Raw genomic sequence first — 72,089 nt, forward strand, 5'->3', positions numbered from 1 at the left:
CCCCACCCCGCCCCGCCTCATCCCCGTTTGAACCGGGGATGGAGGACATGAAACGGGGATGAAGGCGGGGGTGGAGGATAAAATCCATCCCCGCCGCGGAGGCGGGGCGGGGGTGGAGGATAAAATTTTGAGGCGGGGCGGGAGTGGAGACCTTGTCCCCCGCCCTGCCCCGCCCCACTGCCATCCCTTATCTCAGATTCTCCAAGGCCTTGAATCTTTTAAGGAGAGGCTTCACTTGAACTCTTCTTCACATTGAGGTTTGGTAGGCTCATACAGGTCCAAACCTGGCAAGATGGGTTCACTTTAGTCGTATTTATGACTGGACGGACTCAAACTCGATCCACGGACACCTCCAGTACCCAATCCATAATCTGATTCTGATCAAATCAAATGGGCCAAAGTGGGATACGCTTCATGCAGAACCGATTCAAATCCGTATTTCTATGCTCTCAAAAGAAAATTTAAGAAAAGAAAAACGTACCCATTTGCATATTCAGGAATTCAGTTTAGTCTCTAGTTACCATCATTGGATCCCAAACAGATCCATATCCGAATCATTTCATGTTACTTGTGTCAGATATCAGTAAGAGTCGATCTATCTTTACTTATGTGCAAAAGACCTAGTTTCGTGCCATAATCACAATTATGCAATATCTTGAGAAAATTGTTTTTTTGTTTTTTTTAATTATGAGGAACCATGGTCGAAATTAGGAAAACCCCGGGTGGAGCCCCAAGACCACCCTGCCTTACCTGGCCCACCTCTGAAAGCTAGCCACAGACCCATGCACCAGCGGGGATTGATCCAGTGTCTTCATCTTAGCACCCTCACAACCACCCCACTGACGAACCCGGGGTGGTTTTGTTGCCATATTTTAATAAATCGATATGATCAATGATAAAATCCCAATATTTTTAAAATCACTTTTTAAAGTAGTGCACATTCATCACGATAATAACACTTTTTTAATCTTTTATGTTATTTATATTTGTTAGTATATTTTTATATCCTTGAATTTCACATATATTTTCCCAAGATTTTCTCGTAAAAATCCCTGACCGAGAAAATCACAATACCATTTGTATTGGGTTCGGTGTTGCCATGCCAAGATAACGAGGTCCAAAGAACTCCAAATCTACAATTTGGATTGGACTTGGGCCAAATGCACTGAATCGGACCCGGTTCTGCCATAGTAATGTTCAGATACTGACAGTGTTTCAAACCCATGGTTTGGTGTTGCAGTGCCAAGATCCAATGAGACCCGGAAAGTTCAAATTAAGGATGTCAATGGGTCAGATTTTATCTGAAATCTGACCAAATCCATCTCCATTTAGCCGAATTTTTTAAGCCAAAACTATATCTGATTATAATCGGGTGCTGATATAATTTTGAATATTTGCTACTGAATCCGATGAATATCCAGATTTCACAGATTTCCGAATCCAATTACATGATGTAAAAGACCAGATTTGTTATGAGTTTTTTATCATTTACATCTGAATCTGAATCCATATCCGTTTAGCCAACATCCCATTGGTTGTATTTGGTATTGGCTGCATCCGACCCGAATCCAAACTATTTGCATCTCAACTCCAAATTTTTGTTTTGGATCCGACTCGGGCCAACTGGCACCAAGAGTCAGACAGGACCCGGGTCTGTCATGGAAATACCCAGATCGACCCGCCTCCATCCCCAACCCGAAACCGCGCCAAATCCACCGAGTACAAATACCAGAGCTCCCCGGCCATTAATCAAGTCCGTCATTTCTCTCCCTCTCTTTGCCGCCGATGGCTCTGAGACTCATCCTCCCGCCACAAAATCTCGCCTTCAACTTTTTTTATTCCCAAAATGCCCTTCTGGGACGACGGTCCTTCGGCGCTCCCTTCTCCGTCTTCTCCTTCTCCTCCACCTCTTCCTCCTCTCTCTCTGAAACCCTAAATTCCGAATTCAAGTACGGCCCCTCTCTCAGCAAGGGCCGGGAATTGCCTCCGGCGATCTCCACGGAAGAAGACGAAGAGGAAGAAGGCGGAGGAGGAGGAGCGATCGACAAGCGTCGGTTCGCCCGGGTCTTCGACGTCGCGGCGATCAGGGTCCCGGCGGAGGATTGCTACGCCCTCGAGAGCCGCCTCAGAGGCCACCTCCTCAACTGGCCGCGCATCCGCAATGTCGCTAGGGTTACTGGCGATGAGATCGACGATGATCTCCAGAATCTCCTCTGGTACGGGAGGATCGACAGCGAGGAAGCCCTGAGGCGGAGGATCGGGGAGCAGCCGGAGGCTGGGGAGTTGAGCCCGGTGCTGCACAGGGAGAAGCTGGTGAAGTCGTTCAATTGCCGGGGTTTCCTGAATTTCCGGCACCTGGCAAAGATTTCGAGGCCGAAGAAGAAGCTGAAGAAGGAAGTGAAGAGGGGGGGAAGGACGAAGAATGAGTTCGCAGCGGTTGAGGTTGTGGAGGAGGAAGGAGACGGTGAGGATTTGAGCGGATTGCTCGGAGAGGATTACAGAGTGGGCAAGTGGAGAGGTTCGACGAGGCTGCTGCTTTTGGACGAGCGCTATGCAAATAAGGTCGTGGATGAACTCCCCCAGGCTGTCAAGGTCCGTGATTTCTCTATGAATTTGTGTTTTGAATTGTCTATTTTCATTTAAAAGTTTGGACTGACTTTTGTCCAAATTATGTGCTCATTATGTGCAAGAATACATTAGTTTTCCCATTTTTATAGCGTGAGCTACAAATTCATGGGCAAACCTATCCTACATCCCTTAATTAAGAAGGAATCTGTGCTCTTTTGGATTTGGTATATGATCACGAGGACCCTAGCTGTATAGTTTGGTTGATTGATATTGTAGTGCGATGATGGTCGAGCTTCTTTGAGCTTGAGCTGGAGCAGTTTAGTAATTGGCTTCATTCGGCTGCTTTAAATCCCTAGATGTGGATGGTTCTTGTGCCAGCGAACAGACTGGCATTTTAACTAGAGATTGCTAGCAGTGTCTTTTGCTGTGCTGTCGTTTGCTGAACTGCTGCATTTGCTGCTGAAAGCCTGGAACGATCTCTTTAGTTCATGATATAATTATAAATGATCATGTTACTGTGTGTACTGCCAAATATACGCTATCTGCAATTGGCACGGACACACATCTCTGATGGATTCCGGTGGATTTGAATGTGAAACTTGTTACTCATGTATCCTTTTGGTATTTGATTTAGGTTGTCCTCCAGGGAGGTGGCGACAATAGGAAGAAAGCAATATTTGAGCTAGTCAAATGCAAATTGACCTTATTTTATGATTACTGGCAAACAAATGAGGTAGGAAATTTGTTGGGATTCTTGTTTGTTTATTATTTTCATTCAATTAAAGGGATCTCCCTAAAGAATGTATAGCTAAATATCCAAGAAGACAAATAAGTATTTGAGTTAAGGTTACCTTGGAATACTACAAAGAGTTTAAAATCTTGTTTTTTTTTGTTTTTTTTTTCCTGCATCAGTCTTGATATTAGCATTTTCTTCTGAATCCATAATCGACCTTAACCACTTGTTTTGTATTTATTACTCACTTTCAATGCAAGATTGCATGCTATGCACTCCTATCTCCTTACATTGTGTTGCACAAATGTGACTATCATAATATCTGTCTTTATGAGTGTTTTTATGTTTTTGGATGTGAGTTTACTGGTTCACTTGTTCTATATGATTCGAATTCATAGAAACAATTTGTATGCACACCCGTTCTTGTCCAATGTGCTTCCATCTTTCTTTCTTTTTCCTATATTCTTGTTACAATATATGATTATATAATAATCACCGTGGTACTTTTCAAATTTAATTTTAGGTTCAAAGATTCAAAATTGCGGGATGAATCCTGAGGTCATCTTTGGGAGACCTTAATTCTTCCCTCCAATATTAGAAATCAATGATTCAAGATGAGTCTTTGATCTATCCTAAGCCATACAATTCATCTATTTGCTACAATCTCAGGTCGCTACAGGATTTGTGGCTTGGATTGTACTTTTTGTGGTGCTCCTTGATTTTTTTTTTCAGAATCTTTGCATGTGTACTTTAGCTGAAGTTATAAGGGAAATGGACTAGGAAGATTAGTAGTTGTTTTATGGGAACTTTTTAAGATTCAGTTTAGGAGCTTTAGGGTTACTCTGTTGAGTTTCTTCCATAGTCACCTGTATCCTTAAAGGCTATGTCACATGGGTGCGGGTGCGGGGGTGCAGCACTTTAAAAAAACTTGGGTGTGGGGGTGCGGCAAAAAAAAAAAAAAATATATATATATATATATATATATATATATATATATATATATAAAGTTCAAAAGTTGGACATAAATGACCCTGGGTGCAGTCAACGCACCCAGGGTCAGGTTGACCGCACCGGGTGCCGCACTCGCACGCGCACCCCCGTCGCATCGCGTCGACGCGGGTGCGGCACCCAGTTGGCTGAGTCCTTGTGACATAGGTTAAAGGTAATTTCTCGTTGAGGGCATTTCTAGGAGAGATTTTCATAAGTTGATAAATCTTAGGAATATCTCGGGAGTGTAAAAAATTGAAAAAAATATAAATAACAACAAAAAAACTAAGAAAATAATAAGTTTTGCATTATTTTTCTTTCAAAAATATAAAGAAACATGTTTCAAAGGTTTTAAAATCTAAAAGAAACAAAAAAACAGGAAATGCAAACTTAAAATACAACAACTACGCCTTCATCCCAAAACAATTGGGGTCGGCGATATGAACCAACAAAGAAAATCATTCTGGGTCTTCCACATGAATCCTTCTCCTCCAATCATTTTTATCCAATGCCATGTCCTCGGTGAGGTTCAAAGCCTTCATATCCTTTCCTATCATCTCCATCCAAGTCTTCCTAGGCCTACCCCGACCTCTTTTAACTAATATATTTTCCCATTTCTCCATCCTTCTAACTTGAGCATCATTAGGCCTTCGCCGAATATGTCCAAACCACCGTAAACGATTCTCTCTCATCTTATTTTCAGTGGGTGCAACGCCTACCTTCTTACGTATCTCCTTGTTCCGAATCTTATCTTTTATTGTATTTCCATACATCCATCTAAGCATACGCATCTCAGCTACACTCATTTTTTGAATATGATGTCTCTTGGCAGCCCAACATTCCGTACCATATAGTAAAGCGGGCCTAATAGTCGTCCTTTAAAACTTTCCCTTCAACCGCAATGGCATTCTACGATCGCACAATAGTCCAGTTGCACTTTTCCATTTCATCCACCCAACCTTTATCCTATGATTTACATCTCCAACAATTTCTCCATACTTTTGAATGATAGATCCCAAATATTTGAAACAATCATCCACCGGTATTTCTTGCTCACCAAGCTTCACGACACTCCCATCACTACTTCGTTGCTTACTAAACCGACATTCCATATATTCTGTCTTACTCTTACTCAACTTAAAACCTCTTGCTTCTAATGTCTGTCTCCATAATTCTAACTTAGCATTAACCCCAACTCTAGACTTATCAATCAAAACAATATCATCACCAAACAACATACACCACAACACATTTTCTTGAATTGATCTCGTAAGCCCATTCATCACTATAGCAAATAGGAAAGGGCTTAAAGCAAATTCTTGATGTAACCCAACCGTTATAGGAAAATTGGTTGTCACCCCTCCACAAGTGCGGACATTTGTTACTACTCCTTCATACATATCCTTAATTATACTAATGTACTTGAGAGAAACACCTTTCTTCATCATTGTCCACCAGAGAACGTTCCTAGGTACTCTATCGTAAGCCTTCTCCAAATCAATAAAAACCATATGCAAATCTTTGTTCCTCTCTCTATTTCTCTCAATAAGTTGTCTAAGAAGATGTATAGCTTTCATAGTTGATCTTCCAGGCATAAAACCAAATTGATTCTCCGATATCATGACAACCTTCCTCAACCTAAACTCAATCACCCTCTCCCAAAGTTTTATGACTCATGAGTTTTATACCACGATAGTTTGTGCAATCTTGTATATCACCCTTATTCTTATATAGAGGCACCAAAGTACTCTTCCTCCACTCATTAGGCATCTTATTTGTCCGCCAAATCTTGTTAAAAAGATTTGTCAAATAATATTGTGATATTATCGCGATATTTTGTTTCTGGCGATATTTTGAAAATATCGCAATATCTTCCAAATATTGACGATATTGGTGACCGTGGTTTCTTCTATATATTTTTGTTTTTGCTGATTTTAGGCATTATGGTTATTGACTATCCAAAGGTCTAAAAACATTTAAACATTCATATATTGCATCGTGCTCTAGTCATATGTGGATCTGTGAAGGAAAGACTAATTGGAAGCTGTTTGTTTTAATAGGAAAACAAGCTTAGAGGCCTCCTTGAGGGATTGGTTGAAGTCTGTCTTACCTTTAGATGTTGTACACTTCATAGCTTCATATGAATGAAGGAGGTTATAATGAAAGAAAGAAGCATGTCAAACTTTTTTTTCGTGTCCATGGAATTGTAGCACATAGTTAGCTGCTTGAGGTTGGTTGGTTATTGTCATAATTGTTAAAGGAACCTGATTGTATGGCTGTCTGTTCTTGTTGATGCAGTTGCACCTTTATATATCCTCTTTCTTCCTTCATACCTCATTTTGTGAACCAACTTTCAGTTTTCAAGTTGAAAGGAAAACCTTTTATGCTGCAAACTTTTTCTTTCTCTACTGGAAAATTTTCCTTTTTTGGGCAGATGGAGGGACATGTAGTCTGATTTTCTTGTCAGCCTTTATTGCACTATCATCTTGTATCAGCTTTCAGTATGTCAGATTAAAACATGGATTAGAAAGTTATATTTGTGCTTTCCTTTGCTGTACTTTGGGTTGACATCTCATCACCTTACTGGATGGAAAATTTTATATGCTTCTTCAATAAAAAGCTTATTTTCTTGTCATTTTAATAGTTTGCAAACTTTGCATCTACTTTATATTTCATCTTTTGTCTCCAATTCCAATAGAATAAAATTGACAATCATGAATTACCATATGTGCTTCAGGTTTTAGAGGCTTTGCTACCAAAGAATATTATAACTCCTACAAGTTTTGAGACTGTTGGTCATATTGCACATTTGAACTTGAGGGAAGAGCATTTTCCTTATAAAAAAGTTATTGCTCAGGTAACTTTTGAATATTCTAAAGTATAACAAGATTATTTGTGGCAGTATTAAATTCTGTGTTTTTTTTGTAGGCCATATTGGATAAGAACAAGCCGAAGATACAGACTGTTGTTAATAAGATTGACTCCATTCAAAATGATTACAGAACAATGCAACTTGAGGTTCTAGCTGGCAATCACTCCCTTGTAACCTTTGTCATCGAGAATGGAATTTGTTTTCATGTTGATTTAGCTACTGTGTACGTTCTGCTTTCCTTTCAGATCCACTAAAAATGCAACTTGAAAATTCTTTCTAACTTACTACAAATTCTATTGAATTGATCTGTTCCGCTGGCTTGATCCTTGGCCTGTGAGCTGTAAATGGGTTCTCGTATGATGCTATGGAGCTTCTTTTATTGTGTCTATGGTCTTGAACCATGGCATTCAAAGATTTTTATTGAATGATCCCATTAGGATTGGTGTCTCTACTTATTATACAGATATATTGGTCTTGTGGCTTTTGCAAGGGATCCTACTTTCATTTTCTTCAGAAAATTTTCTCAGGCAACATATGCTATTGTAGTTTTTTACTATAAAGTATAAACCTACTCAGATGTAATACCGAGACATGTTGCTGAAAAGACATTCTTTACATGCATCTCTTGGTATTTTTTAATTGTGAAAAAAACTAACATTGTAGGTTTTCTGCTCCTTTCCTTTCTCATTTTTTCCCCTATTTGAACCTGTTGTTTTTTGATAGATACCTTTTCTAGATTCCTATTGAATGCTCCATGCCTGTATTTTGGGTTGGGTATCGTGCTGGCCTGGCCCTAAGCAATAAGGTCCCACCCACCAGGTTTTTGGGAGACCTTAATGGGACATGGCTTGGCCCTGCTAGCTGTTGTGCATTTGGCATAGTTCTTCTTGGTTTAACTTAGGCTGAGTACCTGATACACAACTACCCACCCAACCTGATACCCGTATGTATGTTTTATGATGTCATCTTTTCAATGTGGATGATGGAATCCTAAGTTTGAATCTTGGAAAGGTCTCTTTATTTTCTCTGTGTATCTGTATATGCTTACATGCCACTAACATGATCAATACTGGTCCCATTTGCATGTAGGTACTGGAATTCGCGGCTGTCAACTGAAAGGCAGAGACTTGTCAACAGTTTTGCTAGCAGTGATGTTGTTTGTAAGTTATTTCATACTTTTCAGTTTTCACTATTGAGTAATCTTTTTATTGAAACCTTTACTAATTATGAAGCTAAAATGGGTTAATGGCCAGAAACTACATATAGAGTTGTTGCATCATCAAAGTTGTTGTCTCTAGTTCCTTTGGATCTGATCATTTCTTGGTTTTATAAGTTGTGATGGATCTGTCTGGTGACTTTAGTCTCTCCCATCAAATTGTTTTAAGTTCACTCAGATGGAAGAGGTGGTTTCTTTAATTGATCCTTTTTATGCATCACAGGTGATGTTTTCTCTGGAGTTGGCCCAATAGCCATTGCATCAGCAAAGAAAGTAAAATATGTCTATGCTAATGACCTCAACCCAGCTGCTGTTGAGTATTTAGAGAGAAACCTTATTCGCAATAAGCTGGAGAGGAAAGTTGAGGTAAGCTACAGAGAAACCATGAATGGACACAGATTTATGTGCTTATACATGCATCCTATGCACAATTAATGCTATTCAACTAGGTTCTTGCATCATTATCCTAATGACAGATTTTTTGTACACCACATTTTAAACTGCTTCTCCATGTTTCTGTAGTAGTTAAATCAAATAATCTGGTTTTAGTTATCATTAAGTGTTATCATATTAATCCTTCCTTGAAGGGTTTATGGAATTGTATCATTTTAGACATATCACAATGGTAAACATGTTGAACATATGCACATGTAAGTCATCCATTTCACATTCTTTTGCAAAGATTCTGCAAATATTCTTTGTTCTGTCATGCCCATGTGGCAGTCATTTTCAGCAGCATACCACATAATGTTAACAACAACTAGGGATGGCAGTGGGGCGCGGCGGGGGACAAGGTTTCCACCCCCGCCCCGCCTCAAAATTTTATCCTCCACCCCCGCCCCGCCTCCGCGGCGGGGATGGATTTTATCCTCCACCCCCGCCTCCATCCCCGTTTCATACCCTTCATCCCCGGTCCAAACGGGGATGAGGCGGGGCGGGGCGGGGATATTGCGGGGAAAAGTGGTCGGGGCGGGGATTAGGCGGGGATCGTGGCGGGGGCGGGGCGGGGAAAAGTGCGCGTCCACCCCCGCCCCGCCTCCGCAGCGGGGATGGATTTTATCCTCCACCCCCGCCTCCATCCCCGTTTCATACCCTTCATCCCCGGTCCAAACGGGGCGAGGCGGGGCCCCGCTTTCCCCCGGTCCACTGCCATCCCTAACAACAACACATCATTTTCTTTATATCCGGTAGAACCTGGAGGGACTTCTTCCACCTAGGCCCCATCTTGATGGTGCATGTTTCTCACGTAGAAATGTTGATAGTAATTCCGCAAAATCTTCTGTCTGCCACAGGTATTTAACATGGATGGAAGAAGGTTCATCGAGACTGTATTTGCACTTAGAAGACCAGAGCATGTTACACAAGTGGTCATGAATTTACCGAAAGATGCTGTTGAGTTCCTTGGTAAAAAAATTTCCCATTATTCTTCAGTTCATTTACTAGATATTGAATGCATAGTTATAGAATACAATTGATCAAAACAAATTTTTTTATTAGATGGATTTTGTGTGCAAATGTTTCAAGCGAGTCCCTTGTGGCTAAATAGGTGAAAGTATTTGTTCTGCCCACTTGCTTAATCTATCTTTAGGCCTGAACCTGCATGGAACCGGCTCATGTAGGCTGCCTATATTTAGGGCTGGTAAACGAGCCGAACGAACTGAGCTTGAGCTATTCGGGATCGGCTCATTAAGGGTATACCTCCGCTCGAGCTCGGCTCGTGAGCCGAAATGTCATCCAGATTTGATGGATGGAAGGCTTGTGTTGCCGAAAATATGACGGATTTAATGGCCCTCCTTAGGGTTTCATCAAACACTTGCAATCCGACCATGTTTGCGTTCCCTGGGAATCCACTCATGTTTAGGATGCTCCCTGGGATGGAAACAACCCCCACCATGCTTGGGATATCGTCGGGCGGCAAGGGTTTTTTTATCACCAAGGGTGCCCCATGCTTAGGTTGGTTATCTATCAGCAACAAAGGGGGCGTACCTTGTGAAATCTCGTCGACCTTGATTCAATACAATTTCTTTTGCCTTGGATGACTTCTTGAGATTTCTATTCTTTGCTTCGGATTCCACTAGCTTTTTGAGAAAGATTCGAGTCAAGTTCGTCACTTGAGTCGACATGCATCTAAAACTCTCCCACATTTCGCACATCTCACCCCTCATTTCATTGAGGGTTTCGTTTGTACGATCATGTTTTTCATTTGATTCACGTAAGCTGCTCTCCAATTGCTAAACACGTGATTCTAACTCTTCCATGGATCCTTCTTCGAACTTCACAAGAGGGTGATGATCAAGGGAATCTACCTAAGCTCTCATACCAAATCTGATGTAGTAATCAGGAGGATCTCTCTTAAACCCGACAGATCGATACCAAAACTATGATCTATTGAATGAAATCAAGTAGAACAATAAAGAAAGCAACACAATAGGGTTTATCAATCTTTGAACTGAACTCTCTCCTATCTTGAGGCAAATATATAAAGTCTCTCTCAAAAGATGGATCTGGATCTGGTGTTAGGTCTAATGCATAGACCCATGAAACCAAGCTAGGTTCGATCGAATCCAACTAGGGAGGTGAAGGGCTAAATCTCCACCTCCTTTGCCCCTTCGTTGACCGACCAGATCTACGCATAGGACTAGGCTCCGGTTCTGTAACTTGATCAAATTCAGGTTTCACATCGTCATGCATAGGATTTAGATTCTGGACCATAACATTAGGACCAGAGGCATCACGGGTCCACTTTGCATCAATATGATGGCATTTTTCTGATGAGTTTGTCTCCAATTGAGTTGGCATACTTGTGAGTGCTGATATAATATTTTTGTTAAATTGTATCCCTCGTGTATTCATATATTTATATATATATATACTCGTATGTAGCCCCAGGGGCATTTTTTGTCATTTTACACATATTCATAATTATGAATATGTATGTAATTTCTCTTTATTTTCTTCATTTTTCTTTTCCTTTTTCTCGGTTAGAATTCTAAACGGTTGGAGGGGCTCCAACGTCTAGTAGGAGCCCCTCCTTTTGGTCTCCTCTTGTATTATATATAAGGGTGGATCCCCCTCTTATGTATTCATTCTTTTGGGAGCCATTGTGCTTACCTTGCTCTAATAGATTCAATCTTTTGCATTCAAGAGTTATTTTTTGTACTTTTGTATACTTTTATTCAAGTGTTCTTTGTGTGTATATGTATCCTTTTGTGGAGCTTGTGCTTATAGTGCACATCTTTGAAGATATTTTTACATGGTATCAAAGCTTGGTTGGGAGAAAAGGTCATGTGATTTGTTCTCTCTATTGGGTGCCTCAAAAAGCGTGCCTTCAAGTTTTGGTGATTGCGGTGAAGACTCGTTTCTTCATTCAATATTTTATAAGCATCCTACCTCGAGTAGGATCTCATATCTCTTTGTGGTACGCATCTCTTTCTCTTTTTCTTCTCTCTAATGGGCGAAAAGGACTCTCACTTCTCTCTTGGCTTCAAGTTAAATGGATCTAATTATCATGTATGGGCCGGAAATATGGAGGCTCATATCAAAGGTAAGGGTCTTTGGGGATATATTCAAGGAACTATTCCCGAACCCAAACCTAAAATTACTAGCATTGAGAAAGGAGAGATTAAGGTCCTTGACGGTGAAGAAAGAGAAAAAGCGTTTGAGGAATACAATAAAAGGCATGAAGAGTGGGAGATGAAAAACTACAAAATTCTTTCTTGGTTTTTCTCTTTGGTGAAAACCAAGATTAATGCCAATATATTGAAATTCAAGAAAGCATATCAAGTATGGGAGTATCTTGAACGAATGTATACGTCAAGAGACTTGTCCCATAAATATTACCTCCAAAAGAAGGCCTTGACTCTACATCAAGGAGAGATGTCGGTTAGAGAATATTTTGCCGAATTATCCACTATTTGGGATGAACTTGCTATCCTTGAACCTAAATGGAGTGGAGAGGCAATCAAATTAAGACAAAAATAACTTGAAGAAAACCACTTTTTCAATTTCTTAAATGGTTTTAGACCCGAATTTGGACAAACTAGATCCTCTCTTTTGTCTTCTTTCTCTTCTCCACCGTTAGAGGATGTTCTTATAAAATTAAGTGGAGAAGAAACTAGATTGGGAATGAATAAAACCAATCAAAATGTGTTGGCCGTCCCCTCTAAGAATAAGGATGAGGGTGCTTATGCCGTATCTAGACTGGGAAACAATGTCAAACCTTATAAACCACCCCACTTCAACAAGAATCAAGGAGGAAGAGAAAATAACAGACATTATGGAAGAAAAGACTACACTAAGATCGTGCGTCATTTCTGTAAGGAACCGAGGCACATAAAACCTGTATGTCCCAAATGGAAAAAGATGGTGGCAATGTCGACCACATTCCAAGAGGAGGCGTTGACCACCTCCAACAATGCCACTCTATCTCTAAATCAAATTGTTGAAGCCCTTCAACCTCTTCTCAAGGGATCCATCTCCGGAGCCACCATGTCCTCTTTCTCTTCTCCAGGTAAGATTCTTTGGCTACTAAGACTCAGGTGCATCCTTTCATATGACTCCAAATGTTTTTGCACTTTCCAATTATTCTAAAAATTTGGCACAATCCTTTGTTTCTACTGTAATTAAATGACGCTTCTCTTGAAATTAAAGGAATTGAAGATTTTGAAAGACAATATTTTTTTGTTCCCAAAGTTAGATTTATTCCAAAATTAAATTTGAATTTACTTTTCGTCTCTCAACTTTCGGATCATGGGTGTGATATCAAATTCTTATCATATAAATGTTGGATACAGGGTCACCGGTCCGGGAAGTTGATTGGGGAAGGCTCTAGGAAGGGTGACCTCTATTTCATGGAGTTTCTATAAATTCCATTTTTTTTTATAATGTTCCCAACATAAGGATATAAATGTTTGGCATAAACGTCTTGGGCAACCAAATATTGACAAGTTTTCTCATATTCATTTTGCCAAAACGTTATGTAAAGAAAATTTCAGTTGTAATGATTGTATTCTGGGAAAAATGAGAAGCTTACTTTTTGGTTCAAGATCTGTGTTTTCAACTAAGCCTTTTGAAATTGTGCATTCAGATGTATGGGCACCCGCACCTATAGTATCTAAGGAAGGTTTCTTATATTATGTTATCTATGCTGATGATTATTCAAGATACAGTTAGATCTACTTTTTAAAGCATAAGTATGAAGTCTTTTTCACTTTTAAGAGTTTTCATATAATGATACAAACCCAATTCAATGGGAAGTTACAAATCTTTAGAAGTTACTCAGGGGGTGAATTTCTATCAAATGATTTTTAAGAGTTATATAGAAAGTAATGGGATCATTTATCAAAGGTCTTGTCTCAAAACTCCCCAACAGAACGGCTTAGCCGAACAAAAACCCCGACATATTATTGAAACTACAAGGACTCTACTTATTTCTCAGAAGATTCCAAAAAGATTTTGGGCCGAAGCTGCCCTGACCTCTGTCTATCTAATAAATCGTTTTCCATCCAAAAGTTTGAGTCAGCTATCTCCTTTTAAAGTATTATATCAAAAAGAGCTTGATTATAATAGATTACGAATTTTTGGCTGCAAGTGTTTTATCCTCACTGATAAAAATGATCAGTTGTCTCCTAAAGCTATTCTTTGTGCATTTCTTGGATATTCAAAAACACAAAAAGGATTTAGGTGCTACGACATTAAAAATGATAAACTGTACGTTTCAAGAAATGTCACTTTCTTGGAAAATGAAAGTGATTTTGAAAATGACATAACTCTCCCCGATAATGCCGATTACTCTTTTTTATTTGAATTACTAAATAGGAATGAAGATTTTTTTAGTGATGATGAAACAAATGATGAGAACATAGATAATAGAGTTCCCCTGTCTATTCAACCGGTAGAAGAAATAGTAAATGAACCAATTACATATACTCATAGAGATAGAAATATGTTTAGAAGTGAGATGAAAAAATATAGTGATTCTAGGGAATCCCTTCAAAATAGCAACTTACGAAGAACTGAGAGACTTAGAAGAAACCCCTCTATATTTATATCCTATGAATCTTTTTCCCCAAAACATAGGGTCTGTCTTAGTGTCATTCACTCATACGAAGAACCCATAAATTTTGAAGAAGCTAAAGAAAGATTAGAATGGAGAGAGGCTATGGATAATGAACTTAAGGCTCTTAACCTATGTCACAAGGATTCGGCTAGCAGGGTGCCGCACCCGCGTCGACGCGACTCGACGCGGGTGCGGCACCGGGTGCGGTCAACCCGACCCTGGGTGCGTTGACCGCACCCAGGGTCATTTTTGTCCATTTTTTTGGATTTTTTTTTTTTAAAAAATTGCCCTATGAAATGGCCTGCGGAATTTAAAAAAAATTCTTTGGGGGGGGGGGGGGGGGGCGCTGCCCCCCTTGGACCCCCGCATAGCGGGACCCACGCCGGGGGGAGCCCTCGGACCCCCTTTCCTCCAAGGGCAAAAACAATGACCATAAAATACACCCTTGAAGTTTAAAAATGACTTGGCGGTTCCATGCATTAATGGACACCAGTAGCTATTTTTGCAATTTTGTGTAAAAATAAGTTACACACTTATTAGCTATGCATTCAAAATGCACAATTATTAATATGTTTTCCTAATAAAAATTACTAAAATGTCCATAATTGTGACAATTAATACAACTAATCACCATATCAATTTTTAAATTTGTTAGGGGCATAAAATTGTGGTGAACGTGCTAACATGCATAAATGTCATGGACCTTAACAGCTACCAGCCTACCATACATTCATACATATACACTATACATGATATATATATATATATATATATATATATATATATATATATATTACATTTTTGCCCCTGTCGCACCCCCGTACCCGGGTTTTTTGAAGTGCCGAATCCCCGCACCCGCACCCATGTGACATAGCTCTTAAGTAAGCCAAAACTTGGGTGTTTCAAACTCTTCCTGAAGGAAAAAAGGCAATAGGATTTAAATGGGTCTTTATGGTAAAAACCAAGAGTGATGGGACTCTTGAAAGATATAAGGCTCGTCTAGTAGCAAAAGGATATAGCCAAAAATATGATATTGATTACGAAGAAACTTTTGCTCCTGTGGCACAAATGGTCTATGCTAGATGTTTAATCACTATCGCATCGATTAAAAAAATGGAACATATATCAAATGGATGTTAAAAATGCTTTTCTGAATGGAGATCTAAACAAAGAAGTCTACATGGAGGCTCCTCCTGGCTTAGATATACCAAAGGGTAAAGTCCTTCGACTTAGGAAAGCCTTATATGGTTTAAAACAAGCCCAAAAAGCTTGATACGATCGATTTAATGAGGTAATGGTTGAAACTGGATTCAATTCTTGTTATACTGACACTGCTCTTTTTGTCAAAAAGTTTGATGCAGGAATTGTAATTTTGTTATTATATGTTGATGATATGCTGATAACAGGTAGTGATATTAAGGGCATCCGAAATATCAAATCCACTCTGAAAGAAAGATTTGAAATGTCAAACTTGGGGTATTTGACATATTTTCTGGGTATTGAGGTTGCTTACTTTCATAGAGGCTACTTCTTGTCTCAAACTAAATTGACATGCAAGATTCTTGACAGATCTGACATTACAGATGACAAAATTTGTGAGACTTCTGAAGTCGTGGGTTTAAAAATGAAGGGTGATGATGGGATTTCTTTGAAAAATCCTACTTCTTATCGGCAACTTGTGGGATCACTTATGTATCTTAGTATCACACGACCAGATATATCTCATGTCGTACATACTGTAAGTCAATTCCAGCATGCCCCTACTTCAGTTCATATGGGTGTTGTACTTTATATTGTCAGATACATAAAGGGTACAATGAATAAGGGAGTATTTCTTTCCTCGTCTTCTGATTTAGAATTAATTGCATATATTGAGTCTGATTGGGGAGGTGAACCAAATAACCATCACTCCATCACTGGTTTTTGTATTTTTTTAGGTGAATCACTGATCTCATGGAGATGTAAGAAACCACAGAAGGTGTCTCTTTCATCAACATAAGTAGAATATTGAGCCATGGCCTCCACGACTATGGAGATTGTGTGGATTCATCAATTACTACAAGACATGGGAGTTCTAATCCAAGAACCCACAAGATTGTGTTGTGATAATAAGAGTGCAATCTATATTGCTAAAAATCACACATTTCATGAGCTTACCAAGCACACTTACCAAGCACATTGAGATGTACTGCCATTATGTCAGAGAAGCCTTTCTAGAAGATCATAGATCTCCCTTATGTGACTTCAGAATACCAGTTGGCAGATTTCTTCACAAAGGCGCTTTGATCCCCTAGATTTAACTTTCTTCTTGGCAAACTTTCGGTCATCATGTCCTAAGTTTGAGGGGGGGTGTCAAATTGTATCCCTCGTGTGTGTGTGTGTGTGTATATATATATATAGCCCCAGGGACATTTCTGTCATTTTGCACATATTCATAATTATGAATATGTATGTAATTTCTCTTTATTTTCTTTCTTCATTTTTCTTTTGCATTTTCCTTTTTCTCTTTTTTGTCTTTTCTTTTCTTTCTTCCTTTTTTCCTTTTCTTTTTGACTTAGTCAAAGGAGGGGGTAGACGTTGGACCCCCTCCAATGGTTAGAATTCTAACCGTTGGAGGGGCTCCAACGTCTAGTAGGAGCCCTTCCTCTTGGATCCCCCTCTTATGTATTCATTCTTTTGGGAGCCATTGTGCTCACCTTGCTCTAATAGATTCAATCTTTTGCATTCAAGAGTTCTTTTTTGTACCTTTGTGTACTTTTATTCAAGTGTTCTTTGTGTGTACACTTATCCCTTTGTGGAGCTTGTGCTTATAGTGCACATCTTTGAAGATATTTTTACAATTTCTGATATGCGATCTCAGTTATTGGTTCACATGTTTTGTTTATGAAAATATGCTCTTGGTTGTTGCTCTATTTTACTTATCAAGACCATTCTGTGGTGTCAGATGCATTCAGGGGCATCTTCAAAAGAAACTCTCAAGACAAGGATTCCTTGTTGCCCCAAATTCATGTTTATGGTTTCTCTAAGGCATCGGATCCAGAGTTTGATTTTCACGAGGTCTTCATTCAGATGGTTCCTATAATCTGGCAGCAGTTTTACATGTCACCATTTCCCTACATTTCGCATATTTACAAACATATTGTCTTCCATTAATTTGCTTGCAGAGAATAAGAACTGTGCTTTGTGAGGTAGCAATAGAAATAGACACACACCGAGTCCGGCTTGTTGCTCCTGGGAAATGGATGCTATGTGCATCATTTGTTCTTCCACAAAGTGTTGCCTATGCGAAAGAGAAGGAGCTCTTGTTACCATGACCTTTCATCAGACAACAGCAGCAGCAGGAACCCTGTTTCACAGGAGAAGTTTCTTTATGCATAACTATACCTGGAGGGAATGGTATGTCGGTATCTGTGTTCATTAGACATGAGTCTGGGTCTCTGATAAATAGTGGAGATCTTTGTATATATCTTGATGCAGAGAGTTAATTTGTCTTTGTTTGCAGCAAATTAGAGATAATATCTATTGTCATGACAAGATCATATACTTGAATAACTTTGAACTTCAATCTGAAACTATTGAGCCAATGCAGGGTCGATGGTACCTTTGAATCGCCTGTGAGAAGCTGGAGAGAACATTTGGATTCTTCATCATATAAGATTTTATTTGAAAAGGCTGCAGCAATAACGGTGGATTCCAAGTGGTTGAACTTCGAGCTCATGGGTAACTTATTTGGTTCAAACCTTGGTCTGTGGAACGAGCCAGGCCCTTCTGGTTGTTCCAGCTTCTAATTGCTGTTTGCAATTTAAAATGTACTTGTTTTTTTTTTTTCAAAGTATATTGCTGGGAAACATTACTAATCAAACCAGAGTGGGAATTATATAGAAAGTGTTTACCTATCTCATTGTGGTCCTAATCTTTACTGTCATTTAGTTTTCATGTACTGGACTCTAATATTATTCATGTTCTGTAGTCTTACGACCGGGCTGCCTGTGCCTGTCATATCTAATTAGAAGTTGGATTGACAAACTCTCGGATGATTTTGCATATATACTCTCAGATGATTTCAAGTTTTTTGTTCATCCGGAAATGGAGGTGTCAGCTTTACAAGCAGAAAGTTGTGACCGTCTTCAGTCTACCCAACCTAACACCCCAGAATGTCTACCGCTTTGGTATAACCTGTATAACCCTTCCTTTATCCTTCTTAATAATTGTTTTTCTTTATAAGAAACATGTTTTCAAGATATTTCATTGTCGCCCAGAAGTTTATCTTTTTCTTTTTGCTCGCGTTACTTTTCTATTTTTAACAATTATAAAACAGTAATGAATCACACATCATGAAATCCTCTTGGTGACCATTGCTTGCTTGAAAGCAATGCCCTCAGGCTGTGTTTGGGAGCTGAGTTTCAGGGTTGAGATTCTATCGCTGTGTGGGAGTTGGCCATCAGTGAAAGTCCTATGTTCCTGGTAATATTTATTTGGTTACCAATTTCCCTATTGGGTGCAAATATACATATGGGGATGTGGATTCCGCAACTTCAACTGAACTCTTCCCAATTTCTCATTTCCTAATCTCAACTACCGTCTCTTAAACATATAATAAGCTAAATTTGTTGCTTTTTTAGAGGAGATTTCATGCAATTTTTTTGGTGCGAGAGACCCAAACCTGTTAGGAATTAACTTCAATGGGTAAAATTAGTAGATCATGTAACTAGAATCTATTTACTTTTATACATTTGGGGTACAAACATGCTTCATGGTGTCTGTGAATTTGAAATAGAATGACCTACTTTTGGGTAGAATCATTGTTTTATAAAGTCACATACAATTTTAACACAGTTTAAGAAACCCTGCAAGTTCATGTAAAGCATGTCATAACACAAATAAAGTGAATACATTCATAATCTCATACTTAAATAATTATGGATAACTCAAAAAATAACGTGAAACACATCTTATATCATATTTAAGTTACTAAAAAGTATGAAATCAATGATAAAGGCATGCATTTATGAGTTATATAAGGGATTGAGGTCTTAAAACTGCCTAAACGAGTCCTTAAAAACCTTGAATCAGTCACTAAAATCTCTAAACTGGTCACAAAAACCCTTGAATCGTTTATAGGAGGCCCAAACCAATCTCATAAACCATTGAACCGGTCTCAAAATGACCAGACTGATATTAAAATGCATAAATTGGTTTTAAAAACCACTAAACCAGTTTTCAAGGTGCTTGAATCAATTTTAGAATGTTTGAACCAGTTTTAGAAACCTCAAAACCGGTCTCAAGAACCCTTGAATTGGTCCTAGAATAACTGCATCGATTCTTGGATTGGTTATGTCTTTAATGGGTTAAGGGGTCTGGTTTTGGACATGATTCGATCCATGGTTACTGTCGCGGTCCACTTTAGAACAATAATGGGTCATGGACCGAATCACAACTGATCAGGACCAGACCCAGTTCACTCGAAACCTCAATGGGTCCAGGTGTTTTGTTTGTTTTAGAAAAGATGAATAGTAAAGGGTCTCATGTTTACCTTTTCTATATGAATCTTGTATAGAGCGATTAATCTCTCTCATGCAAAGAATAGTAAAGTCGATTTGAAAATTGTCTATGAAAAATGAGTGCATTTAAACAACTATCTATGAGAAGTGACAGCGTTCAGAAGACTGTCTATGACAGCGTTAAGAAGGTTGTCTATGAAAAGTGTACTCTCAAATAGATTTAGCTGGTTGCTTTTGCAATCACAATTGGTTAAGAATATTAGATGCGTCACTGTAGGACAATAAAGAAATTTCTAAAAGCCATTGAGGCATAAATTATTGATTTAAACAAAATTTCATCTTAGGTCATAAGGATTAAAAGCTTCATTTTGGGTCTTGGTATTGTGAAATCTATTGAGAGTTCACCGAAGAACTTGTGTGATAATGAAGTTGTTGTATTCTTTTCAAATAACAAGAACTCTACCTCTTGTCGATACATAAAGTCAAAGTATTTTATTGTTAAAGAAATGATTTCTTGAACCCATTGGGGTTCTGGGTGGACCGGTTTGAGTTTGATCTGGTCAGACCTAGTCCGCAACCCCAAACCCATTGAGAGTTCTAGGTGGAACGAGTATGAGTCGGACCCTGTCTGAGACCCTGACCTGTTGGGGGTTTCAGATAGATTGGGTCTGAGTCTGACTCGGTTCGAGATTCAAACCTGTTGGGGGTTTTGGGTAGACTGGTTTTGAGTTTGATCCGGTTTGAGACCCAGACCCATTGGGGGTTCCAGGTAAATCGGGTCTAAGTCTGACCCGATCGAACCCACCGGATCATACCTGATAAAATAATAATTTTTATTATTTTTACATTGAAAAATTATGGGTCTTAATTGAAACTCGAGTCGGTCCTAGGTTTGGTATAAAATTTCACAAACTATACTCCCGTTCATGTATGAATCGGACCTTCGGATTCCTACCCGAGTCTTAATCGTGTCTTCTTATTTGTCACCATGCCCAGACCCTATAAGGTTTAGTCCGGGTAAAACTTACCCATTGAACCCCTAGCTATAAGGATTACATGAAGTAGACCCGGATCATACCCATTAAAATAGTATTTTTTTACATTGAAAAAATTGTGGATCTTGTCAGGCCTGGGTTTGGTATGAAATTTCACAAACCATACCCAGTTCCATATATTAATCAGTTCCTTTGAGTCTGACCTGGATTCTAATCAGATCTCCTTGTTTATCACCAAACCCTGACTCTAGGTCCGGGTCAAACCGGACCCATTGACACCCCTAGTTTATAGACAGATTGTGTGCTTAAACCTTGTGGTGGTACCTGGTCCAACTTATTTGGACCCGATCCGATGGCCTTGTACTGTTGTATATCAGCCCTTTAGGTCAAAATAGCAGGTGCTTGTTGGTCCCTATGGACGTGAAATCCTGATTTTTTTTAAAAAGGAAAAAGAGTCTAAACGGTATTGATGTCCTGAAACGCAGTCAGTAACTTAATGGAGAATCAATTACCTAAAAAATCCTGGTCAAAAAATAAAAAGAGCATGATCTTTTGAAAAGGATAGTGTTTGGCTAACAACTCTTAGGATCTGACAGGATGGCCAAAATTTTCCCAAGTTCATGTGTTCGGTACATAATAGACAGTCCAAGTCAAGTACCTTTTCTGATTTTTGTGGGTCCTTTTTGGCAATAATCAAAACCAATATGTACATATAGCAAACCAGGGTAGGTAGGGTGCACCTAGTGGCTGGATACCCTTAAAACTGTATGCCCAGTCTGATTGGTTCTCATACGCTGGTCCCCAACCAAGCCAGTTACACCTACCTGTAGGATGGTCAGTGAAATATCCAGGATCATTTGAGTGTTGAGATGGACTTGGTGAGCTTAGCGGGAAGTCTCTCATGAGCAATGGGAATGCCAATACAACATGTTTCAGTGTCCAAATGATCCCACTCCATTTTTCTGGTTTGACAGAGCCCAAACTGGACCCAATTATCCAAATGTTTGATATCAAACCCAAATCCATAATATCTAAATCTTAAGATATCTAAATGTAGTTTCGGCATCTTAGAAGGGAACTAAACAGATGTATGGCATGAGTGAAAATCTATAAATAAGGTTCATTTATCTCCTCATTAGGTGTGCAAGTCAGTCGGATTTCCGATCTGGATCCAACTAAATCTGACCTAGATTTTCAGGTCTAGTTGAATTCACTACCGGAATTGGGTAAACAAAAGTAGTTCGATTTGGGTTAGAATAGGGTCTATCCCCACCGATTCGCTCTTTTTCAAACATAATAATGCTTGTCAATTTTCAAATTATACGGATCGGGTCTCCATTGTGGGATCATACTTTTCAAAATTCAGATACAATATTGGGTCAAGCAGGACCGATTCATTTGCATCCTGAAGCACTATGTGCGCATTACCTTTACCTTAGGTAGCAAATATCGTCAATATTTTGAAGTAATTGATACAAAATCCTGATATTTCAAAAGCCAATGTTATCTCAGGAAAATCATGATATTTTCAAAATACTTTTTATTTGTTCAACATCATGATGATTGTATCTTGATATTAACATAATAAAAATCTTTTTTATGTTTTGTATTCTTTATATTTTTATTTATCTTTACTTTTTATTTTTGCATGTCATTATTTACTAGATTTTCCAAAGCATTGATTTATCACAAAATTTTCACTCATTGAGTTTTTAACCAGTACTATCTACGAATGTTCACGATCACCATCCACTGGTCACGGAAGAACTATGCACAGCCGTGATAGAAACCTAAATGTCATTTTTATCTTGAGACATTTACAACAAAAAATCGTGAAAATACCAAAAAAAAATAAAAATTATTGACATTTTTATCTATTTAAAAACAAAAAAATATTACAATATTTCAAAAAATATCACGATTTTTTGCACTCTACTGTGAAACAGTAAGGGTGGGCATCGGGTCAGTACCTGTTGGTCTTTCGGGCAAGGTTGATTCGGTCACTTACTGGGTCAAACCATTGAATGACATGGAAATGAACAAAACTCGTCTGAATCATGGGCTGACTCGGCTAAGTGAGTATATATATATATATATATATATATATATATATATATATATATATATAGAGAGAGAGAGAGAGAGAGAGAGAGAGAGAGAGAGAGAGAGAGAGAGTTTCGGACCGGGCCATACCTCTGCAAGGGGAAGGATCCACAGGTGAAGGTGAGCGGGATCCACGGTGTCCGCCCATGAGGGGCAAAAGGACAAAGGGGGGCCTCGCACGGGCCACACCGCCCCTCGCACGTGTCATGTCGCTTTTATCAGCCGCCGCTCCCCCTCATTACTCGCCTCCAGCACCGTACGCCGGGGCCCACCTGCCACGCGGCACTCAGATAGAGCGTCCCGTAGTGGGGACCACGGGTCCCCGCTGGCATGCAGGATCCGGATCGGGATTGCCTGCTGGAGCGCTGTTTGAGAATTTTTTTTTTTAAAGAAATTTTGAAATTACGAAAACCAGTGGAAATTATAGGGTATTGCAAAAAAGCAGGCATGTTTTAATTTATTACATTTGACGTCAATTTTCCAAACAAAATATACAAGAAGCTGCCTTCATTTCGATTATTATATTAACTGCCTGCTTTATATGAACGCATTTCATGCACCCGGCTTGGGTAAAAAAAAAATGATGTCTTCTTGTTTTTTTCTGGGCATCCCATGTCATTTTTTTTAAGAGAATAAACAATTGTGTGTTTTAGCTACTTTTGTTTGAATAAACAAAGGTCAAGTGAATGATTTGAGGGTCAAGCTTGTTTCTCAAAAAAATTATAACGTGGTTATATATTTTAAACGAAATACCGGGCATTATATTTGTAAATAGCGAGACTGCTTTTGGTTAATTACTTAAATCATTAGGCATGCTTAGGGATTGGCATCAGGCCGGCCCGGCCCGTTTACTAATGGGCTGGGTTTTGGCCTGGTTTTTAACAGGCGAGTTTGAAGAGAAGCCCCATGACCCGGCCCATTGGCCCAATGGGCCAATGTGAAGCAGGCCAGGTTCGGGCTGGCCCAGCCCAAACCCATTTATAAGTTATTTTTTAATAAAATTAATACATTAATTTTTAGAATACAAAAAAACTAAATTAATTATAAAATACATAAATTTTAAAATAACACAAAACATTTAAAAGCCTTTTTGTATCATGCTATGATATTTTCAAAATAAGAGATATACATCTAGAAATGAATTTAACTATGGGTTTTATGCTATGGATTTTATGCTATGGATGCAAAATCCACATCCACGTCATTATGATGCCAGAAATTCTTGCAGCACCATGCACGGTGTTAACATATTATTAGATGTATTATGATATGATGATATACCAAGTAAGAAAGGTAAATAATAATAATAATTAAATATCAAGTTCTCATGCAAACTAATTAAGTAAATAGTTATTCAAGTTATTATGTAATAGTTAATTTTTAAAAAGTTTTTATTATTAAAAAAATAATAAATAACTCAATCCCATTGAGCCGGCCCCGGTTATGACCCACATACATAACAGGCCAGGTTTTGGCTCAGTACCTAGGGGACCTGAGCTTAAAATCATGGCCCAAACTCAGCCCATGATGGAACGGTTATGCTTGGCCCATCAGGCCTCCAGGTTGCCCACCCCTAGGCATGGTTGTTTCTAAGGCATTCAGTTAACAACTGTTTAGCCAAATAATGGCCAACATTTGGTGGTACAAATGGGTTGGATTCAAGCCATATCTTGCTAGATCCAAATCTGAATCTGAAATGTAAGCAGTAGATCTTAATATAGATCCAGATCTGAATCAGACCCGATGAAATAAAGTTGGATCCAAATCCAAAATGCTTGGTAATATTGAATCTGAAAAAAATTGAACAAAAACAGCCTATTTACATGTAAAAAAATGTAATTTGATTTAATTTTATTTGGATCAGTTCTAGATTTGACTTAAAATCTTTATTTAAATTCAGCACAAATCCATATCCTATTTTGGATTTTACTAAGGGATTGAGGCTTTCAACTCTTTCTGATTCCTCATGATGCTCGGTGGTAGGTGAGCATAGTTTTAAGCCTCTTAACTACACTATTATTGCAGTTACTAATGGTGTAAATAAGTAAATATAAGAATTATTGAGGTAAAATGGAGTAAAAATTTTGAACCAACAAAAATTCAGGAACCCGATTCAAAGTGCTCTAATCATCTTTATTAGGGGAGTTCGAAATTCAAAATTTTAGTGTTCTCAACTGACATTTACGCTTCCCCTCTCTCAAACACAGTCAGTTTAAATCCGTTTGAATAATGTAACCTTGTCATACACCCTCTCACAACAACAACAACTACTAGGCCTTCATCCCAAAACAATTGGGGTCAGCGATATGAACAAAAAAGAAAATCATTCTGGGTTTTCCACATGAATCCTTCTCCTCCAATCATTTCTATCCACTGCCATGTCTTCAGTGAGGTTCAAAGCATTCATATCCTTTCCTATCACCTCCATCCATGTCTTCCTAGGCCTACCCCGACCTCTTTTAACTAATATATTTTCCCATTTCTCCATCATTCTATCTGGAGCATCATTAGGCTTCGCCGAATATGTCCAAACCACCGTAAATGATTCTCTCTCATCTTATTTTCAATGAGTACAACATCTACCTTCTTAGGTATCTCCTCATTCCGAATCTTATCTTTTATTGTATTTCCACACATCCTACACTCATACACCCTCTCAGCTCCCACGATACCCTTCTCCTAAATAGAAACTTATTGTTTTCTTGTTTTTTTTTTTTTTTGAGAAAGAACAAGTGCCCACAAATATTGCACTTTCTACTTGGTAAAAAAATGATTAAATTGCCCACAGAATTTGCGTCTTAAAAATATTCAGAAGAAGAAACAGTAAAACTGTCATTAGGCGGTTATTTAAAATCCAATGAAAAATGATTGAGGTTCTTTGCAACAAAAAACTGATAGTTTGTGAGGGTGTATGTAATTTTCTAAATTTTCAAAAGGTTTGCAAAAAAAAAAAAAAAACTACGACGTGAAGAAGGGCAATGTTATGTAACCCGTTGTGGGGCCGGAAAGAGATCTATAGATTTGCCACGTGGAAGAACATGATTGGAGGTAGTGGTCGGTGGAGTACGAGAGGTGGAGAAACCATTTCACGCGGGGTTTTGATCTTTCTTGACGATGACTGGTCCGGTGTACGGACCAGACCGAATATCGGCGGTTGGGATTTGTTGAGAGAGACACTCTCTCTTAGGGTTTTTTCTCCTGAAATGTCTATTATGGCCCTGCCTTCGAGAGTGAAAGGGTTTGCATTCGTTTGGACCTGCATGACCCGAATTCAATCACGCATCGGATCCTTGCTCCATGATCTGATTAAATTTGGATCTAGAAGACATCTCATGTTTAGGTCCAATTAGGTATGTAGTACATTGCAAGCGCAATTTCTAATCTAGGTGGATCAGATCATCAGAGTCATAGGGTCTCATTAGGTGGAACACAAAAGAAGTGCTTCTCACAGATGCACCTCATATGAAGCATCACCCCCAACCACTTGAGAAGCCGCTGCCCAGGTAAAGATTTTGGCCTTCAAGTTCCAAAACCCAAGATTGCCATGTTATTTTGGTGATTTATGGGAGGGACACCCATAAAGGAAAGCCTCTTTTGGCCTTTAACTTGTAGGACCATTGGAGCCCATCCAGTGTTTGTTGAGAGCACAAGATTTTCATGATATTTTTGTGATGCATGTTAGTGACTCCCACCAAGTTCAGATTTTGGCCTCAAACTTGTAGGACTATCTGAACCCATTGTGTCAAGAACACAAGATTTCCATGTTATGTTGGTGGTTTATGGGACTCATGCCAAAGATGTTGAATTTATAGAGGACAAAAACTCAACCCATCCGAGCTAGCAAACCTTTAATGCAACCCAAGTTTGCCATGCCACTTTTTGGCTTGATGGGGGTGGCCCCACACCAAAAGGGTTGTTGCCCCGTACCCAAATCATATTTTATCAATGCAGTGCCCTTCAATAGGAAAGTGCAACCGACCAAAACCACAAGAAGGTATCCAAAAGTCATCATGGACCCGATCTGATCCATATATATACATTTCACTTCTCAGCTAAACAGATGCACGTCAATTGGTTTAGTTTATCTCTATACAACCCAATCACTTGCCTGTTTGCCACCATTTCCATAGACTAATACCGCTGTCCGGGACCAGGACCACAGGATATGTCCCCAAAACCTGAAGGTCATGCGGGCAAAAAGGTTGTGATCAGTAGGTCCCACAGGCATCCACCTGAACCAACCTGACCGCACCATTCCCTTGCAACGACTCAGATTCAGAGATAGAGAGACGCGTTGAATTGTTGATATCTAAAATTATACTATGTATTGTTCACCATCAAATATTCGCCAGAGAGAGAGAGAGAGAAGGCCAGTACGTAGCACTAACTGTATGTCCCACAATGTGGTCCCCCTTAAAAGGTACCCCTCCTCTTTCCCTCCGGACCTGTCAGGTGGATTAAGAGAGGGAAACTCTCTTTCTTAGGAATAGCAGTGGACTGGGGGTGGGAGAAGGGGGACAAGGCTTCCACCCCGTCTCAAAATTCTGTGTTCTATTATTGCTTTCATTCCTGGACAGGTTTTGATTTTAACTTCCATCGCTACCTTCATTCTCGTTTCATGTCTTTCATCTCTGGTTCAAACAGGGCAAAGTGGGAAGAGACTCTATTTTTTCTCAGTCCAATGCCATTCTTAAAAAGTATTTTAGCATTTTACTAACTGAGATCGGAGCGGAAAAAGCATGTCCATCCCCGCTTTCATCTCCGCACGATTTTAAGTTTCATCATCAATTCAAATGGGGCGAGGCCGAGCCGGATCCCGTTTACCCCGTCCACTGCCATCTCTCTCTCTCTCTCTCTCTCTCTCGTAACAACGCTCTCTTTCGGGATTGCCCAGTTATTTTAAGCAAGCTTGTGCACTCAGATGTGCACTGTATTTTACATTTCTCGATCTTTGACCTTCGGCGCTTTCTGACGCCTCGATTGCCTTGAACTCGGCTGTGCTTTTTGCTTTGCATCTCTGTTTTGGTTTTGTTGGGCGTGTTTGATGCTTATTTTCGGCTCTCTCTCTCTCTCTCTCTCTCTCTCTCTAAAAAAAACAAAAGGTTACGAAGGAAAAAGGAGGATAAATAAGCAAACCGCCTCAGACCCACTCTCTCTCTCTCCGGCAGAGCCCTTTCTGTTCTCTCTCCTCTCCCAACACCCCCACCACCTGAACCATAAAGCATTCCATTGTTTCCAGATCCCACAAAACCCTATAAAACAACCCAGCTTCCTAAAATCCCTCTTCCTCCTCCCTATCTCCCCATTTCACCTCACAAGAGAGAGAGAGAGAGAGAGAGAGAGAGAGAGAGAGAGAGAGAGAGAGAGAGAGAGAGTTAGTTGCTTGGCAACAGAAGAGAAATTGCTTCAACACACAGAGAGAGTTGTCCTTCTCTTCTTGTCTGTCAATTCTGAGGAAGAGAAGAGAGGAGAATAGATTCATGGCGACGACGCTGCTGTTGTGGCCGGACAAGTCTGCCGACGACCAGCCATCGGAGGAGAGGCCGGACGCCGCCGGAGGCACCTCAGCGAGGCCGAGAAGCCGGAAGGGCGGCAAGCAGTCTTCTGCGGCGGCGAATGCGCCGAAGAAGCAGCCGCAGCGCGGCCTCGGAGTGGCGCAGCTGGAGCGGCTCCGCCTGCAGGAGCAGCGCCGGAAGATGCTGGCCGATGCCGAGCGCGCCCACGGGCAACTGGCAGCGTCTCCGGCCGTCGCCGCGCTCCACTACTCGTTCCCGTTCGCCGACGGCCGCAGCGGCAGCACGGCTTCTACCGTCGTTATCCCGAGGCTCGCGCATCCGGCGTACTCCGGCGGTGGGTTCTGCGACTTTCCGGCGGGTGCTGCTGCTGCCGCAATGCAGCGGTACCGGATCGTCGGCGCCGGCCGGCCTCCGGCGTTGCCCGACGCGGCGGATCGGGTCTTCGCGATCGGGGGGACTGACGCCGCTAGGCTTCAGAACGTCTTCCCGGTAGCGCCGGAGAAGATGAAAGAGCTCTCTTCAAACCAAAATGTGGCTTGCTGGTCGGACCAGTGCGAGACCTGCAACAAGGTAATCTTCTGGAAACTTCTGCAACCTTCTGGAACACTCCAGAGCATCTCTGTCCGTTCTTTTATTCTATTTTCCATTTTTCTTCATTTTTGGGATGCTGGTGATGGCGATGTATCGACGCGTGTAGAGGAGAAGGCCGCAAGGCGAGAACCACGGGTTCATATGTGGCGGGCGGCAGGGTGGGATGTGTACGGACGGCTGCGATTTGCTCAGGCTGGGGCTCTGGAGCCCCAGAGCCGCTAATCTCGAGAGGGGCCTGGAGATGGTGGTGGTGAAAGGAGGAGAGTCTAGGCATGGAGATTTCTCCATGGACGTCGATGAGGTAACTTCTTAATCTTTAATTCACAATGAGAGAGATGGATTTCCTCTTCTAGAGAGAGAAAGTTGGTTTTGCTCTTCTAGAGAGAGGTGGTTTTCCTCTTCTAGAGAGAGAGAGAGAGAGTTAGTTTTGCTCTTCTAGAGAGAGAAAGTTGGTTTTCCTATTATCATGTTTGGTAACGTGGTTTCTATGGCTTTTTGTTTCGGTGGGGTGCAGGCAATGGAGAGGAAGGGGAAGGGGGTGAGCGAGGGAGGAGTTTGGGAGTACGACTTCTTCCCGCCGAAGGGAGGGCCTGGAGATAAGGGTGTGGTGGACTCTTCTGTTTCTGCTTTTGCTTCTGCCTCACCTTCTTCTGCGTTCGGGCCTGCCACCGTTGCTCCTTCTTGCCCTGCTTTCTTGGATCTGTCGCTCAGGCTTTACTCGAGTTGAGAAACTCTGATCCTCTTTGTTGTTTATTGTTTTCTTGGTTTTTGAGATTATGATGTTAACAGTGAATCTCAAGACGCCTTTGCTCTCTCTCTCTCTCTCTCTCTCTCTCTCTCTCTCTGCTAAAGAAAGATGGCTTCACGTCTTGCTTTTGCAGCACTGCCCTTTTTATGATATCTGCGATCTTTCCCTCTCCTTTTTAATGGATTTGGGATTGTCCTCCCTATTAGAGAGAAAAATGTACTTGGTGCTTTTGGAAAGGGGCAACGTGTCTCTGGCCAGTGTAGCCGTCGGCGCTGAATCGAATAAATCAGCAAAGGCGTTAAATGCAGAGAGAGAGACATAAACAAAGGGAAAAAAGGTTAATATAGAAACAATTTATAGTTTTATACATCAAGAAAAATGAAAAAAAATATGGATTCTTTAAGTTTAATATATATATATATATTGAGATTTGGTAACATGTTAAAAAAATAAATTTAAAATAATAAAAATCTATCAGATTTTTTTAAATCAATTTTGCCGTTTTGTACATGTGAATTTTGCATAATGGGTTTATTAAAGCTCGATATTAACTTTGTTCTCAATAAAAAATTGAATTACAAAATTTTGATGTAAAATATAATTATTTGATTAATTACAGGTTAATATATAGTCTTTTAATCATAATTAATCCAAAAAATGATCTATTAAGGGTTGACCAATGACTTACGACTGGGTTTTTGGACGATGTTTGAAAAGACAGACCTATCCCTAACTTTGAGTGTGTAGGGAAGGTTGGTGACAGATTTGGAGCAAGATGGGGAGCAGAAAGTGTAATGTGTGCAAGCAATTCTCTTTGAGGTTGGATTTCTTCTTCCTTTTCCTGTGAGCCAGTTTCTTTACTTTGGTATCCCTTTCTTCTTGACTGCTTCCTATGGTATAAATTTCTCTTTGAATGGCTCTCAATAGGTTGGATCTTCTTTTGTTAGCCTGAAAGAAACTCAGAAACCAAGTTGGTTAATTTTGGTGAGATCAAACGTTAGCTCTCTCAGAACATGAAATCTGTTGGTTTCCACATCTCTGCATAAAATACAAAGTCACGGAGTGGAGTTGCTTGTTGAAAGCTTGGTATTAGCACATGCTGCGTTTTATTTTTGTTTCATATTGAACTCTTTTGGGATGTGAAGGTGATGCAGTGGACAGGAGGATCACTCCTGAACCCCTTAGAAATCGATACATTAGGGCATCTATGAAGCTAAAAAAAAACTAAGAAAACAAGAAAAATAATAAATAGAAGGAAAATTAACAAAAATCACTCATAAACTTCATTCCTATCTCTCTACAATGAATGTTTATAACGAAGAGAGGAAAACACTAGAAATCCTAATCATACATCGGATCTGAGATAGATCCAAAACATAACCCAAAAATCCAATGCTCACTTTAATAATTAAAAAAACTCAAATAACCAAAATGAATTCTATAGACTCGGTAGTGCATTAAAAAGGCATTAATTCCTTTGAAGTTTGAAGCTGTTATTATGTGAAGTGCCCTATGGCGTTGCATTGCTATACATGCTGAGTTCTGGAAAGGCTAGTAAAGCACAGATTATCTGAAATATCTAAACATACCTTTAATTGGAATGGTTTGTTGGGTGCTAGATAGCAAAAGCTAAAGTTGAGCTGTGAGCTGAGCTAGCCCTTTTGTTGTTGGGTGTATAGAGTCCCTGTCTCGACCAATATCATGCTTCTCTGTTTTATTCCAATCAAAACACGTCCATTAACCATGATATCCTTATAAAATAATGAATATAATAAAGTCAGCCAACATTCACTAAATTACATTAACCTGCTCATTGGCATGCCTTTTGCATGGTTGCCAAGTAATATTGATTATTAAGTTGAACACTAACTTTCTGGTATATTTTTATGGTACCGTTTGTATTAATTGTCCAAGACATGTATAAGAATTTCATATTGTTAATGTGTCCACTTGTGTTAGTAGTTAATGGTTAAATTGGTATTTTATCCATGATATTCAGTCTCAACCCTTTATTATATTTCATTGTTGAGAGTGAGAGAGAGAGAGAGAGAGAGAGAGAGAGAGAGAGAGAGACCTAAACATAGTTCTAAGTTATCCATTGAACAAAGGACGCCATCTCTATGATGTTCTTTAGTAAATACACATGAAAATATTGTTTGGCGAGCATTTTGGGTGAATTACTAAAAGGAATACAAGTTAGCTGTCAATGGTTCGGATCCTTGAATCCCATATTTCAGATCCAACTAAATCTATAGAGCTCAAGTATGGAATCTTAGACCAGGGTCCAATTTCTATCAGCAGAGATGGGCTTGTCTATCGAAGATGGTGATGAGAAAGAGGCCAAAAATGCTCACTAGGAATACGTGACTTGGCCCCCACTGCCTTTGTATTCTATCAGCCAGACAGCTTTGTCCTCTTATGCAGGAGCATGCACTCATGACCCATTATCCAAATAATGTGGTCGTTAGTTCTATTAAAGACAATGGCTGGTCCATATTGTGGGGATCAGGTTCTGTGTCCGATTAAAGAGTCCCATCTTAGACCCAATCCGATCCTGCTTGTCTGACCTGTTTACATCCCTAGGAGAAGTATAAATGGGTTGGATTTGGCCCGACATCCAATCCAGATCAAACATATTTTTCTTAAGTACGGGTCTTAAAATAAGATCATAAGTTGTAATCGGATCGGATTCAGACTTGCATGGTTGGACTTTTTCTTTTTTTCCAGTTTGTACTTGTATCCTGATCAATATTTTCTGTAAGATCTACATTCATCTCCGGATTAATTTTTTTTTTTTATACACTTTACATGTAAACTGTTTGTCCAGCCATTTTTTACGAGATTCAGATCCATATTCAACCCCACCTCATCGGATCCCATCCAGATCTGGATCATGTTCAGATGTATTACTAAAATTTTATATTCGGATTCAGATTTGACCTGATTCAGCTTGTACCTGATCCGTTTTCACCCTCATCTAGGTGGTCCAGATATGCTTGTGGAAAGTGGATCCCTGAGTAGTTTAGATAGGGGTGTCAATGGGTCGGGTTTGACCCAGATCCAACCCGTACCAAACCTTATAGGGTCAGGATTTGGTGATAAATAAAAAGGTCTGATTATAATCCAGGTCGGACCCTTTGGGTCCGATTAATATTTGGATCCAGGTATGGTTTGTAAAATTTCATACCAGACCCGGGTCCGACTAAGATCGGCAATTTTTCAATGTAAAAGGAATAACAAATATTATTTTACTGGTTACAGTCTGGGTCTGGTTTATGTAATCCTTATAGGAACTGGGTATGCTTTCTTATGGTGGGTTTGATTGGACCCGAGTCCGGATCCGGTACCATAATCTTAGATCAGGTTTGGGTTTGGTTCTACCTGGGTCCGAACAAAACCCGACCCGTTGACACCCCTAGGTATAGAGAGAATGGGTGGTTTGAGATGAGATTAAATAAGGGTCCCAAGAACTAATAACAAAAGAGAACACAACTTGTCCCGGTAATTAATGAAGAGTTGTACGTCTGTCTGAATCCATTGTGCGTTTTGTGTCTATAGAACTTTAAGATAGGGCTTCTCATGTACCCTCTGTCTCTGAAACTTGAATACTTTAATACTGGTAAAAAAGGAATGTTTGTTTGGTGATTTCCCGAGAAAAAGGTCAAGTTCCCATGTTTAGCTACGCTATGGCCTACCCTACGACTATGTTGACAATGACAGAAGATGATAAAGGCACTTCAATAAATTCTTTAGTTTGGGCCCTTGGGTTTGTAATATCCCAAAATCCGCCCGTGAAATTAACTACATATTCCCAAAAGCCTCCTCTGAATGCCTTCATCAAACAATGGTGTTTGACTAGAAATTCTATGGAAATGAGATTGGGATGGTAATGCTTTTGGGCTTTTAACAAAACACAAGTGTTATGGTCCATTGTGACTCCACTTGGTCCTTGTCCAACAATCTTGAGTAATCTTGAATCAAAACTGGACCAAAAAAGGGTCGTGTACTGTCCAGTCCCATGTTTCAAGTCTACCTTTGGCATAGGTCTTTGGGTTCACACACCCGGCTAGATGGGTCGGCTTAAAGCATCTAAATTGAAGGACACCAAGAGTTTGATACCAAGGTGTGCATCCTTTGCCGCAATGCAAAAGCTGTAAGATCTCACCTTCAGCACCGCGATTAGGGACATTTGGATGTGTACTAAGTAGGGGTGTCAATGGGCCTCATTTACATGGACCTGATCCGAACCAAACCCTATAGGGTCCATGTATGGTGATAAATAAGAAGACCTGAGTCCGGTCCTAAAGGTCTGATTAATACATATACTTGGGTATAGTTTGTGAAATTTTATACTAAACCCAGACCCGACCCGAGTTCCAATTAAAACCCACAATTTTTCAATGTAAAAATTAAAAATATATATATGGTTTTACTGGGTATGGTCCGAGTTTGGTTCATGTAATTCTTATTGGATATGGGTATGGTTTTTCTTATAGTGAATCTGATTAGATCTGGTTCCAGACCTGATACCATACCCGAAAATCTAGTTCAAGTCTGGTTTCACCTGGGTCCGAACAAACCATTAACACTCATAGTCCTAAGCCTGTGTTTATTCTCCTCCACGAGTAACAAGGAAACCACCCTTCAGATAATAGACCTAATAGCGCTGGCTATACCTATCAATACTTATGGTTGCTTTCTCAGCAGTAAAAACCCATGGTGCAGCCTTTGCTTCTCAGCACGAGCAAGGAGAATAATACCCTTGCCTTTTCTTATATGAAGGGGCTGACTTCCATGAGAATGGAACCTTGACCACTGGCCTAACAGCCAAGGCCCCCTTCCCACTATACCAAAGCTCTTAAAACTATTTATTGGAGGTTTTGATGATCAATTCCCATTTGCATGACCCTCGGATCTAGCATAGCCCCATTCCATATTCGTCAAAATCAGGGACATTCAGTGCATACCTACTTGGGAAAGATGTGTTCTAGGGCTTTGTGTTATGGACTTTGGGTTTGTGAAATTTTCCAAAGCATTTGGTATAACAATACAGCAGTTGTGAGAGTTTTTCAAAGAAAAGGAATAGAACTTTTTTTTTTATTTTTTATGACGACCTCACCTAAGCGAGAAAAAACCCGGGTGGCATGGCACCCCACCACCACCCTGCCTGCCTAAGGTGGCCCACATAGAAAGAGTAGGAATAGTTAAGTATAGGAAGCTATACTGGGGGTGACAACGCTTCACAATTTCTCACAATGGTTGAAGGGATCAGGATGAAGATCACATGGCTTCTTAAATTTGTCAACTGAGTGCATAATAGATATCAAAATTAACTATGGGTGTTATGATTCTCATTACCATAAATATATTATAGTGTGTATTGTCAGAGAGGAAAGATATTAGGGGGATCATGACATTATCTTGGAATGTAAAAAGTGTATGCAAATTGAGAATGTGGACATCTTGACCAGCACTAGTTCTAATGATTGTGATGGCTCAGAAATCTCAACTGCTTGCAGAGGGCATGATCTTCTTCAGCCATTAAACCCTATAGTAGCCTTTATATGGCATATATATACCTGGAGTTGGTTAGGTTAATAGAGATACAAATAGACTGCCCCCATTAAGCATTTGGTTGGGAATGTAGGGCTGGTGACAGGCTGACTTTGGATCAGGCCCAACACCGGTATGGATCGGACCTCCACCAAAATGGATAGATCAGGACCAGTACCTGACTAAGAGGTGCTGGTATCAAGTCCAGATCTGGATCTGACCAGATCTTTCATAAGAAAAAACAATACATAGATCCGATAAAGCTTACATAAACCAGACCTAGTCTGTATCCAAAAAAATAATAATATTTTTAAAGTTTTTTACATTGAAGATTTATGGATCTTAAACGTTGTAACCAAAATTTGGGTCGGACCTAAGTTTTGTATAAAATTTCATAAACCATACCCAGCCATTTTAAATAACCGGACCTCAGGAGTCCGACAAGAACAGTTAGTTAATCAGACCTCTTAATTTGTTATCAAACCCTCATCCTACTGGATCCGTTACGGGTTGAGATCAAGTCTTTTCCGACCTGTTGACACCCCTAATTGGAGTAGCTTCAGTAGAAAATCAGGTCCAGATTCAGTGATAGCTTTTACCATCCACACTCAAATCCGATTACCGGTCTGATCAGTACAGATCCAATTATGTTATGTTCATAATGCCAGGGGCAGAGCTACATACTGGCCAGGTTGTGGTGGGTCAGGTTGGGTAGTGTCCACCCTGACCCGAATGTTGTGCCCTTCCTCCATGCCTCTCTCTCTCTCTCTCTCTCTCTCTCTCTCTCTCTCTATATATATATATATATATATATATATATATATATATATATATATATATATATATATATATATATATATATATATATATATATATATATATATATATGCCCACCTAACTTGGATTTCTGGCTCAGCCCCTGCATAATGCCCACGTCCAAACTGAATCTGACCCGTTCATGTTAATGTTAATGTTAAGGTGGCTCGTGAATGTCACAAAACTGAAGGGATGTTGTCTGAAACCCACATGTGGCACGTTAGGAACGTAAACGGTTTGGATCCAAAACATTTAAATACATGAAAAGTCGGATCCCGAACAGCCAAAAAATTGCAAAACTTCCATCCCGGATCCGACCCATTTGCATCCCTAGTGCAGGTCAAGGGTGAAGCTTGGTATTGTGGGCAAGAGGCACTTGGGGTTTTTATGGCCATAAATTTTACTCAATTATCTGAAAAAAAACGAAAAAAAAAACTTTTATGCGTCTTGAATCAAATTAAAATGCGCTTAAAATATTTTGAGCTCATTGAATATTGAAAAAATAAAAGCATTTGTATACAATGTGGTCATTATTTGGGTTGGTTTGAATCTCTTGAGATGATTTAAAGCAATTTACTAATTACTTTTCTTTCATCATAAATTGTTGGGTTATCAGCAAGAAATTCAGTTGTACGGAAATCAGGGAAAGTTGTTTTGGGAGAAACCTCCACTTGGCAGAATGACAGTTGGAAAGGGGCAGGACTTATTTCTTAAACACACTAGTGTGTCAAGGAGTCATTTCTTTCAAAGTAAGCTCGTAAAAAAAAATTAAAGGAAAATAAAAAATAGAACATAAAAGCGTGGACGGCAGGATTCGAACCTGCGCGGGCAGAGCCCACATGATTTCTAGTCAAGCCCGATAACCACTCTGGCACGTCCACTTGTTGATTCATGTTTACACAATTAATTAATAAGTATACATGAAAATCATGTTTCGTTTTGGACATCCTACCTTACTTTCTTACATGTAAAGCCCTGTTCCCATAAGTTTTTGGATCCAACTTTATTATGCAAATTCACATTCGTGATTCAACTCCACTTCATTGGATTCAATTTAGGTTTTGAGCTACCGCTTCAAAATAAGGTGTCAAGGGGTCAGGTTTGGTGCAGACCTGACCTGGACTGAACCCTAAAGGGTCAGGGTTTGGTCATAAAGAAGAATGTCTGTTTAGAATCTGGGTCAGATCCAAAGCGTCCAATTAGTATATGGAGGGGTGTATGGTTTGTGAACTTTCACACCAAACTTAGGTCCAACCCAAGTACCAATTAAAGTTCGAAAATTTTCAATGTAAAAAAAGATTAAAAAATAATATTTTACTGGGTCTGAACCAAGCAAAGCCTGTTTGGTCCAGCATGACAATGAATCCCATTATCTGACATATGATAAAATCTTACATTCAATCCTAGCCATCCAACCAATGGTTACCATGGTTAGGATCAATGTAGGATAGTTTCCTTTTGGGTGCAGCATAGACCAAATTCCTGAATCATGATAGGGAAAAGCCTGTCCATCTAAACTTGTTATCCCTAGCACTATATTCGTACTGTATGAGAAACTGAAATGAGCTTACAATCTTCATAGGATGATAAGCTACAGCAAAGTTAGGGTGCACTTTACAAGAGGCAAACCAAGGAATCCTATGCTCTTACCATATAATACAATGGGCTCATAAAATTAAACCCAGAAATTATCATCACTTATATATTTCTTACGAACGCGAGCAATGTATGGTTTAGTAGCTGCATTCAAAACTACGGGCCTTTTCTATATCTGTGTTACCCATAAAGGAGGGATTAGGAGCATTCATGAACAAAAAAATAGTTGTTTTCATAATGTCAAAGGTGAGTAGGGTGGGTTGAAACCGTTGAATTTCGTTAACAAAACTTTTTAGTTTTTTTTTTTATAAAATACATCCTGTCATGCAACTTTTTGTAAAATGACAAAAGAATGTCATAATTTTTTACAGTCATTTATTAAATTGTTTGTAGCTGGAATATCTTTCAATGTACGTAGAGATTCTCTCTCTCTCTCTCTCTCTCTCTCTCTCTCTCTCTCTCTCTCTATATATATATATATATATATATATAGAGAGAGAGAGAGAGAGAGAGACCTATATGGAGATCCTACATCTTACCATAAGAAACCTATTCCAAATTTAATGTGTCTTAACATTTTTTTTTTTAGGAAATATTTACTAAAATTCCCCCAATGTAAGTAGCTACACTACAACCTAACAGACCAACTAAAATATATGTTAACCAAGGCACTATCCTTTTCTAAGGATGTAAATGGTGATGTTGATGGCGCTCATGTATGTCTGGCAGTACTTGCTTTACTTATTATGTTTGATCTGTGTGTTTCCGCACATGGGACCTTTTCTAGTGTAGATCAGCCAACTTACAATTCTGTGATGCATAAGTTAGAAATGATTATTGAACCCACAAATATTCACTTCAATGACTACGAAATATTAATCTGCTGCAAATGCATTTCACTGCCTAATCTGGATACCTGAACATTGCTGAGCCTGCATTCTTTTAAAACAGGCAGCCTGATAAAGGCAGTGACCATCTGCGGTACCATCATTCAGAACAATTCAGTTCAAGATGAATTAGAGAAAAACTGAGACATGGAAGCCAAAAATTTCTCATAAAGCTATCTCAATTTAATTTTTTACTGACTCAGAATGCGTGACCTACACCCCTACATAGAATTACATTTCAAAATTAGAGCTAAGTTAACAAACATGGGTATAAAGATAAATAGAAATCGCTTTGTAGCCGTAACCCCAGAAAACAGAACGGGGATCTAATATTTCTAATATTCACAAAGCCAACCCATCTTCTTACAAGGTTGGCATTACAAGAGCTCTGAATGGGTGCCATCTGCATTCCATGAATGAACACTGTCACTGTTGTCATGCCTATCCATACTGCAAACTTCTGGTGACTTGGTAGTTAGCATCAATGGAGTTTGGCAGAGTTCAAATAGAGGTCCGGCGCCAGATCTGTTACTTCCTATGCATATCGTGTCTCCTCTTCCATGCCAAATTCCATCTCGGACATTGCTCATTTCTAACGTTCTAGTTTCCTGTAAAATATGAATGTTCAGAAAATAAATGTACTGTGTCATCATATTCAGGTTAATACATCACTCTTGAAAAATATGACATGGGTACAGGTGCTAGTACGTGGTACAACATGGGTACACTAGTGCAACACAGGCATTTTACAAAAGAAGTGTGCAAGATTGTGGCTGGGTTGCGATGAAGCATGCTCACACATTCACATGTAATACCATATTATATTTACCAAAATAAAGAGCTATACTATAGTATACGAAAAATATAGAATGTTTCGATGGGAAAACAACAGTTCCAGAAACTCACCTGGGATAAAGTGCAACATGAACAAAGAAGATGGTTAATGCAATCATCCATTGTGCTGTCACTACCCCGCAAGAGTATAACTTTATACTGAGAACAAAACAATTAGCGGCTGACCAGCTAGGATATGCAATTTATTATATCACTCAATAGAACGTGCAACAGCACAAATGATGGTCCAAGCATCAGACGTTTTATATGACAGTAGTCCATGACAAATTTCTCTCACTAATCTGCAATTATATGACAAGATGAAATAAAAAATGAACAAAGCATTCACCATAAGCAGAAGAGAAGTATACTCCACAAAATTCATCCCCAACAGGAAATCTTAATGGTTACGAATGCAAACTTACAATAGAAACAGTTAAATGTCCAAAAAACAAAGAAAAGCATAAGTTTTAGAAAGAGCAAAGCATTTTCTCAAACATTATGGATTAGACACACAAATGGAGAAGGATTACATCACAAACTACACTTTGAGAATGTTTTCCAGCGAGTTGGATACGCACACAATACAACAGAATAACAATGTTCACCGTCTAGTATAAAGAGGAAAAAAGGAGCTAGACATCCTTCAAAACAAGATCGAGTGACCCATGATAATATGATCAACTAATGCACAACTATGATCACTGCACTTTCTGTAGAAATAAAGACATAATAAATTCAAAGGAAAATAAGTGCAAAAGTCAAGATAAAACTTCAGTATGGAAGGAGTCTAGGTCCTGAAATCAAGGCATGCACTATGGGAAACAAACTTGATCAGGTTTCAAGATCTCCCTGATAACAGGACAGGCTATTCTATTAATGTTAGAAGCTGATGTTGGGTTACTAAAGCAAGCGCAGCAATCTTTCCTGCAGACCATTGGAATGATCCAAGCAAAATTAGGTCAACCTTGAGATTGGTTCCTAGGGCATGTAGTACCGGTGACCTGCCCATTTAAGGATATAGTGGTTCAGCAGGCCCAGGATTGGACCTGGAAAAGTAAAAAAGAATTCTGGGCTAGGCTCAAGTGCATACTATAGGATCTGTCAATGGGTGCTGATTTAAAATTCCAGCCTAATACCTTCTCAGAGTGTCCCGACCTGGTTTACCTTGACCTCATCCTCAACTAGTCTATCAACAACTTTACTCCCACAATCTATGGAAGGGACAAAAAGGAGTCCAGGACATGAAGTAGTCCATGAACAACTTTATTCGCAAACTATACACAAGGAACAAAAAGAGCTCCAGGACATGGTTATCAGGTTCTCTACAATTAGGGTGTCAACGAGTCTGGTTTACCCCGACCCGAGCCGAGCCGGACCAAATCCTATATGGGTCCGGGTATGATGACAAATAAGAAGACCCAATTAAGACCCTGGTCTGGACCCAAAGGTCCGATTAATACATTGACCCGGGTATAGTTTGTGAAACTTTATACCAGACTCAGGCCCAACCCGAGTTTCGATTAAGACCTGCAAATTTTCAAGGTAAAAATGATAAAAAAAATATTATTTTACAGGGTATGGTCCAGGTCTAGTTCATGTAGTTCTTATCAGGTTCGGGTATGGTTTCTCTTATAGTAGACCCGATTAGACCCGGGTCTAGACCTGATACCATACCCAAAAATCTGGTTCAAGTCTGGTTCCACTTGGGTCTGAACCAAACCCGACCCGTTGACATCCCTATCTACAATGAGCAGCAAATCTCAGGTTTTATGAAACTTAGAAGCACCTATATCTTCCATGATTGTACCAAAGCTTCCAAAGCTCTCAGAAGAATTTCTAATCAAAATGAGCACATGAACTAGCCATTTGGGAAACTCTGTAATAAATTCCTAAAAAAACCTTGCAAATAAACATAATAATGCAAATAAATTTCTCAAGACAAAGCTTAAAAACATAATATTTGCACTTAAGAATTGCCAAAAAGTATACGAGAGAGTGGATACATACCTTGATATTGAAATGCTTTCATATCTGTAGACGAAAATAGTCTACATATAGAGCAACTGACTTGGTTCAAAACACTTCAAGTGTTTATTATGCTATAGTATTTTAAATTGCCTAAAGATCTATCTGCATGATAGTCAAAGCCAACAACTCGAGGTCGGAAAGTTGTTCACACTTGACACTTGAAAAGACAAAAATTAAGATGCATCATGAACTAACTGCAGTAACACTATCACCTAGGACACGTTGATAGCTCCGACCTCCTAACCTTCGAGTGACTGAAGATCCGTTGGGATGCCTTGCTCTCATAAAAAAAGATAGATGAATATATTAGGGTCATTTAAGGTTTGTACTATCTATCATCTTCAAAATAGCACACACAGATGTAATGGTTATAAGGATTGTCTATCTCATAACCATTTGTTTTTGCTCTAATGCCCTTAACTATTCGAGCATCTCGCTGGTGAGGACACCATAATTTATTTAGGTGTGCATATTAAACACGTGCATCTTTGCACCCACAAGAGTTCTTCATAACCTCAACCTTATTACAGAGCTAACACCGATACATGCATGTTTTACATGCCTTACAATATCAAAACGCATGCTACATCTTCTAGCTATCGGGACATGAGCGAAAACTGATGTGCATAAACATCCTTTACTCGAAGTCATATCATTATATACACTCATCAAAGGTTAAAGAAGTTGACTTTTTAAGCTAGGAGTAGACTCATCCAACTCTAGAGTTGACTTACAAAGTTTGTTACTAAGAGTTGATCTTTAATCTTAGGGTTAACTTTGGACTCGAAAGAGTTTACTCTTATCCACAAGAGTTGATACATAAGGTATAAAGCTCAACTCTTCCTCTAAAAGAGTTGCCTAGTCCAAAACTTAACAAGAGCCGACCCCAAGGAAGAAGCATGGGTCGACCAAACTTTGGTCTTCTTTAACTAAAAAGGTCGACCATTCAAAAAAGGGTCAACCCACTAGAGTCTTTTGTAACTTATACAAATAGGGTTTGATTCGATCGACCCATTAGGACCAAGGGTCGACATTTAAACGATCTTTGGTATTAGCAGGGGCCAATATTTTATAGACAAAGGTTGACCCTAAAAAAGAAGCATAGGTCAACCTAACTTTGGTCTTCTTTAACTAAAAAGGTTGACCATTCAAAAAAGGGTCAACCCACTAGTCTTTTGTAACTTATACAAATGGGGTTCGATTCGGTTGACCCATTAGGACCAAGGGTCGACCTTTAAAGGATCTTTGGTATTAGTAGGGGGCAATCTTTTATAAACAAAGGTCGACCCTAAAAAAGAAGCATGGTCAACCTAACTTTGGTCTTCTTTAAATAAAAAGGTCGACCATTCAAAAAAGGGTCAACTCACTAGTCTTTTGTAACTTATACAAATAAGGTTTGATTGAGTCGACCCATTAGGACCAAGGGTCAACCTTTAAAGGATCTTTGGTATTAGTAGGGGCCGATCTTTTATAACCAAAGGTCGACCCTCAACTCTTAGGTCAAGGTTCAAAACCGTAAGCGGCAGAGGATCGACCCTTCAAATCAAGGGTCGACCCTTTTAGGTCCAGGTTGTATAACTTTAATGGAAACTTAACAGGGACCCTAACAGGTTCTAAATTACAGAAGGTTAGAGAGAGTAGACCCTTCAAAAGGGTCGACCCTTTTTTTTTAAGCAGGTTATATGTCCCCCCCTCCCCCCCCCCCTCGAAGATGCAGATGTGTGTTCGGGGATCCAAATGAGCACCACGTATATAAGCACATGGGGCTCGTATCCCCGTGTGTGTCAGCATCACTTAGCATCGGAGTCTGGTGTGGTTGCAAAGACTTAAGTACCCTTTCCTGCCATTCTCGCCATGAAACGATGATTCACGAAAAGGACAAAAATGTCCTCTATCTAGAAAAGTGAAACGTCGATTTGAGATCCTCCATCTAGAAAAGTGAAACGTCGATTCAAGAAAAGGACAAAAATATCCTCCATGAAAAAAGGGAGGATGAGGTTAACTCTTCAAAGTCCAAACGTTCCGTTTTCGCCCTAAGCAGTAAACGTTTGCACCATCTGTTGTAACAGGAGCTCTCTCTAACGATGCACCTTTTGTCATCGTCTGTTGTCATCGGAGCACCCTTTGTCGTCATCTGTTGTCGCTGGAGCACCCTTTATCATCGTTTGCTGCCACTGGAGCACTCTTTGTTGTTGTCTATGAAGTGGAAGCATCGTTGCCACCATCAGTTGCATCTACCTTCTGGGTGTTTCTCCTCTATTGTCGGATTACCAAAAATTATGTCATTTTGGTGAGTCTCATGTAAGGTTTTGTTGTGTAAACAAATCGATTTGTAAATCTGAATGCTAAATCTTACAATTGGTTATACTATTCATGCTAAATAATACATATTTTCATACTGAAACAAATCGATTTGTACCTATCTACCTTCTAGGCATCAAAAAATAGTTAGCACGATTTGTTCTTATGAAGGCCAAACATTACAACGATATGTACTTATGAAGGCTAAATTTTTACAATGATTTATACGTTAGAATGCAACAATGATTTATACATTTAATGCAATAGTGATTTGTATGTTCAATGCAACAATGATTTATATGTTTGAAGCTGTAGCGATGTGTATTTATGATTTATAAAGTTACCACGATTTGTACTTAACTTTGCTAAATCGTACAACGATGTTTACTTATGAAGCCCAAATGTTACAATGATATGTACTTATGAAGGGTGTGATTTCTATAACGATTTATACGTTTGAAGCATGAATGATTTATACATTTAAATCAGTAGAAATTTATATGTTTGAAGCAACAACAATTTATATGTTTGATGCAATAGAGATGTGTATTTATGAAGTTACCTCGATTTATACTTAAGTTTGCTAAATCTTACAACGATGTTTACTTATGAAGCCAAATATTGCGATGATTTGTAATGTTGGTGATTGTATAATAAATGTGATAATTTATAATAATATATACTTGGGGAGGTGATTGTAACATATAATGATGCAGTTAAATTTATGTGTTGTGCAGGTTAGCAATGACTAAAATTCGTAAGACAAGAAAGCTTCCACCGTTCAATGGGATGACTATTGGAGAAATTATTTGTCGGTCTCATATATATGAGCATTATGAAAGGTACCGAAATATAATGAAGATTGAGAGGACAAGGAGAGAATAAATGGGGAACAAGAAAGGCAGAGGAGGGAGGAAGAGGAGGGGATGAAGAGGAGAAAAGTGTGACCAAGGTACGTAAATCACTTATGTCTGTCACGATTTATTATGATAGGTGTTATTATGTATAGCGATTATTGTGATAGCGATTACTATGTATAGCGATTAATGTGATAGTGATTACTATGTATAGCGATTATTGTGATAATGATTACTATGTATAGCGATTACTGTGAACAATTTACTGTGATAGGTATTATTATGTATAGTGATTACTATGATAGTGATTACTGTAATAGTGAGTATGCAATGATTATTATATATAGCAATTATTGTGGACAATCACGTGTAAAAGTACAAATGGGACTAATTTTGATTTGATACGAATAATATGTTATTTTGTGTTACAGGGAGGTCAGAAGAGAAGTAGAGTACCAGGTGAAAAGCTCAGAGGGCAGTGTTAGTGGCCTATAGTTCTGTCGTTGTATGGACAACTGAGTGAATATTAGAAGAACCAATTACGAAATATGCACTTCAACAGCCTTCTGGACCAACATTATTTTGAAATGTGCTGGAACACCATGACCCATCTGGTAAATAAGTAGAATCATAAGACGAACACATTTCAGTTTGATTATTTTGAGATCACCATGACCCTAGAAGATATAGCGTAAATTACAGGTCTTAAGTGTCATGAAAGTGTTGTCCTAGCACGAGATTCAAACTATAACATAAGGGACAAGTGCATGGCCCTTCTAGAAATATTGATGGAGGATTGGGGTCAATGTATTTTTGATGGAAACAATTCCATATTGATGAAAGTTTTTTCTTTTCATAATAAATGGAAAGGCCGGTTTGCTACATATGCATCTGAAAGAGTTGACCATGAGTTGCGTGGCTTCTTTATTTTTTTGGACTTACCTTATTTTCAGATTTGTCTGGTTTGAGGTTAAGTTACTTGTGGTTGCAGTTCTTGAAAGACTTAGATGAAGTCGACAACTATGTATGGGGTGTTGTTATACTTGCACACTTGTATAGTTAACTTTACCATGCAAGTAAGGGTATAAAAATTGTCGAAGGGTTTTGGCCATTTATCCAGGTAATTATTTATTACATATTTGGTAGTTGTAGACTAAGATCGTTGAAGGTTATAGTCTTACTAATATATTGTTTTTATAGGCCTGAGCATGGGAGCATATTGTCGCCTTGCGTCTTTAGTGTGGCCCTGGGATTTGTGGTTTTCTAAAGATCGGTCGGTGGGCTACAATAAATGTCAAGGAGGATAATGCTAGTTCATTTTAGATGGTTTGTAATTAAAAGAGGTAAATGGTTTAAAATCGTTTACAATCGTTTCAGCATTTATCATTCATTAGTATAAATCGTTGAAATGTTTAACATTCTTAAGTAATCATTGTTGCAAGATTTTGTCTTCGTTAGTACAAATTGTTATCGCATTAGCATTTAACATTCAGTAGTTATAAATCATTCTAATGTTTAACATTCTAAAGCAATGATCATTGCAAGATTTTGTATTCCTTAGTACAAATCATTATTGCTTTAGCATTTAACTTTCATTAGTGTAAATCTTTGAAATGTTTAGCATTCTTAAGTAATCATCACTGCAGGATTTTATCTTAGTTAGTATAAATCATTATCGCATTAGCATTTAGCATTCATTACTATAAATTATTTTAATGTTTAACATTCTTAAGTAATGATCATTGCAGAATTTTGTATTTCTTAGTATAAATCGTTAAAGCTTTAGCATTTAACTTTCATTAGTGTAAATCGTTGTAATCTTTAGCATTCTTAAGTAATGATCGTTGCAGAATTTTGTCTTCGATAGTACAAAGTGTTATCATTTTAGCATTTAACATTCATTATTGTAAATCATTATAATATATAGCATTCATTAGTGTAAATTATTTTAATACAAAGCACTCATTAGTAACAATCATTGTAATATATTTAGCACTCGTTACTATAAATTATTTTAATTTTTAGAATTCAGTAACATGAATAATTATGTCTATACTTATACCATAATCTCCATTTTATAGATTGTGTGGAGACTCTATAGAGATGGAAAGGACGAGGACCAAGAGATTGTTGCTGAGGTTGCGCGACTGTCTGGCTGTTTAGCAAATCTGAAGCTGAGTTGCAGCATGGTAGTTGAGTTCTTCTACAAGCTGGCTTGTGACAATCTACCCCAAAGCAGCCTATGAAAGTGAGAAGGAAGATGAATAGTGGTGGGGCTAGAAACGTGAATTGACACGAACGCTTCAAGAAACAATTGGATAGCTGGAAAAAGGAGGTGTTTGTGCCATAGCATATGTTTATAAAGAACGATAATATAACCCCGACTATTTCAAAAAATATTGAGAACCCATGCGTCGAAATCTGGAGATTGAGAAGAAGCAACGTGGAAATATTGGAAACCCATACATCCCTCATGTCCCCCATCATATTGTCTCCCAGCATAGAAAAAATGTTTATCATATCCCTCTGGCTACAACAACGATTCTCTTAGTTGCAGTACACAATGAGGAGCGAACACAACTCACAAAAAAGATGATAGTCTCTGCCACAAGGTTAGAGATGTTGGAAAGGACAAATAAAGAGTTACAGAAGCAAGTGCAGAATTTGGAGAGACAAATGCGATCATAATATGGTACACTGGTAGAGATGATTACCAGTGGTTTTAATAAGATCAAGGGAACCAAGAGGCCACCGAGGAAAGAGAGTCTACCAAGGAAAAGAAAAAGATGATTTGTATATCATAGTTCATCTGAGTCGTCAAGTGCCACTAAATAAATATTATGTGATTTTTTTTATCCCAATAATTATCTGTTGTAATTCTATAATTATTTGTTGTAATTCTATAATTCTTTTTTGTAACGTGACATTCTATAAATGTATAATTCTTTTTTTAATAAGTATAACACACAAGTGCCACTGAACAAATTGTTGTAATGTTCGACCTTCATAAAAAAATTGAAGAAGTGTTTAGCATTGTGTACTGCAGAAATTATGATTTGCTTTTATGATCTATCTTCCTATCGTGATTTACACAATGATTGATAAAATTTTATACGTATGAAGGCTACGTGCTATCATGATTTGCTTGATACTGAATGGCTTGCAACCAGTTATAATTCTTTATTGTAACGTAACATTCAATAATTATATAGTTCTTTCTATAGAAGATTGTGATTTTTTTTATAGAAGAAGTGTTCGATCATGATCTATACATCCACGAACATAAAGCAAAAATCATTTGAACTATCATGATTTGTGTTTATGAGCTTTGTCTATGTGAACAATATGTTCTATGGCGATTTACACAATGACTGATCCATAATAGGCAGAAAAGAAAAATAATAAGCAAATTGATATGATGTTTAGACTTAGTAAAGTTTAAATCGAGGTAACTTCAACGATACATCATGACCATCATCATCAAAGAAAATAGACATCATCATCAACATCACCCTCACATCCAAATAGTGATGTGTTTCAAATGCAATCCAGATGTGCATGAAATCCAGTTTGCTAGTACAGAAAGCTTCAAGGCAGAGCTGACGAAGATGCAGAAGGTATGGATCCCAACAAGCAGAGAAGATGGAGCCTGCACGTCTATAGCATATTTGTCATAAAGTATATCGAAGATTAGGCAAATATTTTCCCAATTGCGAATGATGGAGGGTCCGGTAGTAGGATTAGGTCAAATAGATGGTCATCAGCATCACCCCCTGTCTATCATGCAGAATATTTGTGCTTGCTCCGGTATGACGACAACAATTGAGGATGATTATGGTCGTTATATTTTGCATAAACTTGGATATACTTCATGACAAATACGACACAATCATATGTATCATGAATATATCAATGTATACACAAAAGGGAGGAAAAAAAGATGGCAGAGGAGAAAAAAGAATAATAAGAAGAAGTTGTGTTGCCGCAGAAAAGATGAAGAGAGGTTAAATAGATTAGAGTTTTAGACCTCGACAATGAGTCGGGTAGGGTTTTACATAGATTATAGTTTTACACAGATCTATATTAGGGTTTTACATATATACTAGGGTTTTATGCACGTGTACACAAATTGACACGATGTTTAGACTTAGTAAAGTAAAAATCGAGGTAACTTCATAAATACAAATTGATTTACAACTTGATATCGACTTAAGTAACAATTGCAAATCGATTTCACAGTTTCGTTCATAATATTTTAGTAACAGTTGCAAACTGATATGAGTAAATCATGATTTTACATATCGATATCGTTCATAAAGACAAACAAAGACATATCATTATCGCAGTAACTTCATAAATACAAATCGATGTCCCAATAATTATTTGTTCTAATTCTATAATTCTTTGTTGTAATTCTATAAAAATCAAAAAGCGTTGAGCGTTGTGTACTGTAGAAATTATGATTTGCTTTTACGAGCTGTCTTCCTATCATGATTTACACAATGATTGATAAAAGGCTGAAACGAGTTGTACGTATAAACGCTACGTGCTATCACGATTTGCTTGATACCGATTGGCTTTCATCTAGTTATAATTCTTTATAAGCTTTTTTCTGAAAGTACAAATCGAGGTAACTTCATAAATATAAATCAATTTTGTTTAGAAAGATAAACAAAGACATATTGTTGTCGCGGTAACTTCATAACTTCTAATCGATGTGATTTACAACCACATTCATTTATAAAAAATATGTGTATTTATTTAAAATACATCATGACCAAAGTTTTGACTTAGATATAATAAATGACCATCATGGATATGAAAAGAGTTTCAACTCAAATCACGGTCTAGACCGGACCTATAAGAGATTTGGATCCACTTAAGACCCAAATAAATCTAATCTAATATAAAAAGTATTTTAGATCTATTTAGAGACCAAATTAGATCCTACTAAGAAAATAAGGTATCAAATCTACTTGAAGACTCAATTAGATCCCATTATGTAAATTAACATTTGGACCCATTAGGAGATCCAATTGGATTCCAATAAGTAAATAAGGTTTTTGGATCTACTTGAAGCCTGAATGGATCTCATGAAGGTAAAATGAATTTGTTTGGATTTGGATTCAATTCAAGACCCAGATAGATTTTACTTAAGAAAAAAAGATTTGGATTCACTTATGATCTAAATGAATCTTTTTAGTGTACTATAAATTTGACTAGAATATAATAAGTTTTGGATCTATCAAAATTCTAAATGAATCTTACTTAAATATAATAATTTTTGGGTTCATTTGAGACTCGAATAAATTTAATTAAAATATATATATGTAAATATGTATATATATATAATAGTTTAGATTGGGTTTGGATTTGATGAGAGTTTAATGGGTCTCACAACCAACCCAATCCAATCACTCCCCCACCTAAACCCATCCGACAATCGAATACATCCCATCCCACCAAATTCATTTGAATTATCTACTGTGATTTACCTTTACGAGCTTTGTCTATGTGAACGATACGTCCTATCACGATTTACAAAATGATTGATTCATAAAAGGCAAAAACAATAAACAAATTGGCATAATGTTTAGACTTAGTAAAGTACAAATCGAGGTAACTTCAACGATATAAATCGAGGTAACTTCATAAATACAAATCAATTTCATTCAAAAAGACAAACAAAGACATATCGTTGCTTGATACCGATTGGCTTGCAACCAATTATAGTTCTTTTTTGTAAAAGGCAAATAAAATAACATTTTTTAATTAATGCGCAATGTAATTTATTTGCGCATGATTTTTTAAAATGAGCAGTATGTGAAACGATGTTTCCTTTATAAATGAATGACACATCGCATAAGTTCAGGAGGGTGTCGCTTCACTTTGCTTCGGCAGTAAGGAACAAATGAATCGGCTTTTCCTTTATAAACGACGTGTTTGTGGGTTGAACATATAACATGCTTCATCGTAAAGGGGGCATCGATGGCGAGGAAGGAGATAACGATAGCTACACGGACAACGATAGTGATTCAGGCATATATTTTCTAAACCTCGTGATGAGTTTTTTCAAAATTTATCTCTTTTATGTACTTCAGAAAGGAATTATAATATAATGCGACAGATTGTTTATTGAATATTCTGCTAATGTCAGTGAAACATCCACAAAAAAAGGTACTCAAAAACTCAACAAAGAGCTTTAAGATAACATCAACCGGTTGCAAGATGAATTTACAGAAGAATACACTATCAATAATTTTATACGTATGAAACCACTATCAGTTATATATTTACGTATGTCATGGGTATGTATGTTAACACGTGCATATTTGTTGCAAAAAAGACTATATACGATTTCATTATGTATATTCAAAACAATGCAACCCCTTATTTCATGGTATATCGGTTCTCTTATATGTTCATTTTCTTTTTTGATTTACTCTTATTGCTTTGTGTTTTAACCTTACTATTATCACGGTTTCATTCAACAAAGTTCCGTCCGTCGACTGCCATACACCATTGGATTTCAAGATGGACTACAATGCTTGGGTAACAATGATCATTGCAGAGACTTTTGGTCAAGTGAAAAGGTAAGTGAAGAAACCTGTTGTCCAAGATATTATATCGATTTAAGACATTGTTTTGATTCTTAATATCAATTTGTATGCTGATTCTAAGCTATTAATATGAATTTTCATATCGATTTGTAAGATATTTTATTATCAATTTGCAGATATTGATTCCTACATTGTGGCAATCTTCTGAGCATTGAGACTTATATGTGATGAATTTATTAAAAAAACAAATATGGTGCTACAACTCATTAAAATTTTATACTAATATACAACATGACATTATGCATTTGGTAAGTTTCTATCTATAAATGTATTGTATCTTATACGATGGCCTAGAATTTACTTGCTTCTGCATTAACCACAAGAGGGATTCCTAATAGATGTCTTGGGTGTCGACATTGGCGAGTGGAGGTTTCACCATGCACACGATGGTCCTTTACAAAATAATGGCATTGGCATATTTGTAATAAAGTATATTGAAGCAATATACAATGGGTAAGAACTTGATTTCGACATTGTATGCTCTATACTTAAACATGTTTTATTGTCTTATATTATTCGAGAATCAATTTATATATTGGTGTCACATTACCTTTTTATTGCAGGATGATGTACCTGTATTTTGCATAAAACTATGCAAAAAATTGACAGAGTTTCTAATTACAGAAGAGAAAATAACTCAACCAACAAGAATACCTAAAAGGCAACGAACGACGTGACCCCCCTAGGTGTAATATGATGTACAAAGATTTCTAACAGATTTTGTAGACTGTGTATACAAATTTTGTAAGACTGTGTATACAAATTATGTAAATCTTTCTGGGTTGAAATAAAAATTCAATTTTACTAAACACGTTAATAAGTTGGATTGTTATTTCTAGCAAAGACAAATCGTTGTCTCCGACATAGACGTAATTGCGTAAATCGCTATATGACATTATCTGGTATAACGATTCAAATACAATATATGTACAATGATTTGTCTTATCGCGATTTACACAATGAAGAAAAAGAAGACGAAGGTAAATGAGAAACAAGAAAAAGAAGAAGAAGAAGTTGCGTTGTCGCAGAAAAGAGTAAGAGAGGTTAAATTGATTAAGGTTTTACACCTACACAACGGGTCAGGTATGGTTTTACATAGAATAGGGTTTTACACAGATCTATATTAGGGTTTTACATATATACTAGGGTTTTATGCATGTGTACACAAATCGATACGATGTTTAGACTTAGTAAAGTAGAAATCGAGGTAACTTTATAAATATAAATTGGTTTACAACTTAATATCGACTTAAGTAATAGTTGCAAATCGATATCACGGTTTTGTTCACAATATTTTAGTAACGGTTGCAAACCGATATGAGTAAATCATGATATTACATATTGATATTGTTCACAAAGACAAACAAAGTCATATCGTTGTCATGTTAACTTCATAAATATAAATCAATGTTCCGATAATTATTTATTATAATTCTATAATTCTATAATTCTTTGTTGTAACTCTATAATTCTTTTTTATAACGTGACATTTTATAATTGTATAATTCTTTTTTTAATAAGTGTAACAAATGCCACTTAGCAAATCATTGTAATGTTCGACCTTCATAAATAAAAATCGAAGAAGCGTTTAGCGTTGTGTATTATGAAAATTAAGATTTGCTTTTACGAGCTATCTTCCTATCGCAATTTACACAATGATTGATAAAAGGATGAAATGATTTATACGTATGAAGGCTATGTGCTATCGCGATTTGTTGATATCGATTGACTTGCAATGAGTTATAATTCTTTGTTGTAACGTAACATTTTATAAATATATAATTATTTCTATAACTGATCGGCTTGTAACCAGTTTTTTTCTGAAAACTTATCGGTTGACTAATTTATAAATTCATTATCATAATATTTCAATATTTATTCAAGTTATTTAATGTCTAATTGAAGAAATTATGAGATCTTTGCAGAGTATTTGGGTTGACCCCAATAGATATGGAAAGAGTTTTGACTCAGATTAGGGTTTGGACCGGTCCTATAAGAGTTTTGGATCAATTTAAGACACAAATAGATCTCTTCTAATATAAAAAGTATAAGAGGTTTGGATTAATCTAAAAGTATAGGACTGGTCCTATAAGAGTTTCGACTCAGATCACTCCCCCACCTAAACCCATCCCCTCAATTGAATACATCTCATCCCACCAAATTTGTTTGACCTATCGCTATAGGACACTATCTGGTATAACGATTCAAATACATTATATATATAACGATATAAATCGAGGTAACTTCAATATAGGCGACCAAATTATTGTGTTTAGACTTAGTAAACTACAAATCAAGGTAACTTCAACTATACAAATTGAGGTAACTTCATAAATACAAATCGACATTGTTCACAAAGACAAATAAAGATATATCATTATCGCGGTAACTTCATAACTACAAATCGACGTGATTTACAACCAAATTTATTTACAAAAAATATGTGTATTTAGTTACAATACATCATGACCAATGGTTTGGCTTAGATACAATGCATTATCATTATCATCAAAGAAAACATACATCACATCCAAATAGTGATATGCTTCGAATGCTATCTAGGTGCGCATGAAATCCAACTTGCTAGTATAGAAAGTAGCAAGTTTGAAGACTCAATTAGATCCCACTAAGAAAATAAGGCTCAATTAGATCATGAATCTACTTGAAGACTCAATTAGATCTCATTATGTAAAATAACATTTGGACCCATTTGGAGATCCAATTAGATTCAAATAATTAAATAAGGCTTTTGGATCTACTTAAGACTTAAATGAATCTCATGAAGGTAAAACAAATTTGCTTAGATCTGAATTCAATTCGAGATCCAAATAGATAATAATTAAGAAAATAAGATTTGGATTCACTTATGATCTAAATGAATCTTTTTATTGTACTGTGAATTTTACTAGAATATAATAAGTTTTGGATCTATCTAAATTTCAAATGGATCCTACTTAAATAAATAGAATTTTAGTTCATTTGATACCCAAATAAATTTAATTAAAATATATATATGTAAATATTTATCTCTCTATATATATATAATAGTTTAGATTGGGTTTGGATTTGATGAGAGCTAGATGAGTCTCATAACCAACCCAATCCAATCACTCCCACACCTAAACCCATCAATTCAATCAAATGCATCTCATCCCACCAAATCCGTTTGAATATCCTATTATGATTTGCCTTTACGAGCTTTGTCTAAGTGAACGATATGTTCTATCGTGATTTACACAATGATCGATTCATAAAAGGCGAAAAAGAAAAATAATAAACAAATCGACACGATATTTAGACTAAGTAAATTACAAATCGAGGTAACTTCATAAATACAAATCGATTTATAACTTACCGATTTAAGTTTTATACTGAAATAATATTTTAGTAACAATTGCAAATCGATATGAGTAAATCGCGATATTACATATCGATATCGTTCATAAAGATAAACAAAGATATATCGTTGTCGTGATAACTTCATAAATACAAATCGACGTGATTTACAACCATATTTATTTACAAACAATATGAGTATTTAGTTACAATACATCATGACCAACGGTTTGGCTGTGAAATGATTTGTATTATGAAGATCTTAACTCAATAATCTATTTTCTATAGCTATTTGCAAATGAAACGATGTTTTTTAATTCATGCATAATGTAATTTGTTTATTTATTATATACTTTGCACACAATTTTTGAAAACAATATTTCTTTTATAAATGGGCAACATGTCGCACAAGTTTAGGAGGGTATTGCTTTGCTTTGCTTCATGAGTAAGGAACAGACGAACCGATGTTTCCTTTATAAATGATGTGTTTGGGGGCCAAACATATAACCTGCTTCGTCGCAAAGAGGTATCGATGGCGAAGAAGGAGACGACGACAACTATATGGCCAACGAAGGTGAATCACAATGATTTGCTTTTACGAGTTGTCTTTCTATCACGATTTACACAATGATTGATAAAAGGCTAAAATGATTTATACGTATGAAGGCTATGTGCTATCACAATTTGCTTGATATCGATTGGCTTGCAACCCGTTATAATTCTTTGTTGTAACGTAATATTCTATAATCATATAATTCTTTCTATAAGAGATCACGATTTATTTTTTATAGAGAAAGTGTTCTATCATAATTTGTACATCCATAAACATAAAGCAGAAACAATTTATCCTATCACGATTTGCGTTTATGAGCTTTGTCTATGTGAATGATGTCTTCTATTGCGATTTACATAATGACTGATTTATAAAAGGCAGAAAAGAAAAACAATAAACAAATTAACACGATATTTGGACTTAGTAAAGTACAAATTGAGGTAACTTCAACGATACAAATTGAGGTAACTTCATAAATACAAATTGATTTCATTCACAAAGACATATCGTTATCACGGTAACTTTATAACTACAAATCAATGTGATTTACAACCATATTTATTTACAAAAAATATGAGTATCTAGTTACAATACATCATGACCAATGGTTTGGCTTAGATACAGTACATGACCATCATCATCGAAGAAAACAAACATCATCACCCCCATGTCCAAATAGTGATATATGGAGATGCAGAATGTATGGGATCCCATCATCATCAATTTATTTTTACAAGCAAACAAGATGGAACCACACGACTGTAGCATATTTGTCATGAAGTATATCGAAGATTAGGCAGATATTTTTTCAACTACAAATGATGGTTTGCGAACGATGGAGGGTCCAATAGTAAGAATAAATCAAATAGATGGTCATCAGCATCACCCCTGTCTATCATGCAGGATATTTGTGTTTGCTCTGGTATGATGACAATGATCGAGGATGATTATGCTCGTTAGATTCTACGTAAACTTCGATATACTTCATGACAAATATGTCACAATCGTATGTGTCATGAATATATCGATGTATACACAGAAGATAACCACTATAATCATCATCGAAGATTATTCAGATCTTTTCTCACGGCATGAAACAACTAGGTTATCAGCATCAAACCCCATCTATCAAACACAGGTAGAAGAAACATAGGAAAACAAAGAAGAATAAAAAATACAAGGAAGAAGAAGAAGGTGGAGGAGAAAAAAAAAGGAGTTGCACTATCGCAGAAAAGAGGAAGTGAGGTTAAATAGATTAGAGTTTTAGACCTGGACAACAGGTCGGTTCGGGTTGGGTAGGGTTTTACATAGAATAGGGTTTTACACAGATCTATATTAGGATTTTACATAGATTAGGGTTTTACGCATGTGTATACAAATCGACACAATGTTTAGACTTAGTAAAGTATAAATTAAGGTAACTTCATAAATACAAATTGATTTATAACTTGATACCGATTCAAGTAACAGTTGAAAATCGATTTCACTATTTTGTTCATAATATTTTAGTAATAGTTGCAAAGCAATATGAGTAAATCACGATATTATATATCGATATCATTCACAAAGACAAACAAAGACATATCGTTGTTGCGACAACTTCATAAATACAAATCGATGTGATTTACAACCACATTCATTTACAAACAATATGAGTATTTAGTTACAATACATCATGACCAACAGTTTGACCATGAAATGATTTGTAGCGATACATCTCCAACATAGATGTCATTGTATAAATCGCTATAGGACTCTATGGTATAACAATTCAAATACAATATATGTACAACGATTTATATAAATGAAGGCTAGATGAGACAACGATTTTTACTTTTCATACACTTTATTCACAAAATAATTTTTTGCGCAATGATTCAACTATATTATGTGTATAATGATTTGTATATGTGAAGGCTAGATAAGACAATAATTTTTACTTTTAATACAGTTTATTCAAAGAATAACTTTTTGCACAATGATTCAAATACAATATATGCACAACAATTTGTATATGTGAAAGCCAGATGAGACAAGGATTTTTACTTTTAATATAGTATTTATAGAATTATATAGCTGAAAAATTCACACATGATTCATGTGTTCTATTGCTCACTTTTGAATTGAACTGAGTTTGTCATAAAACAGAACAATATAAAATACTACTTTACATTTAACAAAAAATGCAAACATCCTCCCAACATTAATTACATACCAAAAGACTTGTAAAATTGATGTCATCATTCCACTTAAACTGGTCGGGTGGATTGAAGGTTCTAACATTGTAGTGCACGTCTGTAGGGTATTGTTGCATGTTAAAAATTACATAAGTTAGATATTGATAAGCTGCACGTAATGCAATTGACATGGGAAGCAATATAATATAATACATATATGTTCATGCAAAGGGCTTGGTTTCTTTTGCCTAGGGGTTGGTTGTTTCTTAGACCTTTTCTTGCCAACCAATTCTAGTGCATCCGTTGTCCTCCGACTACTGCTATCAAAGGTAGGTTTTCTTTTGATACCCTTCGCTAGATGAATTTTTTCATCATAGTCTACAACATTGACTCTTGACTTGTTGAAGATGATGTTTACGCTTCAGTGCAACTTCTCATGTGGATCAGGGGAAGCATGATTTTCACCTTCATTGTTTGCTCCCATGTTCTTAGACTAGTTTTCATGAGCTGCAACGAACTTATGGTGAATTAATAGTATATTTTCAAGTAACTCCCTTAACACTTTTCTCATGCATACATAGGCTTCTTTACTTTTCGATGTCAAATCTGCAACATGCATAAGTGACCTACATAGTTGTTGGTAACGAGAGACTATGTGTCCCTTCTCATCAACACCAGATGCACTGACATTATCTGTATCCAACAGTTCAATATTTACTTGTCTCATTTATCTTCGCATTAAATATGGCTCAGATATTTCTTATATTTTTTCTTGATTAAGTGTCTTTAATGCAGGACAACATAAAATATCTTTGAATTCATACATTTTGCACATACACTCAACTATTTTGCTGTCAACATTGTACGTAACATGTGCTTCTTACCTTTTTGGATGCTCTTCGCCCTCCCATACAATATGGTATTTGTGCATATTCTCGGTTTGCATACGACCTTTTATGTTGCAATTCATGATCTGACTATAACCTCTTTCTTAATTCATTCAAATACAGTTAGTGTATATAGATCTGTAGGTCGCATCAATATTTTTATGCCCAAAGTTACAGGGTGTGTGTTGAAGCATTTTGCATCTTGTTCAAGCTCATTCTGTCTAAGACCGTCTACAAATAATTCATATTGTTTCATGAAGCGAAACATTGTTAAACATGAATACAAGGTTTTCTTAAGTGTGGCATGCATAAATTCAGCTCTTTATATGCTTATCATACCTGCACAAAAATATTGCCCTCTATATGTCAATGCCTATTTCTCTTTTTCTACGTATAGATTTTATAACCACACACAGTCTTCAAGCTCATACATATGAATCATTTTCTCTCAATCAGACATAAAGGTAACCTCATCTACGCTCTCTAGTATACACCTTGTAAACTTTTTATCAAACCCTGTCTTTTGATTAAATATGTATCCTATGTTTTTTGCTGCATTTTGAAAGATATGCCACAAACATAGGTGATGATATAGATTTGGTCATACATGAGACACTGCAACCACAATTGCATGATCACCATCTGTAAGTACATCTTCAGGTTGCTTCTCATTCATTGCATGTGTAAATACTATGAGCAACCACTCAAAGGTTTTCTTGGTCTGGTCATAGAAAAAAGTGTCACCTAATATGCAACTCTGTGAGTGATGGTTCACTCTGACAAACTACGCAAATGACCAATATTCAGTATTAATCTTTACTGTCATATAAAAACAAGCACATCATAACATCATTGAAGCATTCATAATCTACTCTTGACTTTGAATCTGCCCAAAACATATTCACAGCATATCCAAATTCATCCAGTTGCATTGCACTAAAGAAATCAGGGTCATTGCTTGATTTCTTCTGTAAGTAATCAACCAAAGAACATATTTCTTTATTCTTCATGTTATTTGTCATATTCCTTCTCAAGTGGTTTCTTATATCCATGTGTGTGAATGACACATTATCGCGATCACCATCTATGTGCATACACAAATTTTATATCTTCTTTGGTGCAATGTTGACGCCATCAACTATTTCAGTAATTGCAGCATACACTTCAGTTACTTTATGATGTGGCCTTAACATAAGAGTCATAAATGAAGCTATTAATTCATGGTTATGATCACTGACTAAAGTATGAACTACATATTTTCCATTCGAAAGTCTTCTTAACACCATTCTCGCTGGACTGCCACATCTTGAATCTAGCTTGCTCCTTGTTGGATTTTCACTTGACTTCTTTCAACCTTCCTTAGAACAAATATGTCTTTTTCATCATGACACCCTATGCATTTTTTGACCAAGAATACCTTCTAAAACTGAAGCCAAGTTTGAAAGCATAATCATTGTAAAATTTATATGCAACTTCTTTATTATTAAACGACGTTCCTTCTATGAGAACAGAGTCAAGTGTACTGTCATGATCGTCTACCTCATTATCGAATTGCATTTCTTCTGCTGGAACATTCAAGTCAAGAGTGAATCTAATGCTTGAACCCTTCTTATCATGTGCATCATTAGTGCACATGTTCACTTCTTCAGGTGCATCATTAGTATAGATGTTCAATTCTCTATAACTTTCCAATGATTGAGATACATTATCTTTACTGCAACCAGATAATATGCTCACCACTATCATAAGTAAGATATCAATTTGTGTTAGCCAGCATATACGTTTACTATGATTTATTCAAGATGCATATAATAATGGATATCGATTAGTTAAGCAAGTCAAAGAAACGATTGAATGAATCACAATATAAAAGCAACAACGATTTGTTATTTGCTTATACTATGCATCGAGTTGTTATTTACTATGCTAATAAAAGAAATGATTTATCGTATATGTGTGTTGACGATAGCGATTCACGTGGCAGCGATTTAATTATATTTATTACGGTATGAAGCAATTTCAATAAAAATAGCTAAATGAACAGCAATTTGAATACGCAAATCACCACCGCAAGCACGCAATAATATAAATTTTGCATGCACATGTTTTAAAATCACACTATAAATATCTTACAAATCGCTATAGAAAACAAATACTATCTTACAAATCGATATACATATCATATAATATATTACAAATCAATACGAAAATTCAGCATAATAGATTATAAAACGATATTAACAAATAAAACAATATCTCACAAATCGGTAGTATGTTACTACAATCGCGATTTACGATACATTATATATACTGAGTGAATTGATGATACCAGATGGGGTAGAGGCCCTTCCTCGCATTTGTAACCAAGCATTCTTATCAACAGGTCCCAGCGTCCTACAAATATCTTTAATTTTTCAATCGTCAAAAATACAACATCCACCTGTAATAACAAAACAATGCCTTAATGGCACTCATGACGACATATGTTCTTCAACAATAGCATGATGAAATAGAAAGGTATTCACGATGCCTTAATAGCACTTGTTGGAATGTTTGTGCGTCATTGCTTTTTTTCATACTACCTAACGAAAATGAAGAAGAAGAGAAGACTGTAAAAAGTGATGGCCGACAAATCCCCCTGACACCCACCAATGATCGAACCAGTCGATCAATTTATAGTTATCTTCACGAGGTAGGAATGAACCCAAGAATGTTTTGTAACACAAGGCAAGAATGAGAAGGCGACAATGTGTTATAACACAAGCTAAAAACCAAGGTGATAACCTGGACTCGTAGAAATGTGCAAAGTTATTTACCGGAGGACATTTTTATCAAACGCATATCTATCTTACAGAAGGACATTTCCGTCAAACACATATCTATCTTTTTTATATATTATTTTATTATAAAATCATCTTAGGTAACATTGGCATATGAATTATCATGGGTCCCGAGATATTCCTCAGTACACCCCGAAACACAGGAATATATCTTCGAGGGAGAACACAACACCCTCCCCCATTTTTTTGTCTTGTTTTGAGAGCAAGGGCCGGCTCTTCTGTCAATGTTTAAAACACACCTACCCGAGAGTCTAAAACTGTAGGTTGACTCACCTTGCAGAGTCGGTTTCCACTTTCACAAACATGTTTCTCCTGCATTCTACAAACTGAATGACTTCACCCAAGTTACCTATAATCTATGAGAAAAATATATGCATCAACATCATATTAGGTAAATTGGCATAAAAATACCTACCTTGAATTGGACTTCTCGGTTGGAGGTGGTGCAATAAAAGCTACACTGGCTGTGATGGCTGGTACCTACGATGAGGTGGTGGTGGTGCTGCAGTGATACAAAGGCAGTTGGGTGGCGAATAGTGGAGGCACAAGTGAGTGGCGATCGGACACTCGGTTCAGCAGAGAGGGGCGGTGGCAGCCAAAATAGTGGTGGTTGAGTGTGCTGGAAGCAAGGTGAGCTGTGTGGTGCTTGGGAACAGTAAGGTAGTGCTAATGGTGGGTGTCTGGGTGGAAGCCAAGGGGGTGGGTGGCCGCACAATAAAAATGGTGGTGGTGGTTGGGTGGCTGAACAACCTAGGAGAGAGATTTTCACACAAGATGGGAGGGCAAGTGTGTAATGGTGAAGTGAATGAGAAAAAGGGGGAGTGTTGTATTTATAGGCAGTGTGAGAGGCAAAATGGATTGCCAATGTAGGACTTTTAGGATCGGGGTGTGCAAAAGAAGAACCAAGGAAAAGAGGATTAAGGGTTGATTAACGACCTGCATCAGAGGGGTTTCTTGAACATCTTAGGATTATTCTGCAGAGGCAGGGGGCTGGAGAATTTAACCTTCTATGGGTAGCCATTATCCAGCCTAATTGTCCCATTGCACTACAAGAAAATTGTTAATTAGCGACGGATTTTTTCCGTCGCTAATTAGCGACAGATTAGCTAGAGATAGAATCTGTCGCTAATTCGCGACGGATTAGCGAGGAAACAAATTTTATCGCTAATCTGTCGCTACTTAGCGACGAATTAGCGACTAAATTTTTTGTCGCTACTTTTTATTACAAGAACACCATTTTAGCGATGGATTTAGAGAGGGAACTCTGTCGTCGCTAATCCGTCGCTAATTAGCGACGGAGTAGCGATAGAATATATTCTGTCGCGGTTTTTGTATTTTGATTTAGCGACGGCTTAGCGACGGAATGTTTCCGTCTCTAAGCCGTCGCTAAATATCGCGTAAATCCCTAATCCCATCCCTCTTTCTCTTTTTCCTATTTCGCTGTATTGCTCCCGCCCGCCGCCCTCTCCCTCCCGCCGCCCGTCGGCTCTCGCCACCGTCCGGCCGCCGCCGCCTCGCCGACGATCCTCGCTGCCGACCTCCCTGCTTGGCTAGCGGCTGCGCCAGGGACCCACCGCCGACCTCTTCCTCCTCCCTGTTGTTCCTCCCTATGGCTGCTGCCGGGAGGTGTTGTCTCCCCTTCGCCGGCGACTCGCAACCGGCGTCCTCAGCCGCCGACGACCGACGATCCTCCCTGCAGCCACCTCTTCGCCTCCGCTCTGAGTTCCGGCGACCCAGTGGCCCCCGAGCTTCGCTCCAGGTCTCCCCCTCTCTGCTGTCGACTGCGCCGGCCACCGGCGACCTCGCCAGCCGCCGCTCCCCGTGCTTTCCGGCAGGGGGGTCGACCCCCTGCGTTTCCGGCAGGGGGGGTCGACCCCCTGCCGGAAAGGCATGGGGGGGTCGATCCCCTGCGTTTCCGGCAGGGGTGGTCGACCCCCTGCCGGAAAGGCATGGGGGGTCGACCCCCTGCCGAAAACGCAGGGGGTCGACCCCCCCTGCCGTAAAGGCACGGCAGGGGGTCAACCCCCCATGCCGGAACTGCCTTTCCGGCAGGGGGTTTAACCCCCTTCCCTGCCGGAAAGGCAGGTGGTTTAACTGGCTAGGTTGAGATTTAAAATTCAAAAAAAAATTTAATTATAAAAAAAAAATTCAAATCGAAATCAACTGGCTAGGTTGAGATTTAATCAACTGTGGTTAGTTAGAGTATTTCATAAATTTTTATCAATTTGTTAGTTTGTTCTAGTTAGAGTAGTTCATAAATTTTTATCAATTTGTTAGTTTGTTAATGTCTACTGGTAGTTAGTTTTACTTCAATTTGTTTTCTTGAAATCTGGTTAGTTAGAGTATTTCAATCTATTAGTCTTTTATAATTATATTTTTCTTAGATAGATTGGTATTTAATGTTCTCACAATCAGTTAGTTAGATTAGGGCTATTTGAATTCTTTATGATAGTGGTGGTTAAACGGAGTTCACATCTTTTTTAGTAAACTAATTGATTGATTTACTATTCCTTTGCTAAGTAGTTCAGATTAGAAATTGTCTATGACTTTATGTTAGTCGACTGGTTCAACATGTTATAGCTGGTTTGTTAAATTAGCATCTTCTAGTTAGATTTGGCTTAACATATATACTATTTTTCTTTTCTCTTCTTTCAATTAGTTAGAGTTGTTTTAATTTGTTTTAATTTTTTTAGTTAGTGTTTCATCTTGTTTCATGATTAGTTAGTTTGTTACTTAATTTGTTTTGTTTTTGTGCAGATTTTTCAACGGAACCAACTTGTGCTCGGCCACCTGTGGTAAGTAAATGACAAAAACAATGCAAATCGGGTAAATACCCGTGGTGAGTAAGTGATGCAAACGTATCACATGTTATTTAATTTATTGAATGCAGCACTTTATTGTTCACACACTCACTTAGTTGTTGATATCTAGGACTGCTTTGTTGGAGTTCGGAGATCATGCTGAGCATGATTTTAATGTAGAAATATGGAAGTGTTCTTATTTTTGGAGTACGGAGTCCATGCTAAGCATGGTAGTAGTTAGTGAGATATTGAAGTGTGTTTGCTGCAGGTACATGTTTGCCATTTATTTGATATGCATGATTATGATGTATTGCAATGTTTGATGTAATTGTATCCATGCTTGCATGTAGTTACTTTCAATTTGATTTTGACTTCCATGTGAAATTTTATAATAAAAGCATGCTTCAAATGATTGTATCATGTCATTAATAGTTTGCACATGAAAATATTAAGTTATTAATGCATGCATCAAAATTCTTGTTATTGTTTGACATAGTATATTGCATGATAAATTTGATATTTTCTTCATCGTAGCATTCTGATTGTTTTTTTCTTAATTCGTTAGGATACTATTCGTAACATCATACGACAGAATGACTGCAAACCGTGAATGGATGTACCGTAGGATAGTGGACAATGATTTATCGCATGAATATATGGATGGTGTCGATAGTTTTATTGAATTTGCAACGGCGAGTGTCAGTACGGTAGATCCCACAGGTCGGATTAGGTGTCCCTGCAAGATTTGTAAGAATAATTGATTTGTAGAACCTCATGGCGTTAGACATCACCTATACAGGAAGGGTTTTGTGAGTGATTATCAGAACTGGACGTTTCATGGAGAAGAATTTAGAAACGATTTTGATGCACGGGTGAATGTGGTGCACGATAATCCATATACGAATTTGATATTTGATGCTGCAGGAACAGAACTGGGTTCTGCTATGAGTTCTAGTGATGTAAGAACTGCCGTAGATGAAGAATCACCAAACGATGCAGCTAGTAGATTTTATGATTTACTTAAAGATGCTGATGAGCCACTTTGGAACGGTTGTGAGAGTCACACTATCTTGTTTGCAGTTCTTCAACTAATGAATTTGAAGTCCGAGTATAATTTGAGTCAATCATGTTTTGACCGTTTGTGCATGATTGTGAAGAGTATGTTGCCTAAAGATGAGAAATTCCACAAAATTTCTATCGTGCGAAAGTTATGGTCAACGCTCTAGGTATGGGTTACAAAAAGATTGATGCTTGTCCAAATCACTGCATGTTGTATTTCAAGGAGCAGGAAAATGATATATCATGCCCGTCATGTGGGCATCCTCGGTTCAAGCCAAAGACAAGAGGCAATGGTAGCACGAGATCAAAGGAAGTTTCATACAAGTCGCTCCGCTACTTTCCTATCACTCCTAGATTGCAGCGATTGTATATGTCTTCAAAGACAGCTAAACACATGAGATGGCATGCAAATAAAGTTCGACACGATGAAAACAAGATCACGCATCCTGTTGACGCTGAAGCTTGGAAGCACTTTGATCGTACTCATCAGAACTTTGCAATGGAAGTGCGAAATGTTAGACTCGGTCTATGTACAGATGGATTTAATCCATTTGGGGGTAGATCAACTCCATACTCATGCTGGCCAGTATTTGTAACTCCATACAACCTTCCACCAAGCTTGTGTATGAAACGTCCAAATCTTTTCTTGTCTCTGTTGATCCCTGGTCCGACCTCACCTGGCCAAAATCTTGATGTATATCTAAGGCCATTGATTGATGAATTAAAAGTACTGTGGGATGACGGTGTTACCACGTATGATGCCCACAAAAAACAAAATTTCAACATGAAGGCCGCTGTTCTATGGACAATCAGTGACTTCCCTGCATATGGTATGTTATCTGGTTGGAGCACACATGGGAGGTTGGCTTGTCCGTACTGCATGGAGGATTCCAAAGCTTTTAGATTGAGGCATGGAAGGAAGCCTTGCTGGTTTGATTGCCATCGTCGATTTCTACCCAGCGATCATCCGTTCCGACGTCAAAAGAATGCATTTACAGCAGGCACAACTGAAATGGAAGGTCCATCCTCAAGATTGTCTGGCATAGAGATTTTAAGAAGATTGCGATACTTTCCAGATGTATTAACAGATGCCCGCAGTCCTACACCCTTCCGTGGATTTGGGAAGGAACACAATTGGACGAAAAAATCTATTTTTTGGGAACTACCGTATTGGCCGACCCTATTGATACGACATAATTTGGATGTGATGCATGTAGAGAAAAATGTGTTTGATAATGTGTTCAATACAGTAATGAATATTAAAGGAAAAACGAAGGATAATCCGAAGGCCCGTATGGATTTAAAATTAATATGTAAAAGACCAGAATTGGAACTCAAAGAGTATAATGGCAAAGTACTGAAACCAAAGGCGAAGTACGTGCTCGGACCTGATCAAATAAAACATGTATGTCAATGGTTGAGACAACTGAGATTTCCAGATGGATATGTCTCTAACATTGCTCGGGCTGTGAAGATTGACGATGGACAGTTATATGGGTTGAAGAGCCATGATTGTCATATCTTTATGCAACGATTGATACCCCTAGCATTCCATGATATGTTAGACAAACCTATATGGGGGGTATTGTCTGAGTTGAGCGGATTTTTCAGAACATTGTGCGCATCGGAGGTCATTGTATCAGATGTAAAGAATCTCGAGGACTCTGTCATCACCACTGTTTGTCTGTTAGAAAAGATATTTACGCCAGCATTTTTCGATGTTATGGAACATTTGATCATACATTTTCCATATGAACTAAGGGTTGGTGGCCCTGTGCAATATCGATGGATGTACCCATTTGAAAGGTATATGTTTTTTTATATTTGTCTCTTTAATGACAGATATTTAAAATTTGAAATGTATATTCTTGTCAGATGCATGTTCGACCTAAAAAAAAAGGTTCGTAATAAAGCAAGAGTAGAAGGCTCTATTTGTGAGGTGTACACTTTAGAAGAGATTTCAAATTTCTCATCTATGTACTTCGAACCTCATATTTCAACACGTTACACATGCCCGCCCCGTAACGATGATGGAGAACAAGTAACTGTAGCTGACAAGCTGTCGATATTTCAACGACTTGGGCATGCATTTGGTAGTTGCCGATCAAGGCTATTGACAGATCGAGAGCAAGATGCAACACACATCTATATTCTTTTTAATTGTGGCGTGTGTGTCAAGGGTAGCAGCTACGGTGAAAATGAACATGATTACTACGGTGTTATAGAGGAAATAATGGAGTTGACTTAGGCATGAATAACAGGGTTACGGTATTCAAGTGTCATTGGTTTGATCCAACTGCAACAAGACTCGACAAAACTTCAGGCATTGTGGAGGTGAATCATAAATCCAGGTTTGGAACATATGAACCATTCATATTAGCCTCGCAAGCTCAACAAGTTTATTATACTTCATATCCGAGTATAAAAAAGTCAGATAGAAATGAATGGTGGGCAGTTTGCAAGGTGAAATCCAAACTATACCCCGAGTATGATCAGTTACAGGAAGATGAGTTAGCTGAAGACAGTGATTACTATCAATCAGATGATGTCTGTGACTTCGCTTATGGTCACGATGTTGCGCATGATATGCATGTCATATCTCCATTGGCTGATGAAACATTCATAGAGGAATGTGATCCAAATGATGTACCAAGTGGATGGGCAAATAATGAAGAAGAAGAAGAAGAAAGTCAAACTAGTGACGAGGAAGAATTCTCAAGTTAGTGAGCAAAATCTTATACTACAAACCTCTATTTAAATGCATTGTAATACTTGATGTGAGTTGTATTGCAATACTTGGTGTGAATGATTAAAAATTTTATTTCAATGTATTGTAATACTTGATACGAATGATTCGAATGCATTGTAATACTTGATGTGAATGATTTCAATTATCTGAATGTATTATAATTTATGCAATTAACGAATGATTTGAATTAATGCAATACTTGATGTCAATGATTTGAATTATTTGAATGCATTGCAATGCTTGATGTGAATGACTTGAATGCATTGTAATACTTGATGTGAATTATTTGAATGTATTGTATGACATATGTTATTTGTTAGAATATGGTTCGTGGAGGTTATAGTGGTCGCTCATCCAGTAGTAGCCAGGCTCAACCTTCATCTTCACGGGCTCCTGTGATAGGTATATCATATAACTAATTAGATGCTTGATTAGTTCAAATGCACATTCTGAGAATTTCTAATGTATTTTTTTACAGATGATGTTGCGTCTGTACACGACCCACCTACACCAGTTGATCGCACAAGTCAACAACCAACACAGGAAACAGGGTCTTCTCAGGCTGGCACAAGAAGACTCATTCGAATAGTGTATATCGATAATCGACCATAAGTATTTTGTTTTCAATTATTGCATATCTTTTAAATATTTTATATTGATATTTACTGTGTAACAATTCATGTGCAGCACAAGGTTTGAGCCACAAGAAGTAGTACGGGAGATTAGGAATTCACTTCTTCAACATCTACCAGGACCAGTTGCTCAATGGAAAGAGTACCCAAAGGAGGTGTTAGACAGATTGTGGTCCTCATTCATGGTATACAGTTGTTCCTCATAGTTAATGTATTTCATATTTAATTTATTTAAGCAATGTCTACTAATTTTCTGAAAATATTTGTAGGCTTCGAATCGCTTTGCAACTACGGTGGAAGAAAATGATGCAAGGAAGGTGTGGCAGAAGGTGGCTGCCAATCGATTTGCAGACATGCTGCACACTATGAAGACTGCAGCAAAAAAAGCATCTGGCGTAGTAGATGATCCATTACTGTGGAAGGGCCATGGTCCTATTACTATCAGGAGAGATTACTGGGATGAAATGTGCGATATGTGGGCGAGAGATGCATTTAAAAATCGCTCTGCGAAGGCTTCACAAAATCGATCGAAGATGCCCGAAGCCCATCTACACACAGGTGGATCTAAGACATTTGGGAGCCACCTAAAGAAAATGGTAACTCATCAATATATAATATTAATTTTATAAGTATTGTTGCAAATTTGTGTACTAAATCTTTTGTCATTTAACTTCGCAGGAAGCAGAAAAAGGAAGCAGTGTACCATATAAGGATGTGTTTGTAGAAACACATAAACGGAAGACCACGGGAGTCTTCGTATCAGAGAAGGCGAGAACGACAACGGTATGTATTAATTCTATTAATAATCATTGCAATATATATGCAAGTCATCATAATGTTATCATTAATTATTAATGAATACTTTAAACATTATTTTGTAGGAGGCATATGAGCAACAGATGGTAGAGCGATATGGCGAAGACGCTACTCAGCATCCATCATTTGATCCTACAACATGGGTGACTGCAGCAGGTGAACCCAAAAAAGGTCGCGTGTTCGGGTTTGGGAGTAATATGAACACTTCACCAATTATTGGTTCTTCCAGTTACGGCTCACCGACTTCTTGCGCCGACATAAGCTCCAAGCAGCCGACTATTCTTTCCGGTGATGATGTACGCGAGATCATTAATGAATCACTGAATAACTACTTCCAATACACTGTCGCCCCCTTTCTCCGAAATGAGATCAAGGCCGCTGTTCAGGATAGGGGATCTTCGATTCCAGGTCCCTCTCAGGTATAATCACATATATAGTTTTTTTGACTGTCTTAAAGCACATCTGAGCATGGTAGAATCACATATAGAGTTTTTCTAGATGCCTTAGAACACATATGAACATGCTATAATCACATATTCAATTTTTTTACTGCCTTAGCACACATATGAGCATGATAGAATCACATATAAAGTTGCTTTGCCTGCCTTAGAGCACATATGAGCATGCTATATTCACATATTCAATTTTTTTACTGCCTTAGCACACATACGAGCATGATCGAATCACATATATAGTTTTTTGCCTGCCTTAAAGCACATCTGAGCATGGTAGAATCACATATAGAGTTTTTTTATATGCCTTAGAACACATATGAACATGCTATAATCACATATTCAATTTTTTGACTGCCTTAGCACACATATGAGCATGATAGAATCACATATATATATATATATATTTAACTTTTTGTCTGTCTTAGAGCACATATGAGCATGATAGAATCACATATAAAGTTTTTTTTGTTGCATTAGAACACATAAGCATGCTATAATCACATATTCAGTTTTTTTACTGCCTAAGAACACATATGAGCATATTATAATCACATATTCTGTTTTTTGACTGCCTTAGCACACATATGAGCATGCTATAATAACATATAGAGTTTTTTAACTGCCTTAAAACACATATGAACATGTTATATATCATTTATGATAGAATCACATATAAAATTTTTGGCTTTGCCTGCCTTAGAGCACATATGAGCATGCTATATTCACATATTCAATTTTTTTACTGCCTTAGCGCACATACGAGCATGATCGAATCACATATATAGTTTTTTGCCTGCCTTAAAGCACATCTGAGCATGGTAGAATCACATATAGAGTTTTTTTATATGCCTTAGAACACATATGAACATGCTATAATCACATATTCAATTTTTTGACTGCCTTAGCACACATATGAGCATGATAGAATCACATATAGAGTTTTTTTATTGCCTTAGATCACACATGAGCACATGATAGAATCACATATAGTGTGTAATTTATTTCATTATATTTTGTTTATCAATACTGATTATTCTTTTCTTGTGTAGGCTGCTAGCGATAATCAGGGTAGTGGAGCTGAAGGGACAGATAAAGACAATGAACAAGAAGACGCACAAAATCTTGGCGATGATTAGAGGACTGTGTTGAAGAAGTTCTATTTTTTTTATTTTTCCTAATTGTAATTGTTGAATTGTAAATAATTAAACTTCTTAGTTTTAAGGTGGAACGATTAATTATTATAGATACTTGTTATATGAATTTTTTTGTGTGGTTTGTTTTTTATTTACAGGAAATATAAATTGTACAGGAAATATAAATTGTACAGTTCTCGGTAATTAATTTTTAAATAAATTTTTTTTGATTTTTTTTCGCTTTTGCGACGGATTAGCGACGGATGATTCCGTCGCTATTCATATTAATCTAGCGACGGCTTAGCGACGGAATTAAATCTGTCGCCACGCCTGGTCGCCGTTTAGTACCGGCGGATTGGCGACGGAATATAGCGCTCGTTATTCCGTCGCAATTAGCGACGGACTTGGCGACGGAATTATTCTGTCGCCAGTTAGCGTCGAAATATTCGCGACGTAAGCATACTGTTGCCGCGTTGTCGCTAATCCGTCGCTAACATGGTTAGCGACGGATTAGCGACGAAATGTGGTCGTCGCTAATCTACTGCTTTGTTGTAGTGTTGGATTCCCAAACATGTTGAGAATCCAATGTATAATGGGCCCCACCATGATCCTGGTGGTGTATATCTCAATGGCCCACTAAGTGGTCATTGGATTCCATGTGAGACCCATTTGGTCACACTGGATCCATACCAGAATCCAACAGACAAGTGGATGGTTAAGGCCATTCACGTGGAGGGCTTAAAGGGCAAAGTGTTGGGGCTTTAGAAAAATCGTGGAGAGGGGTGTGTGCGTTTGGCAAAAATGAAAAACAAGGGAAGGTTGTACCGTGGGCTTTAAAGGGGTATATGTATTTGGATCTGGATTAGATTCTATGTGATTCAGCTGGTATCCAAATCATAACTTGGTTAGGTTGTATTAACTAAAATATAATTTAGTTAATGTAATTGATTTCTATTATGTGAAATATCAATTAAATCCTTATTGCTAATTAAATTTATCAAAGTGCCTTAATAATAAGTGAAAAGGACATTCATAACCCAAGAAAAGTTGACTGAGTATGAAACTTGCCAGACATGTTTCAAATGCATTTCAGCTTCGATTTTGACCAAGCTCGTTCTCTTTGAAATTTTGATACAAACACAAACGTGTATTGGAAAGTCATAAAAAATACTTAAAAATTCATTAAATGTTGAAATAGACACCACGTCATTAACAAATTTTTATTATAAATATTCTTGAAAAATTACTATTATTACAATTTGCACTTG

The 72,089-nt window shown here is 37.7% G+C and overlaps 2 protein-coding genes and 1 non-coding gene across 10 annotated transcripts; 2 read left to right on the forward strand and 1 right to left on the reverse strand.

The window, feature by feature from the left end:
- Positions 1–1,757: 1,757 nt before the first annotated feature.
- LOC149822982 (tRNA (guanine(37)-N(1))-methyltransferase 1-like) lies at positions 1,758–18,330 on the forward strand. Of its 2 annotated transcripts, XM_089980468.1 has the most exons (10): positions 1,758–2,592; positions 3,203–3,301; positions 7,026–7,145; positions 7,217–7,383; positions 8,250–8,320; positions 8,600–8,742; positions 9,669–9,780; positions 17,379–17,491; positions 17,599–17,830; positions 18,024–18,330. In XM_089980468.1, exons 1-9 carry the CDS (start codon positions 1,786–1,788, stop codon positions 17,746–17,748), a joined length of 1,782 nt encoding a protein of 593 aa, XP_089836594.1. In that variant the 5' UTR covers positions 1,758–1,785; the 3' UTR covers positions 17,749–17,830; positions 18,024–18,330. The 2 variants fall into 2 exon arrangements, with proteins under 2 accessions (XP_089836594.1, XP_089836595.1); XM_089980469.1 differs by lacking the exons at positions 17,379–17,491; positions 18,024–18,330 and having other exon boundaries at positions 17,599–17,771.
- Positions 18,331–29,216: 10,886 nt separating this feature from the next.
- LOC149822983 (uncharacterized) lies at positions 29,217–31,024 on the forward strand. Of its 7 annotated transcripts, none has more exons than XR_016426142.1 (4): positions 29,217–29,441; positions 29,655–29,862; positions 30,610–30,707; positions 30,816–31,024. XR_016426142.1 is itself a non-coding variant. In XM_089981358.1 (4 exons), exons 1-3 carry the CDS (start codon positions 29,304–29,306, stop codon positions 30,704–30,706), a joined length of 447 nt encoding a protein of 148 aa, XP_089837484.1. In that variant the 5' UTR covers positions 29,217–29,303; the 3' UTR covers position 30,707; positions 30,816–31,024. The 7 variants fall into 7 exon arrangements, 6 of the variants coding, with proteins under 6 accessions (XP_089837484.1, XP_089837486.1, XP_089837483.1 ...); XM_089981358.1 differs by having other exon boundaries at positions 30,606–30,707; XM_089981360.1 differs by having other exon boundaries at positions 30,636–30,707.
- Positions 31,025–37,056: 6,032 nt separating this feature from the next.
- Positions 37,057–37,138, reverse strand: TRNAS-AGA (transfer RNA serine (anticodon AGA)). Its single transcript has one exon. It is a non-coding gene; the product is annotated as a tRNA-Ser (tRNA).
- Between the last annotated feature and the right edge of the window lie 34,951 nt (positions 37,139–72,089).

This window comes from Nuphar pumila, chromosome 11 (genome assembly GCF_984573655.1).
Source record: "Nuphar pumila chromosome 11, dmNupPumi1.hap1.1, whole genome shotgun sequence".
Lineage (NCBI taxonomy): Eukaryota > Viridiplantae > Streptophyta > Magnoliopsida > Nymphaeales > Nymphaeaceae > Nuphar > Nuphar pumila.

Excerpts from the sequence above, each read along its gene's own strand:
- LOC149822982 (XM_089980468.1), top strand. The coding sequence starts at position 1,786 with ATGGCTCTGAGACTCATCCTCCCGCCACAAAATCTCGCCTTCAACTTT. Across the intron at positions 3,302-7,025 it reads ATTACTGGCAAACAAATGAG|GTTTTAGAGGCTTTGCTACC; the intron begins GTAGGAAATTTG and ends TATGTGCTTCAG. Across the intron at positions 17,492-17,598 it reads CAGAGTTTGATTTTCACGAG|AGAATAAGAACTGTGCTTTG; the intron begins GTCTTCATTCAG and ends ATTTGCTTGCAG.
- LOC149822983 (XM_089981357.1), top strand. The coding sequence starts at position 29,304 with ATGTGTACGGACGGCTGCGATTTGCTCAGGCTGGGGCTCTGGAGCCCC. Across the intron at positions 29,442-29,654 it reads TCTCCATGGACGTCGATGAG|GCAATGGAGAGGAAGGGGAA; the intron begins GTAACTTCTTAA and ends GGTGGGGTGCAG. Across the intron at positions 29,863-30,605 it reads GTCGCTCAGGCTTTACTCGA|ACAGACCTATCCCTAACTTT; the intron begins GTTGAGAAACTC and ends ATGTTTGAAAAG.